A 72,089-nucleotide genomic window follows, 5' to 3' on the forward strand; every position below is an offset into this window, starting at 1 on the left:
CTGCATAAAATAGATGTCTTTGCTAACCGGGGACAGGACTTGGTGACCCAGGAGGTCTCTGGCAGTCATATACCCATATAATGGTATTGGAATGCTTTTTCCCTTACAGAGTGAGCACTGCATGAAATCTGTGTTTTACAATAATTTACATATCTGACAAACTGTGTTATTACTTAATCATCTCCCATTACTTCACTATCCTAGTGAGCCGCCTATGTATATCCAGTCCATAATGTCATGCATGGCCATATTAAAACTGGCTTTACAATGCAGATAATGAAGATTCTCAAGAAATGGGTGGAGTGTATCTGAAATACAAGGAGCAACTCTGAGAGATCACATGTTGGCTGAGATCAAAGGCTTGTCTTAATGATAATGAAAAATTGACTCATCAAAGCTTTGTTTAATATTTATACTTGCAAAAAGATCAACTTGTTTAGTATTACTGGGGTGGGAGCAGGGAGGGGAGGAATGAAGGAGGAGGAGAGGAGAGGGGAGAGAGAAAGGGGAAGAAGGGGAAAGGGGAGAGAGGACAGACAGAAAGAACATCTCTCTATATGGAAACAAGAAGACAAGAAGACAGAAACTTATCTTAGTATAGTGTCTAAAGTGTTTACGGATATTTTCTTGCCAATATAGAGCTGCTAGAATCACACATTAGAAAGGGAGAAGACTGTAGTGCAATGACTTCATTTAAACACTTAGACTAAGAATACCAATCTGCTCCACTTAAGAAATATCACCAAAATGAAGCAGATAGATAGAAAGTCTGTGTAGCAGAAGAAGCCAACTTCCCTCACTCTGGTACTTGCATATCAAAACTGTTACATAATTGAGATACATATTGCATTCCTTGGAGAGACATAAGTGTTTTATTACAGAGGAGAGGAGACTGGAGATGGTGGTTCTGCAGGGATTCTGAGACTCCAGGGCTGGCTTTTGGCTAAATTTCAGAAAAGCTACCAAAGCCTGTCATCAGCAATCTTGTTTACTCCCACACCCAGGAATGTAGGTCTAGAAGAGAGTCTGCATTTGAATTGCTTATGAACTCCATATGACTGGAGAGCCAGTAGCTGGCCTGTTTCAGATAGTCAGCCCTCTGAGTGGGAGTTTCAATCAGAAAACAAAGCAAGGGAAAACATGCATAAAATCTAAGCTTCTTCCATGGCTTAGAAAGCATGATCACATTCTATTCTGTCATAAAGATTCCATGCAATAACCTACCCATCCACCCACTTTAACCCGATGATCTTATTTCTTCTTGCTAGTTTTCTTCAACTTACAGTACAGGCATGCCTTTGTTTAATGTTATAGATATTGGATAGCCTAAATTAAAATAATAACGAATAAAACTGATATTCAGCATTGTACAATTATTGGTGATTTAACTATATACATATATGACACAAAGCTGGGGCAAACTTGCAAGAGGAGATGGTCAGTTGGCTTCTACCATCTGTACTTTACTAAACAACTCCTTGGGTAAAAACCTGCAAGAGTACATTGCAGATCAATCCCCCTCTGTACTCAGGTGACTGATGTAAAAACACAGTTTATCTGCTTCTGTTGTGTAAAGTGGAGTTTAACTATCAGGACTATCATGATACCAACATAATCCTGCCTGATCTGGATGACAGTGGAGCATGGAGGTCATTCTAAACCCAGGTGAATATGGTGTCATATTTTTAGCATGTAACTAGTAAGAAGGTAATGTCAGTACTTCATAATCATAAGTCTTTAATAGAGGAACAGATACATTAACATTAAAAAACTTGATAGAGAGGGAAAGAACTTTGTATTTCTTAGACTGCTAATTCTCAAAGATAACAACTCAATGGGAGCTGGTTTACACTAGATTTTTCTCGAGCTGCCAGAGTAATGAATGTTAGTCCATGCTTTAAATGGCCAAACCATAGGATAGAGGAGGGATAGCCTTCCTCCACTTTGTAATACATTCTCCTTGATGTATAAAAGCAAACAAATATTGGATAAACCTTAGGTCATGTTGTATACCTTCCAGTAATTCAAGGAGTATTCTTTAGTCGAGAGTTACCAAGCTGCTTTCAGAAATCTAGAGTGAAAAAATTTCAATCCATGGTACACTGAGCCATGTCTTAATAGAGTAATCAGCAGCACTGTTTTTTTTTTTATTTTGTTTGATGTGCTAACTTTCTTGTTTTCATTTTCTTTAGAGAAGGCTGAGTAGCAATAACACAATGCATATGCTGAATATAAAAATCCACACTCAGAAGGACTATTAGGTACTGAGGAAATTCCATTTAATACCAACAGGTACGAGAAGACAAAATACCCAATAGCAATGCCAGCAGTATTAATAGTAGTGGTCTGGACAGGCTGGTGATTGGAGCTACTGTTATCTTGGACAAGAATAGACCCTATAAATGGGTTCGAGTGCTACAAACCCTTTCCACTACTCGATGCCACTTAGAGAGTGTATTATGCCTAAGCAAACAAAATGAGTGATAACACTCCTGTCTCTACTGACCTACATAACAAAATCTACACTTGCAGTGTTCCAATCAATTACTTTGCTAACCCAGCTGGCTCTTCCATTCTCAATCAATGAGATCACAGATGAAGTGTTCATTCGCCATTTCCTTGGTCTGAATGAATATGAATTTGCTCATGAACTCAACACACCTCTTGCTCTCAGGGTAGAGTAAAGAAAAAGGTGTTTCTCAACTTAACAGATTGGTGACAAAGTGGTACAGGATCTAGCCCTTTTCCAGCGAGGCCAACAGAAACTTTTCTACTTATTTTAATTAACACACTACCAGGCATTTTTCTGAGATAAAGACTGAAGTTACAGAGTCCTCATATGCATCTGGAATGTGAAAGCCTCAAATTTCAGAGTGCTGGTGATTTGCTTTAATCTATAACAAATTTAGGGCACCGCTGGAAAATACAGAAAAGGTTAGGTCTACCATTTGTGGTATCTAGGAAGAAAATATAGGTATTAACAAGCTCTAGATAAGGTTGTATGCTGATGGCAACGTACTCATGTCCTTTACTGAGCTACCAAAAATTGTCTTTTTTCCCTCTTAAGAGTTTTGAGCTCTAAAACAATCAGGCAGGAAATTTCAGAAGTAAATACATTTTGCAAGAGTCAATTAACAGTCAGCATTAGACACCTAAATCCACATTTAAGGATTTGAATATGCCTGACCTGGTTTCCAGAAATGCTGAACATCAACAATTCTCAGTTTCATCAGTGCTAGCAAGCAGCTGAAAATCAAATAAATAATCAAATAAATAAATACCCATGTCATGGTTTGACCCCAGCCAGCAACTAAGCACCACACAGCTGCTCGCTCACTCCCCGCCAGCAGGGTGGAGGGAAAAGAATTGGAAGGATAAAAGGGAAAACTCGTCGGTTGAGATAAGAACAGTTTAATAATTGAAATAAAATAAAATAGTAACAATAATAACAATAATAACAAAAATAACAGTAATAATAAGACATTGTAATAAATTGTAATGAAAAGGAAAATAACAAAGAGAGAGAAATAAACCCCAAGAAAAACAAGTAATGCCAATGAAAACAATTACTCACTACCACCTGACCAATGTCCAGCCAATCCCTGAGCAGCGGCCCCCCCCAGCCAACATTTCCGCTAGTTTTATTGCTGCGCATGACGTCATATGGTCTGGAATATCCCTTTGGTCAGTTGGGGTCAGCTGTCCCAGCTGTGTCCCCTCCCAACTTCTTGTGCCCCCCAGCCTACTCGCTGGTGGAGTGGGGTGAGGAGCAGAAAATGTCTTGACTCTGTGGAAGCACTGCTCAGCATTAATGTATTATCATTACATCATCACCCCTGTATTATCAACGCTGTTTCCAGCACAAATCCAAAAGATAGTCCCATACTAGCTACTATGAAGAAAATGCCAAAACCAGCCAAAACCAGCACAACCCACCCCCCCAAAAACCCCAGAGAACCCACTCAAGCAATGTATTAAGTGTTTATACAAAGCACTGCATCCATAGCAACCATTCTGAAAGAATGGAAGGTTTTCCTTTAGTTACGTATTTATGTATTCTTGCAAGAGTCCAGTACACTTAAGGAAGTGGTGGACTGCTCCTTGCTCAGTGAAAAGTTAACTAACTAAATATAGACAAAATCACAAAAGAAATACTGAGTCCTAGCACTGGTAATACACTAAGAAATTTAAATACTATTTGTCACATCTAGTGATTAACAACCTAACCATTTAAGTTAACATTATACTAGCACCTAGCCAGAACCTCAAAAGCTGTACACAATTTGGTAAGTATTACATATTTTCAACAGGAAAATTACATCAGCAATAACCACTTTTAATTAGGCTTTCTTTAATGCGTAGAGGGAAATTGGATTTTGGCTGTGTTCATCAGTCTTGAAAACAAGAAATCCTTAAATGTAGTCAGAAATCAGTTAGAAAGACATAACAGAACTTGAATCAATTTGGTAATATTCCACTGTGGGCTGTTCTTGCCATTTATTTTAAGCCATAATAAGGTTAGCATGAGTCAACTGCTCATAACATTGGCTTACCCAGGACAGGATTTTTATAAAGGCTTTAGGATATCCTATCTGAAAAACTAAGCAGATTTTCAAAAAACGTTTTGCACTCAGAAACAGACACAGAAGTCAGAAGACATTCACAGGGCACAAGGCTATTGAACATATTTATTTAAGTGTGAAGACTAAAAGGAAACACACCGGTCCAAGTAGCCACATGGATTTCTGAGAAGACATTAAGCAGATGTAAAGTTTTCTCTGACAAAGTTTTTTAAAACTACATCCCAAATACTATTCTGTACAAACATATTGGAATTATCTGCAAAATGGTAGCTATGTGAACATATGGAATTATTTCTATTTTTATTATGTTTCAAAAAATTATTTGTTTTACATGATCTAAATTTCAGGCCTCAACTTAATAGTATCGACTAACACTCCTACAAATTACCCAAAGTAATAGTTGCAGATTCCAAAGAATCACTTCCATTTGAAAAGCAAAATGCTTTTTTCTGATGCTCAAATAGTATCATAATTTTAACTTACTCAGTCTGAAAAAGAGAGAGAAATATAGGTAAAGAAAAATAGCTAGTAATTAGATGAAGTGGGGGAATGCATGAATTTTAATTTGATATGTTTATATTTTATTTGATATATTTATAGCATGTGTGCTTTGTAAACAGTGCCCAAAGCTCATGAATGAGATGAACCTATTCAACTGTCTATATAAGAATGGGTGTCCAAAGTGAAGAAACTGAAGTCATATACGTGTAGGTCACAGCACAAAAAACTGCTTTTTCTTTGGGAAAACTTTTCTAGCACAGCCACCTGATGATAAAGACAATACTCCCCAGGAACACTTGCTTTCAACCCAAGAAGAAAAAGACTACATATCTCTATGCTAGCCACTGAAATCTGGCAAACTGATCAAACTGCCTGAAGTATATTCAGGTCAGTCAGCAGTATGAATGTGTGAAAAACCTTAAGATAGAAGGAATAAGTAAGATGGAGCAAAAGAATTGGAGCTTCAGTGATGTCTGGAGCTCAACTGTTAGAACAGGAACGTTAAGGAGGGGAAAGACTTTGTTACACACTTCACCTGTCTCAAGTGTGTTGCTGTAGACATAGGTCATGTAGTTATTCTGGTTTTGCGTATAACCAAATATAGGGTAGGTGTAATCCTAACTGATTGCCATTAGATGTTACTGTACTTATTCAAAGTACATGCTGAAGAAAGTAATGTCACACTAAAACATTTGCCTGTGTGGTCAGTGACCTGCTTTAGAGGGAGTTCAGGAAGTTTATGAGAGGGCACACATCTTGCCTTGGTGGTAAGGAGTGACCTCAGTTATCGATATCTATGTTACAGCAGTTCATGGATCAGCTAATACTCAGCATGATATAAGGGGGTTTATATGTGATTTAATACACTACTACAGCCTCTTTGAGATCTTGAAGTAAAAACTTCACAAATAATTTAAGTATTTTATAATTTTCCTGACCTTATAGCTATTAGTCCAATCATCTAGTCAGGTAGTTTTTAAAACTAAACTAGACTTTTCTCTGGGTCAGCTCTTTGAACCCACAATCTGTTTTGTTGTGATTGTCTGTGTTCACAGTATTTCTCTGATCCATCCTTATTATCTGCCATCTCAGCAACTGAATAAGCATTTTACAAGTCTAGGTAACAGTTTCATATCAATTATTTTTACTGACTGCTCATTTCAGTCAAGTAATCATTTTAGAATTTGTTAATGATTGTCTTCTATCTTTTTATAGAGAAAGTACAGGGCAGAGTGAATCTGAAATGTGTAAATGTCAGATAGGCAGCTTTTTAATATGAGATTTGCCCAAAAGAATCACGGAAGCCACAAAGCCACAATCAATGTAATGAAAAAGGTACAAATTAACGTTAAGCTTTATAATTACTTTACAATTTAGAGACGTCATATATATGCAGATAATATGTCTTTGTAATGTGGTTGAAATTATATTTCTGAAAACAGATGCTTTCTCCTGCCATCTGTGATAAGCTTGTTTGTACCCCAGCCTTCTTACTTGTTCAGAAGCCAAAATAAATAAAACAAGAATGTCTCCTGAAAAGCACTGGTGAAATAATGTCAGTTCATTAATTTTCATACCATGCCATTTTCCCATGTCAATACATAGCACGTTTTTCTCTCTGTTACTTTTAACAATAAGCTTATGATAATTTTATTTTATTAGTGATTTTAAAAAAAAAAGGGAAAAAAAAAGTTCCCTAGTCCTTTCTAGAGTGACTGCTTAACAGACTGGGGAGCTGCTCAGCTAAAAGCTGTGAGAACTTCGTGGACACTTACTGGCCATGTGAACCCAGCCAAGGAAGTCTTGAGAAGCAAATACCTTGGGGGGACTGGTCATGACCATTGTATTAACAGCCAAGGAAATGCTGGTGTGGGACAAAGATATCTCTCACAGCTGCACTGACTCTCTGTGTATTAAGTGGGTTTGACAAATACTGGCTGATAATTCACTCTGTTAAACCAGCTTTTATAATCTGGATAGAAAATTTAACAAGCTTTGATGTGTAATGGATGACTGTAGGTGGGTGTGCCAGCTATATTTTGTCCTGCAGTAATGCAGGGGTTTTTTCTTTTTTCTTCTGCATCCTTTGCTTTTTCACAATATCTTATTTGAAATGAAGACAAAGGAAGCAATAAAAAGAATAACAATAAACTTGTGCCTCAACTAGAGCTAAACAGACATTTCAGAGAGAAAATAAGAGAATTTGCCCATGAGTTTAATGGTTCAGAACACTGGGACTAAATATAAAGTTTACTTCTGTCCTTCCAAGTTCTGTCTACAGACTGCTGAGAATGACACTGTAACGTGTTCTGATTTAGTGGTTATTTTATGGCTAGGACACTACAGTGTCCCTGAGCCTTTTTATGACTAGGAAACCACTGTGTTCCTGAGCCTTTTCACCTTGTCATAGAGAGAAATAATTCCTCTAAAACAAGATGGTAAGAAGACTAACAGAGCTTCAACATATAGAAGCTGGAAAATATTTCATTTCTTTCAAAACTGCTACTGTCTTCCCACTGAACTTTACAACAGCTGAAAAAAAAGGTACTATACAATCCAGTAGGTCTTTGAAAATATTGGTGGGTCATTAATATTTGTAAAACATTTTAGAACACTTTTACTGAAAGGTAATACTAAAACCTCTTACCATTTAGTTATAGTTTAGATGGGGGTTTTGCCTTCACTTACATTTATTTTGGATTCTAAAGCATACATTCAGTTCACTTTCTCAAGGGTGCTTTAACTACACAGTAAGACAGATAGTACAATTAAAAATTATTTTCTTTGAGAAACCTATTAAAACTAAAGTCTTCAGTGTGTGTTTATGGCGTATCATAAAGTTGTATTTGTGTGAGCTTGGAAAGTAATATCATATGTAAATAGTCAAGATAAAAAAAAAAAAAAAAGCCTGGAACCTTCACATAAAAATTCTAAATTAAGGTTTTCTCAATAAAGACAGATAAAATCCAGAAAGCTTAAATACAGATTGCCAGCATAACAACCACTGTGGACTCTACAAGGGGTTGTGCCAATTGCTGAAATAAAAAAACTTGAAAGCATTTTTGTCCTCGTTATAAGAAAGTGCTTTGGGACAATGTAGTGTCGTTATACAGTAAACACTAAATAAAAACATTTTCAGTGTCATTCCCAGAAGCTTGCAAACCAAACTTGGGGGAACAGAACTAAGCAAGTGCTTATAAGCAGTACACTAATTTGTAGTTTGTGTAAATCTATGGTAAGTGATCTTGTAAATGGTTATCTACTTTGATTTAAGGACACTGAAGACCATCCAGATTTCTGCATAGCACAGAATCTGAAACATTTAATATTAATATAATTAGACTACCAAGACTGACACTTTTATTTATTTACCAATCCTCCTAAAGTCAGCAAGATGGAATAGCCAGCAGAAAGAATAGCCATTCTATCTTAACAACACAAAAACATGGCCTTATTTGGACAGATGAATAAAGCTACACTTGGAAAAACTTGTCTGTAAGTACTCCAATACAATATCATACCCTTCAGACTTCATTCTTATAATAAACAAGATGGAAAAAAATATTTAATTTTTGGTTTCAAAAATCTTCACAGTATACTCTAAATTGTATTAGTTTAATCCATTCTTTTCTATATAGGAGTACTGATATGAACATTTAGGAATGCTGGTATAAAAAGCAGAAGAATCTAGTTTTGCTCATATTATAGCCCTCTGTGGAAAGGTTGATTTATCACTTTGGAGTGCCTTAGTGTCATACTGGCATACATGGATCCACCCTGGCAATGATATCTCTGTAAGTATGTGTGAGTGTTTGTATGTGAGACTATATGTGCATATTCATATGTGCATATATACATATACTCACACGTGTATGTATATTTACATACACACACATATCTATGCTGAATTAGATTAGTTACAAGAGACAGAAAATTTAGTCTTCAGTTTTTAAAATCTTTCAATATTTTATAAGATGTGCCACTGAAATGTTCAAACTAACAATTATTAAATTGATTTTTTTGGCAACAAGCAGGGAATATATGTAAAAGTTCTTCACCATTAAATAGTTTCAGCTCCCTATTTTCTTATAAATTGTTGTTTACTGTTTGTAATGCTTTATTGACCTTAAAACTGTCAGTGGCCATGGATGAAATAGCAAAAATGCAGTTTTTAATTCTTCTTTCTTATGTCATCCACTTGAAGGGTGGAGGGACAGTAAGAAAAAAACAAAATAACAGTTTGTTTTGGGTGGATATATTTTAATGAAACAATGATGGCATGAGAAAAATTATAGCAAGCTTGGAATCTTATTAAATAGGATCCAGCTGGGATTATTGGACAGAGTGCAGGAGAGCAAGGTCAAAGACAAAATTGATTTATGATCAAAAGTGGATTCTATTTTTCTAGACATAAACGGGACTTATTTTTTAAGTTACATTCTTGTGTGTGTGTGTAGATTTTTAGATAGAGCAGATATATAAGGTGGAGAAAAATATCCCAATAGATTTTAAGGTATTTCCTCTTTATGTCACCCCATTTGGGTGGGTCTAAAATAATATTGATGTAAATATTTTGAGAAAAGTGTTCTCCTACAATATACAATGCTGTCAGAATGGAGAAATTTTATAAAGTTTTCAGAAAATATAAATTCTATTTCCAGCTTGAACTGATTACTGAATCAAAGCAATTCAGAAAAGTATACCTTCATAGGTATTGCCATAAACAAGGTTACACGAAAGCTCGTGGTTCCCTAGGCACTTTAGTGGAGCTACGCTGAAACTGAGATTTAACTGGTATGGTGTATGCATACAAACATTCAGAGAGACAGCATATGAAGCATATGAAAAGTTACTGTGGTAACAGTAGATTGAAACAGGGTAGACTTTCCTTACCAAAAGAAGGATGACAGAGTTGCTTACCAATATTGAAAAATACACAGGATAAGTCAGGGAAATTCTTTATTTGAGCAGGAAGAAGAAGCTGGGTCATTCTGTTTGCCCATACTGTAGCTGCTAGGGAAGTAGAGAGACCTACATAAGGAAGGATCTTCTTAGACTGCCCTGGAGAATAGGCCCACCAGCTGACTCTGACTGCCCTATCACATGTAGATGCAGAATTGTAATCCTGCCTCCCTTATTCATGCGTTTTGTGTGCACACACGTATTCATGAAAGTTAATACATTTTAAAAGAAAAGTACAAAACTTGAATTTAACACAGTAACTAGAATCATTACTTCCCTCTGCAAGGAAAACAAGTTGACAAATCCTGCTGGGAAAATAAATAAAAATACATGATTGTAATATTATAATTTTAGTTCTCCCCAGCTATCTCCTACAGCTATCTACACATTCATTCATTATTAAACACACATTAAGAGCTACGGCATTCTTTTAGCAAGAGCTATAACATAAAATATTAGGCCTATGCTTTTTCCCCCTAGTGTTGACACCAGATTTTATGTACAATGTATTGTGGGAGAAGGATGGAAGAGCGACCTAGATCAAGTTTTAAATTCAGAACTCTGTGCCTTCTTAAATTACCTGTGTGAGTCTGTGCACAGAAACATGTGATTGCCTGTGTGTATGCCCATGTGTTTATGTCTGTATCTTTGTGCATAAACAGGTTTCAGCTTGCTATGCCTATACTCTGACCTGATACAATAAGCAAGCTCCAGCCTAATTGCATGTGTAAGCATAATGCCCAAGCCAGTTGAGTTCACCATTTCAGCTGATCTTATTATCTTGGGAATAATGCTCCTCTAACATGGCTGGACAGCATCTGGCTGGTGTAATGTGACCACATACCTATGCACAGTTTTTGTAGACATGCCCTAGAATCTCATTTCTCCTCTTGTCATGTAAGTCTAAAAATATTACCCTTATGCAAAAAGGAAGTTGGGATTTTTTTTCCACTTGTTTTTGTGGTGAACGTTACCTGATACAAACTTAATTTTTTTCTTACAAACAAGAAGATCCTTGACCCTTACAGCTGTATTGTGCACTTGCCTGGACCTTGGAGCTTCCACTTGATAGTTAATACCCAGGGAGTTTTTTGAGGTCTTGGTTTTTCAGATGAACTTTCACTTTGTATTATTTAATTCTATCTCATTTCTACTGTCATTTGATTCTTCCCGTATATAGCTCCTGTACAGTCTAATACTCTACAAGTGTTAGTCAGCATCCAGTAGGATCCTTGAAAGGCCATTCAGTAATCTCATCAAACTCATTAATACCACTTAGTGACTGTTATTCAATTACCTTGTCTCTAATTACTTAGATGCTTAATGTTTGCTGATATAGATTTAATCCCCTGATATGCTAAGAGCTGAGAGCCTTTTTTTTTTGAGATTTTAAGTGTCATTCATAGGTGTGGTTGTTTAACCTTAGCTAACACCCAAATGTTCACCCAACCACTCACTCACTCCCTGTCCTCAAGAGGACATGGGGAGAAAAGAGGATGAGAAATCTTGTGGGTTGAGATAAAGACAGGGAGATTGCTTACAATTTACTGTCACAGGCAAAACAGACTCAACTTCGGGAAAATTAATTTAATGTATTGCTGATTTGGGTAGTGAGAAGCAAGAAGATAAACATTAAATCAACACCTTCTTTCCCATTCTTTCAAGGTCCTTCCCTCCACACTGCTCTCATCAGTCTGAGCAGCACGGTGGGTTTGTTTTTTTGGTGTGTGTGTGTGTGTTACGGTCAGTACATAGCCGTTTCTCTGCTGCTCCTTCCTCCTCAGACTTTTCCTCTGCTCCAGCATGGGGTCTCCATGGGCCACAGTTCCTTAAGGAATATCCAACTGCTCCAACACGAGTCCTCTCCAGGGTGCAGTAGATATGTACTCTGCCACGGAGCAGCTCCTTCTTCATCTCTGACCTTGGTATTTCCTCTATTGTTTGTCACTCTTTTTGTTCCCTCCTCCTTTCTCTGTGCAGTGTTTTCTACCCTTTCTTAAGTAGGTTTTCTTAGAGGTGCCACCAGCTTGGCTGATGTGCTCAGCTGTCTCTTGTTGTGGGTTGATTGTGGACCTGGCTGGAACGGGCTGTGTCTGGCACAGGGCAGACACTGAACTCTTCCCACAGAGGCCACCCCTGCAGCCCCATCCTCTCTTCTTTCCCCCTTCCCGCTACCAAAACCTTGCCACCTGGGCCCAATACATTAGTTTTACACTTTCAGAAATGTAGTTTCAATACATAGGTTATAACTTTTTTTTCCAACTATTTGCTCCTTTTAGGACATTTTTTCACATCAGATAGTGAGACCTTGGATGAAAAATGGAGGAGTTGTTTCAGTGAGAGCTATTCTTTCTAATCTATAGATTTTAGGGCCAAAAGGGGACTAAAAGACAACTGGTCTAAGTTCCTAAACAATCAGACCATAGAGTTTCAGCCATGAATTCTCCTTGTAATTTATTCTGTTCTGATACTGATAAGTGGTGTTTAACTAAAACATATGCATTAGCTGTGCTTAGAAGCTGTGAAAAAACCCTGTTGTACTCAACAGTTATAGCCACTGACTTCAGTTTGAGGTAAGAGTAAGGAATGACCGAGCTCCTTTACAGAATCACATGACTGAAACTATAGACACCATAAACAAACACCCAGGCACGTCAGAAATCTCAAGCAGCAGTTGCACCATATATTCAAAGATGTTTGGTGGAGCTTGATGCAGAATGTTTATTTTGTCTATTTAAATAAAAAATAAAATAAAATAAATTTTAAAAAAATTTTAAAAAAAGAAGTAAACGTTCAGAGAAATATAAAATTAAAGAACAAAAGCCACTAAACACAACCAGGAAAACTTTTTCAGCATGACTGATAACCAGATGAGAAAAGTTTTGCATGATGTGTGAAAGGGAACAAAGAACTTAGTTTGACTGTTTTCTTCACAGAAATTTTTCCATGCATTCTTTCTAAGTAAACACCAATGCATGGAAGAAATACCAGATTCTTTTATGCATTTTTCTTTTTGACAGAAGTAAACAACTTCTGGACAAAAAATAATGACTTTGAAAAAAAATCCCCTATTTTCCATGCAGCTATATAGTCTTAATTTATAGACTTTTTAAAAATATAGAGAATCTAATGCTTTTCTGTTTGTGAAAATTTATTATACTCAGGTCCTTATCTCATTAGCACCATCTATTTCCTTTCTACACAGTGCATTCCAAGACCCAAAGATGACCCATTCCAGTAAAACAAAGAGTAGTTTTCTATTGACATCCTTGACAGAAATCTTCCAGTTCAGCATACAAATAGAAGAGTAACATTGCTACTCAAGTAAACTGGTGCAAGGGAGCTGTGTTGATTTATCAAAGCTCTAATAACATTTTGACAATGTCTGTAAGGTATAGTCAGCCTCACTGGCAATGTTCAGGTTATCTGAAGTGAATCCTGGGGTATCAGTCTACCAGCCTGTGGTCAGGAACCTGAAGAGATCTCACGTGAAGAACCAGTGTATAATGACTGTCATTAGCTTTTATATATAGATTTCCCTCCTAATAATCCAAGGTGTTGAGACCAGCTGGTGAATACTCAGGCTTCACAGCGGAGTTGCAATATGTCTGGAGGGCATATCTGGATCAGGTGGTCAGAAGCACCCCAAGTTCAGTAATTCAGTCTTTGTTACTAAATGGAGTATTTGCATAAAGGACAGTAAAGTAAAGTAATTCCCAAATACTTTCTTACAATCTACTGCTCCATATTTTCTGAGGATACCAGAAACATTTTGTCTCACCCTCCAATGGTGGGACCAGCTCAACAGATGGGCAATCAAACATAGTTTAACTGCAGGTTAAAAAGGCAAAAGTCAATAGAGACAAATGCGTACAAAGGGCAAAGCTGTTAGCAGAAATTTATTGATGTCATGTCCAAGCTTTGCTCTTTATTGCTCCAATTCTGTCCTTACAGGAAGGAATCACTCAAGTCCACATATAGAAAATAAACAGAGCAGCTACCACCCAAATCTCACTGTTTCCCGCGAATCAACAGCTGCTTTTTGGAACATGTTTCTTTTGTCAAGTGAGGCTGTGGTTTAATTCCAGAGGCTTGCCTGTGAGTGAAGGAAAGCACAGCCAAAGCCACCAGCAATGTGATTCAACTTTCAGCAGCCCAGACAGAGTTAAACCTCTGGAATTGTTACCCCCTAAAGGAAGATAAAAGCCCAGGCAAGGGAATTAGTGTGAACTTGCACCATTAAACAGACATGTATACCACTGAGAAAGATGCCTGCTTTCTTATTGCTGCTGCTTACTACTGCTCTGAGTAATGATGCTAAAGAGCTAACCACTAAGACAAAGGGAAAAGGGAATAAGAAAATAGAGGGGATTTATAAAAATCAGGGATGAAAAAATATGGATTTCTTGTGACAAGTAGTCAAAAAAATATGTAGATAAGAAAGAGCTAGAAACACAGCAACTATAGGAATCACTCTTGCAAGCTGATGTATTACATGGGATTATAAGAGCTTTTTTTCCTGCAGGCTGTGGTAATTTATGCAATTCAGTTTTGATTTTCATTAAAATGAAGGGGAGAGACTGTATTTTAACTACAAATAAAGCATACTGGCTGAAGGATTGCTACTGGGAATTTGCACTCAGAGGAGAGGGGTAGTGTTCTGTTCAAACACGAGGTCTAGGCACAGAAATGTTTCTTTAATTCTCCTTGTATCTTGATACCAAAGCAAAAATTGAGAGGCATTTTCAAAGAAGCCTAAAGGTACTCAAACCTCAATGACTTTTAATATGATTTTCATGTCAACAGCCCTAGCGTCTTTTGAAAATCTTCACCTAGAAGACTAGTAGAAGTTGGAATGGCCTTAGGGCTTCACTTATTCATGCTTTGTTGCTTTTGTCCCTTATGCGGGTTTTTTTTGTAAATTGAATTCTTTTATTCCACATCTGTTGGGGGAGGGGTGATAGGAGGGGAAGGAAGAAGAACCTTCTCCACTAGATTTATGCAAAGAAGTAGGGTCAATATTATAAGCAGGGGAAAAGTTTTAAAGGAGATTTACAGTACTGGATTTCCAAAAATATTTAAATACAAAATAAATCGACTTCTTATCCACTATACACGTTGCAGATGTTAATGTCTGACAATTTTGAAATCAATGCATTGTTTAATCAAAATCAGCTTACCCACATATTTTGAAAAGAAGATTCACCCTGCCTCTTTAATTTCCAGTGACAACTGCCTATTTGGTGTGATTTATTTACAATAAATAATTTCATAAATAGAAGCAGATCATTATGGAGACAAAGGGAATGATGATTTTATTGACAGCTTGGATTAAGTTAATTTATGTATTTATTTATTTATTCTCTGGCCAAAATGTAATTTTCAGATTTGTTTTGCAGTCTGCTTTAAGATTCTTTTCTCCCCAGTAACCATGATGTCTCTGGGAATCATTTTACTCTGTTGTCTTAATTGTTAAAGCTTGTGATATTTTGTATCCTGCCAAAGCCCAACATGAGAAATTCTGAGGATGTCTCCCACCTCCATTTACATAAGCATACCTGACTTTTCGAAAGTGTTTGTGTTAGTCTTCCATCTCTGGGTGGTCGATTCTGTACACATGTATGTATTAAATGACTTTTTAATCTGAATATACTAACACATGCATATATGCACGATAACTGAGGTACTTGAACATATATTTTTTCATGTTAAAGGTAGTTGAGGGAAACATGCCAATGAATCAAAGAAATGTATGTTCTCTGTATTTAATGAAGCTTCACAGACTTTCAAGAATTCTGGTCTTTTAAATAGTCAGAGAATTGAAAATACAAAACTGAACAAAAATTATCACGTTGTCTGGAGTTAGGAAGGGAAACCAATATATTTGATGCATAATTTAAATAAGAACTCAGAAGACTTTTTAATTGAATTTGTTGATGTTATATTTGTTGATGCTATTTCTTTATTTTATTTTGAACTCCTTGAAGATGTTGGTGAGACAAATTCTGCTCTTATTCATACTGCTATAAATCTAAAGTAACTGAATTAATACAGCTGTTTGAAATTAGAACTAAACTTTTTTTTTTCCTTCCAAAATAGACACAGCTTATTTATTAAAAGCCAAAGTTCCAATGGAACATTTCTTGGGAAATGCTTCATCAGATCCAAGATGACACTTGATGTATCATATCTTTGTCCACCCCTCAGAATATTAAGATAGTTGGAACATTCAAGCAGTGGGAAACCTAGATCTCAGTCCCTAATTCCCTAATAAAACTCACAAGTTTGAATATGGATCTCATATCATGACAGAGAAACTTAAATGGACATTTCTTTCTCTGTTCTGGTGAATTAAATATTGGAAAAATCAGATCTTGGCCATTGAGTTAAGTCTTGGAAAAATTAAATCCTGGATGAAATCATTGGATGAGAAAAAATGTTTTCCACCATGGTGTACTGAGGTTTTCCGAGGAAAGGAAAAGAAAGGAAAGGAAAGGAAAGGAAAGGAAAGGAAAGGAAAGGAGAAAGGGAAGAGGAAAGGATCCAAAGATTTTATTTAAATTTTTACAGAGTAGTGAAATTACTACAGTTAGAGAACAAAAAGTTCTAAATAAAGGAAGTGAAAATTAATTTAGGCTCATTACACTTTGTAACAAAATGTAGCATCAGTCATTAGAAGACAGATGGATTAAAGGGGGCTTTTAAAAAATCTCCATGAAAATTCATATCCTAATGGGACAGAAGGAGAGGACAGGCCTATGTGGGCACAGAAAATCTATCTTAACATCTTCCTTCCTCTTTCCAAACCCCGGAAACAAGCTTTGATTGTGAGAGGGAATAAGGATAAACAAAAAAGCCTGTTTCTACTTTGTTTTTGAAGTGAGATGTAGACTTCAGCACTTTACATTTCCTTATAGGTTTGGATCTCATAGTTGGCATCATAAGATTTTCTGTACATCTCTCCCATAGTTTGCCCTTAAGCTCACCTCATTCAGAATCAGCTAAAACCCCTTTCATGGCACTACCTACGGGGTTTTGCCAAGTCCATAACTTCCAAAATCCTTTAAGACAGATTTTCCTGGTGTATAGGATCTGTCAAACAGATTAGTGAAGAAAGGCAGAGAGGGTACATTTGGGAAAGATAGGTCTTTGAAAACACAGAGCAACTGTGAGTCTGTTCCATTCTTTGGCCAAGATGCTTGACTTTTCAAAGTCTAAGAAAAGCTTTCTTCAGGGATATGAATTTTACATGAGCTACCATGTATCACTATATTTGCTTCTTTGACAGAGTGCCATTTTTTTAGCTCATTAATACCATTTTTGATAGGTGATTTAAACACTCATATGTAGGAGAGATTTGGTTTCCTGTGTCTTAGGTATGGCTCATTAATGGCTCATTTCTTAAAAGTGTTTGTCAACTTTAATTCAGCCATGGTCCCTAGTATATCCGAATAGTGGTTAGATACAATATATTCTTCCTAATGTGCTTCCTAATCATTGCTCAGCTTATGTCAGGAGCAAAGGATATGAACGATATTGGCCCCAGCTGTCTACTGTTCTAGCATTAGCTATAATTTGCTAAATCAGCTTGGAGTAAATACTCTAGTATCCAGTAAATTTTGTTTAATATATAGCAGGCCAAACTAAGCACAGGATACATGTACATGCAGCTGATGTAGATCAGCAATTCTTGCTGCTGCAACTCTTTTGCAAAGTATGCTGAATAATGATTTCTTTATAATTGTTTTTTGTTTCTTGGATTTTTTATTGGTAGAAGATTCAAAAAATAACCATTTCTCATGCATACCAGATTGCTTTCCAGATTCAGTTACAGGATATTTTATATTTTGTTCTGGACTATTTATTTTTGTGAATGCCTTTTTGAACCTTATTGTACCATTTTCCATAATAAGTGATTAATTGATGTTCTTATATTTTGTCAAATCAAAAGAATGAAGTTTTCACTCAGTGTATCCCCAGTCCTGATTTTATGATTCCTGCCTCTTATGCTCAGAAGGAAGCCAATTCACTTTGTAAAAGAGTTTGGGTGATGAGTGGTATATTTTCTTCTACTTTATCTAACAATAAGAGCCTTAAACATAATGTGCTGAGTCTTCAGAAGAAAAAGAATTTATGACAGAAACTGGATAGAAGAAACTACACGGAATAGATCTTCACAAATAATGGATAATTGTTTAGATTGCTACCACCTCTCAGTCTGCTATTAAAGCTTTAGGTGTTTTAGTTTAATATTGTTCTGGAAGTAAGGACTTGAACCTAAGTTTTTCCCCTGGGTAACTGGTCTAAGAGTCAAGTTAATGAATAATTCATACATATTCTTTTCTTCTCTCTAGCCTAAATACTTGGTCATTTCATGAAAATAGAATTAACTACATCAGGGGAAACTGAAAATTCCCTATTCTATGAAATTATACCACACTTATTATTTTCCCATGGAAGTGAAGTCGAATCCTCTCAGACAGAACAGATTTGCACTCCCTGGGACAAGGAATCAATGAAATAATGAATAGTGGGTACCACATTTCCATTGCCTTTGGCACTTAACCTGTGAACAGGCAGATGTCTATGTATCCCATTTGGGGGGTAAGAACCTTCTTATTGCAATGAATAAGCTACCATAGACTTCAAAGCAGTTGAGCTTAATGTGTCCTCTTCTGCCATTATCCTTTCGACTTTCTTTGGCATCCCACTACATTAGTAGGCCAGCTTTCCTGTCTCCAGCTCCCAGATGCTTAATTCCTTCTAGGCATGAAGCTAAGAAGTAAGCACCTCACTCAAGCACACAGATGCTAGGAATTAGAGACCAGAGACAGTGTGCTGCAATAATCAGTCTTGCATTTCTTTGTTCTTTTCTGAATTTAGTTCTCAGATTTTCTGTGACCTCATTTGAAGAGAACAGGTCTTCCCTACTTTTCAGCAATAAACATCTGCAAGGTGTCCTGATGCACCATCTTAAGGTGCATATAAGCATCTTATTCCAAGATATACCAGATCTACTTCAAGGACAATGTTAAGACAGAAGAGAATCTTGGCACCTTCCACAGGGAACTTACTTGCTTATATATCCAAAAGGCATCTAGCACATATTCAGTTTATCAATTTCTAGAAAACTAAAAAGGAACACAAAATAGAGAGGTGGATTCCCCTTGGTGGGACATTAGGCATCAAGAATTCTTCAAATAAAGAGATAAAAATTCCATCTGGTATGCACTTTCTAAAGAGACGATTATCTGTTTCCTGATAAATTTATGTAGGTAATTCATTACAGTCCATTAGTAAAAATACTCATGGTTTATGTAGTGTTACTGTTATTGCTATTGCTGTTACTATTACGATTACGATTATGATTACTATTACTATTACCATTACTGGTACTGGTACTGGTACTGTTTCTATTATTGGAGTTGTTATTATTTCATCTTCCAGTCATGAACCAGGATCTTATTGTCCTATTTTCATTTTCTTATTTAAGGCTGAGACTTCTTTTTGCTCCCTTTAATATCTTGCATACATACATTAGAAATTCACTTGTTCCCAGTCTATGAAGCAATCAGGATTGCCAAATTTGTCACAGAATCTTTCAATCTCTAAGAATAAGAAGTTTTCTAAGAGGAAACTGCCTCTCCCTCTCTTTCTCATACACATGTTCATTCACACATACATACATATCTGGAAACAAAAATGACATTCAAAGAATATTTAAGGTGGCTACAGAAAACAATGAATGAAAGGAAATGTTAGTCAAGGGTGAAAGGTACCATATGTCCTCAAAAGCTTTGGCACAATGGGGAACCACCTAAATAGCTTTTTTAATGCACCCTGTCGTGCCTAGGTATTGATGGACATATGGTACATTTCACCCTGAACTGTGAATTTCCTGAAACAGCTGTAATGCTCTTTTAATGTTTTTCTGGATAATGACACATTTGCAGCATGCATTATTTAACCATTCTTCCCTGACCCTTTAGGGGGCCCATGTACTTTAACAGTCTATAGAAAACAGGGTATCAGTGGAACATTTATCTTCTGGTTGCATAAATATGTCTTATTCATTGACACATTCTGCACAGGTGACTGTGCACCATGAGAAGTCCAGCAAGATATTCAAGATTGTTGCCCTCTGGTAAGATCACAAACAGGCTCAAGACACAGGCACATAATGGAGTTAAGCATGAGAGTAGCTCTTTGCTTTGGTAGTGGTACGGTTCCTTTCCTTACTCTTATTTTCACAAGACAAATGGGGAAAAGTGCATGGACATACATGGACAAATCAAGACAGACCCAAGTGAAAACATATCAGTTAATAAGATAATAAGATGTATATTATTATCCCTGTACGTCTAATTCCTCTGTGTTTCTCCTCCTGTGACATGTCACCCTTTATATACACTACAGCATCATTCATTTTTAATTTCACTGCTGACTGGTAAATTGTAACTTCTTAATTATTATGATCAGTTCCTGGCAGTGTGAGATCTAACTTATACATCTGTTTGGGCAAATAGATCAAGGGAGAGAAATTACATTATCTGCAAGATTATATCTTTCTTGTTATTTAAAAAAAACCCAAATGTATAAATTTTCAGATTAAAAAGCTTTTAAAATTAATTGTTTGGTCTAAATAAAACTGATTTTCTCATACCAGAAACATTATTTGAACAATTTTCTTACTGTCCTTTAGGGGAATTACTGATTGATGAAAAACTTCAGGTTAATAAAGTTTTAAAGGCTGTTGTTTCTTTTTTATTGTTACTGCACTTTCCTTTTGTTATCACCTTGTTTCTGTAAAGGGGACAACATATTTTACAGGTGATCAGTCTCTTCATCACTTCTGTGGAGTAATGCACTGCACAAATAGAATTTTCCTATGATAAACCAGAGCAATCAGGCATCTAAGTGGTTCAGATATTAGTACTATAGCTTTGCGTTAATTTCATCTTCTGTTTCCTGAACCTTTAGATCATGTATTCAATCTCAACAGCTAAAATTAAACAAGAAGAAATAAATAACCAGTTTCCCCACCATGTATTTTATAGAACTGGCATCTACTTCATTATGTAATCACCGATTCCTGTACTGCATACTAGATTATCATGTTCAAAAGCTCTTATGTGTAGAGTCAAACTGCTCCTTTATTAAAATGTTTCCAGAAATGTTGTGGTCAATAAGAAGTGCATATAAATTTGCTATTTTTGACTCCCAAAAGGCAAAGAGTCATGAATAATGAGAGTTTAGCTGGTGCTGGTTTGTTGGGTTTTTTTCCTCCAAGGATTATATTCTAGATTTTTTGCATGTCCCCCAGTCATACCCAATGTGCTGGTCTGAAAACTGAAATTGCTCTTTTCCCAAGCTTATTTAATTAAGATAACTCTGGCTCTGTCACAGGTCTTACTCACACAAATGTTCATTTCTTACTCCGAGATTACTTCTACCCACCCAAATTTCAAATCAATCACATCTTGTCAGATGCTACATCAGTTCTGTCCCAGCCCTCTACTGTCACATCAAATTTGCAAAGCAGATCCTCCCTCTCATTTAATTTTACCTTCCTATTCTGTCCTCCTGCTCCTTCTGGTACGCTACAGCATTTTCTTGATGCCTGGGGAGTGAAGTTGCAAGGTCCTCCCACCTTTTCAGGAGGAGGTACTGCACTGAGGAGGAATAAGTAAAGGAGACAACAGAGTAAAATACAGCAGAGTTTTCCTGCAGCAGAACTGACTTAGTGCTTCTCTCCTAGAGGAATGCAAATGGGGTAGTCAGGTGGTCAAATGAGTTTCCCTTCCCTCTCCCAAGTAAGACCAAAATACAAGCTGTACTCCTCCACAGTGATGTGTTTGTCAACACCTGTAGTAGAAACTAGACAATCATCAGTGTAAAGATTCTGATGATAACAAAGTGGTTAGATTTCTATCTAACAAGCTGCACCTTAATTATAAAATAACTGTCTATCATTGTTTCAGAAAGCAAAGAACTGGAAATTTAATAAAAAAAAAGGTCAATGATCTGATTTTCAGATGCCTATTTCAGGGTTTTATAATATTTATGATTGAAAATACCATATTATTGATATGCTGTGACAGTCTGACAAATTATAGTCAATGTCTCAAACATTAATTAAAGATCTTTGGTGGAGAAGACAGCCTCTGTAAAAGCGCTGGAGTTGTGTGAACAGGACAATGTGGCCAAAGGAGAGGGCCCTACGTGGGACCGCATTTCTCCAAAGCCACAATTCCTTATCTTAAGTGACCGTGAGAAGGAGCACAGTCTATGCACCTGGAGGAGGGGGCCCCACAGAGGATGGGACTGTGCTTCTATCTTAAGCGGTCATACCAGCAGGGAAAGAGAGGCAACTCCCCAATGAACCCCCATGCTCACTGACCGATTCCAGAGAACCCCAGGAACGTGAACTGCACATGTCAAGACCACCTACTAACACACTATAAAAGAAGGGAGAATGAGTTCTCAGCGCATGCCTTCCAGGACTGGATCTCTAGGCTGGCTGGACCAGTGCTGGACCCAGGACTGGTGAAACCTGTTTCTTTTTTCTTTCTTTCTTTTTTCCTTCCTTTCTTTCTTTCTTTCTTTCTTCCTTCCTTCCTTCTTTCCTTCCTTCCTTCCTTTCTTCATTTCTTTCTTTCTCTCTATCTCTCTCTCCCCCCCTCCCTCTTTTTCTTCTCTCATTTCAACAGTCCCTACACTTCATCCTTTTAAACATAAACTCTTGACCAAATCTGACACTACGTGTGGATCCAGCTGCCCCAGGCTCCTCTTTCAAAAGGAGTCCCGAAAGCAAGGGTGTCTGCTCTGAACCTCGTGACTCAATGGGAGGGCTCTCCTTCTGACACAGTTTCATGTTCCTTTTTCTGCTTCTTTTTCTACACCTCCCTTCTCTTTTCAAACAGCAGCTTAATGACATGATGCAAGTTTTGTACTGATAAGTTCACTTGTACTTGGGCAAGGTTAGCTAGGCTGAATAAATGTTGATTGTTGTTTGAACTCCCCTGGTGTCATTTCACCTTAATTCTGACAAAGGAAATCCACGAACCTGAGTCGCTCCAACTTTGGGATGAGACATATGCTAATTAGCACTAATACAAAACCGCCCTATGATTATCCAAACAAAAATAAAAATCACAAGAAAATGTTTATCTGATAAACTTTTTAGTTTGAAGTATTTCATGTTCTTCACTCTGGCATGGAAGAACACTCTTAACAGGACAAGAAGGTGAGCTCTTTCTCTGCTTTGGGTATAGAAACCTCGTCATTATGGAGAGGTCTGAATCTCACAGTATTACACCCTGAGCCTCATTAGTAACTTAAATTTGTACTTATATCCTAACAGAAATAGGCTTGTTCATTACCGAACTCAACAAATGCTGGAAAACAGACTTCAAGCTTAGGTTGTTTGATTTTCAACACCTTTTGAGTGGCTTGGATTTTATTGTTTGTTTCCATATTCTGTATATCAAATCTACAACTAACATAAAAAAACTGGCAACAAAATCTTAAAATTCCATTCTTCTTCGCTTGTCCACAGTTTGCCAACTTTCCAGCACCGCCCTTCCTAACTGTAAACTCAAACAGCAGCTGTCACACATAAAAGTATTGATGGAAACAAAAACTGGAACTTAACAGCAAAACAAATGCTGAAGTGAATGATTTATGAACACAAAAGAATTTTAGAGGTTCTTAATGTTAGAAAGTAGCTCCATTCAAACTTCCCATTGTACCCCAAATAGCTAACTTAAGAGCTCAATTACTGCCCACAACTTGCAGATTAAAAATACAATTAAATTTATTTAAATTAGACCTATCCACAAATTCTTTTTCAGTTTTACATCATACATAAAACTCAGCCTTGGAAAATATTACCAAAATTTGAGGATTGCCGTAGAGCATGAGGGGACTTTTTTTTTGTACAGAGGAAAAATATTATGGATCCTGAAGTTTTAGACAGTGGTAATTACTAGACAAAACACTTGCAGTTATGAGAAGAGAGAACACAAAGACAAATCTGCACTTAATTAGATGGAAAAGGTGTCCTCTAGTTACCAGAAATCCACCCTCTCATAGGAAAAGATTGCTTGTTCCTTTGTAAGGAGAAATGCAGAGAGCAGCATTATTCTTATATATAAACCCAAATCCCACTAAAGGACAGTATATAGGCCTACAATTCATTGTATTTAAACAACTTTGTGTAGAAAATGGTACAATGCTATAAAGGTACAAACCTAGATTCACAGACTGCCTTTTTTTTAAATTTACCCATAAGCTCCATATATTTTTTAGATTCACTTTTGTGTACTGTTTTCCATTTCAAAATGTGATATGAACTCCAGGCAGACATGGATTTTAATATTCTAAATCACTACTTGTAAGCAAGTACTGTTCTCCGATATTGGCCTCTGTAAAACCCAGTGTACTGTACAGTTCTTGCAGATTCTTGATCTAGAAATGAAACAGGTCTAAAATGTACGTGAGACCAGATGCAGCTCAGAAATACTTATGCATTCTTTGCTGGCAAGAAAGTGTCTATTCTCTCTAAAATAACTGCATTTCTTTTTTTTTTCCATCCCCATTTTCTTGTTGAAATCTGGCAATCTTTAATTAGCCATTTATTTACTTGGAAATGCACACATATGTACACCTATTATAAAAATGTTGTCAGAACACCAAAATTAGAGAATAAATAGGTAGGTCTACACGTTAAAAAAAAGGGGGCATCCACAAATTACTACTGCCATCTATTGGTAATAGCTTGGAACTACAAGTTGTTATAATTTGCATAACAGGTTAAATAATTAAACATTTGACTCATGACATCCTACCAGTAGAAAGATGTGAAAAGAAGATAGCATATTACTGAAATCAATTGCAAGGCACCAGTTTTGGAAGAATATCTTCAGTGGGAGATGTGGGTATGTCTGGAGGTGTTCTTGTCTATTTTTGAGAGTATAGTCTGTGTTTTTCAATGAATTATCTTAATCAAGGACCTGGAGCTAACAATCTTTAATCATGCCAAATAGTACTTTTTGCACTATCCAATAAAGGACTCAGGTGCCTAAAAGATCTTCACAGTAACACAAGCTTTCAGTCCTTTAAAGCACAACCCAGCCTTGTGTTTCATTAACCTGGTTTGAGCACATCGGCAGAGATGAATGGCTTCTGACTGGAATCTAGAAAAGTGGCACCTCTGAGCATGAAGCTGTTCAAATTTAATAGTTAGCTGCCCAGGCTAGGCACTGGGTTGTATTTGAAATCTGTCTGGACCTTATGTATAGAGATTAGTGTTACAGAGGAAGAGCTTCCATCTCAACTGGGATCTACAGCTTGAAGGCCTCTCTTCACAGTCCATACACAGTCAATAGAGTGAATAAGGCCAGTTTTATATGACAGCCCATATAACTTACTTGTGCAGAGAGCAGGAAGGTCAGGTTCATCTCCTGGCTTGGCTGGGCTTATACTCCCAGCTATCCTCCCAGGACACTGTTTTTCCCACTGATTATTAATGTTTTATTCTGAGAGCAAGATGGGGGTGTTCAATGACTGCTCTCACTGAAGATGAAAGACAATAAATCAAGACTGGGAAACTTGAGAGAAGCCATGACTAGGACACTTGGGCATTTGGCTTCCAGATGAGATCCCTTGTTTGTAGCTTTCTTTCCAAGAGGCCTTCTGACTTTTGCAAGAATCAGCCTCACCATCAAGGGTGCTCATTTCCCAAAGAATGCACAGATCTTCTCCTTTCTGGGCAAGTGCTCTGACCAGCAGTGTGTTCAATGCCAAAACCCGTAATAATACTGAGCACCAGAGTATGTTAGAGGTTAGTGGAGTCTGTGACTGCAGGCCCCTGCAGAAGCTGATGCTATCAATGCATATGAGGTGTGTGGTGACAGAATAACCCAGTTTAGGACCCTTAGGGCTTAATTCTCCCAGTAAACACCTAAGTGCTGTCTTGGTAATAGACATTAACTCCTGACTAACCATTCTGAAGGTGCTCCCTGTGTTGCAGTTTTCAGATGTATGTGTAAACCAGTGCAGGCTTATTAATTTTTCTCTTCAGGAAGTAATATAGAATTCACAGCAAATGAATGATGAAAAAATAATCATTTTCAATAATCACTGACATTGCATTCTGTTTATTCTATTTTCATTTTTATGGCTAATTTTCTGTTAGACTTCCCATTATAAAATATAAATGTTTTTTAAAGAAGAAATATCTGCTTTGGAATCAGCCACCATGAGCAATGCTTGGTTGATTAAAACTATAGATTAATGTTGTGTTTCAAAACAAAGAAAAAAATAAGTAATGTTTCATATCAGTGAAATAGACTCATTCAGATAAAAATTATCCAGAATTTGTATCTATCTTCTTCCTTAAAATATGGAAGACTTTTCCTTTTTTAACAGATACAGAAGAAAAATTTTGCCTGGTTTTTAGCCTGTGAGGAGGGATTACAGTATTAGTTTGCTGGTGTAATGATAGCAGTGGACGTTGTCTTTACTGACATATGCCACTTCTTCATGCTCCTACTTTCTCAAAATCAAGGTCCTTACTCTGCGCTCAACCCATTTTCTCTCCTCCCACAAATGCTTCTTTCCAGTTCTCAAAGGATCAGATGCTAATGTCATACCTTCCCCAGGTACTCCATCAACACTTGTGGTGGACATACTCATTTTCCAGGTTATAGCTAAACCTCACCAACATCATAGCCCTCTCCTGACCTTGCTTCCACCTGTTCAGCCAATGTAGATCTAAGTCAGACTGGTGATTAAATTGAAATCTGCTTCCACAAAGGTGAGGACAAGGCTACTCCATCCCCAATGGATGTGCAAAATTACACGGTGAAAGCAAAGCAGTTGCTTTGGGGACAATTTTCCGGAAACAACTCAATGTCATGAGACAGAGTAAGCTGCATAGTCCCTGCAATGAACAGCCATAGACTTTTGTCCTGGTTTCAGCTGGGATAGATTTAATTGTCTTCCTAGTAGCTGGTACGGTGCTATGTTTTGAGTTCAGTATGAGAAGAATGTTGATAACACTGATGAAGTCAAGGATTTTTCAGCTCCTCATGCCCAACCAGCGAGAAGGCTGCAGGAGCACAAGAAGTTGGGATGGGACACAGCCAGGGCAGCTGACCCAAACTGGCCAACGCGGTATTCCATACCATGTGACGCCACATCTAGTATAGAAACTGGGGGGAGTGGAGGCGGGGGATCGCCACTCAGGGACTAACTGGGTGTCGATCCGCAGGTGGTGAGCAATTGCACTGTGCATCATTTGTAGATTCCAATCCTTTTATTATTACTGTTGTATTTTATTAGTGTTATTATCATTATTAGTTTCTTCTTTTCTGTTCTATTAAACCGTTCTTATCTCAACCCACAACTTTTACTTCTTTTACCGATTCTCTCCCCATCCCACTGCGTGGGGGGGAGTGAGTGAACGGCTGTGTGGTGCTTAGTTGCTGGCTGGGGTTAAACCACGACAACTTTATATCTGTGTCCCCAGCTTTTACCCTTTGCTGAGATATAGTAGCATCTCTGGTTTTAGGGAGGTGGATAGGAGGTACAGGGCCATACCATAATCCCTCTGCCTCACCCCTGTCCTCTATCCCTCTGCTGGGATAAGCTGCTATTTAAATAGATTTTTTCCTCAACAAGAGTGCTTTAGGAGTGAAAAAAGGAAAAGGCTTGATATGCAAAAACAGGGGCTATGGCCAAGGACTGCTGAGGCATTCTTGGGAGGCTGCTGTCTGCAGAAGCTGATCTGCCACTTCTACAGATTTTGCCGTCAAAATTCCATCATGCTCTTGCCCCAGGCAACTTCTTGCTTTGCCTAAGGACATCCCTGGTGCCTAACAGCACACAATCCAGATCTCAAACTGGCACTGTTCCCATTTCTGACACCTCTGTTGCAACCCAGCATCAGCATCACTTTGAAATTGTTCAGAAATCACTGCAGGAAACATTGTAGTGACTGGGTCTCTTCTTGCCTAAAAATATGACCTGCAAAAGGTATTATCCCCTAGTCATTTAAGAAAATTGGTTTTCATTCCATTTGGCTAATTCATCTTAGCTGAATCTGACCTAAACTTCTGCTTTCTGTAATCAAGACATAGCAGGAAATGAGAGTGATAGTCTTTATCGTTTTTAACATGAAAATGTTTTCAATTAAGTAGTATTTACCTTAGGAAAATGTCAAAGATTTCCTCCTGCCCTTTGTATTACTATTGTTTCATAAAGGCAGTTTTTGCAAGACTTTGTAAAATGCATATTTGGTTGGCTATATTTGTGCAATCTAACAAGTCAGAAATGTCTTTGATAACGAAAGAACAAATTTCTGAGCGGAGAAAAAGATGTAGAAAGGTCTTGAAACATATTGTCTCTCTATCTTTTTTTTTTTTTTTTTAACCTGCGGTTTTCTCTTGTGCCTACTCCTAATGCAATTTTTGAAGTACTTCAGTGTGTTTCAGAGAGGCAGTTACAATCTCCGTGATGCAAATTGTCCAAGCAGTCATTTAAAAGCAACACTTTTTGTGCTTGTCAGATGAAGGGCAGAGAAAATGACCAATTTTCCCATCCCATGGGTGATATAGAAAGGGGTGGGGAATTCACCCAACTGTTAAAATTTTAGCAGATTTCAACTGAGTTATATTTCTCCTTTCTTTCCTCCCTTTTTTTTCTTTTTTTTTTTAAATCTAGAACTCCTTCATTCAAGGTCTCTAACTATGACCATGCTTGCTGTAGTCATGGTTAACAAAAAAAATACATTTGTATTCTCTTGTAATGCAGAAGCTGATAGTTGTCACTGCTTCTGAACTCTAAAGGGATTGAACAAAATTTTCTTCTCACTTTGTGTTTCTCGTCTTTCACTGATAACTCAGAGATGGTACTGTTAAAATTGCATTGTAACTTGAGGTAACTTCATAGAGTTACACTGAGGAGATGACCCTCAAAATAGAAGTGTTTACCCTGAAAATATTTTATTCTTGGACAGTCATCAAAAGAGAAATTTGGGGGTTTTTTTCGGAAACAATGGCAAAACTTTATCATTGTCACCGAAAGGAAGACTGGTACCATCCTTGTGAGATAAATTGATAATGGTGTTTTCCTTTTTTTGGAAAATAGAATGTATTATTGCTAAAGGTAAAGTGCACACATAGTGAATTCAATATTCTTGCCTCTATTGGTGCCCCCTCTGAAATAAAAGCCACATGGCAAAAATAATTTCTTTTTGACAAAACATTTGTGCTAACATTCCCTTTTGCTGGCATGGGACTAGTAATGTAAGCACAGGTACAACAAGGAGGTTCCTTGAGTGATTTGTTGCCTCATAACATTGTGCGCTCTGGGATTTTCCGTCTCACAGGGCATGCCTCAGCTGTAGACAAAGGGACAGCTGCAACACTGTAGGTATATCAAAGTGAGCTTTAACCTAACTCCGTCTGGTATTGAATGCAGAATGGAAATCTGTTGAAGCACAGAGTTTGATAAAGACAAATTTTTCAGGCTGTGTTGAACTTCCTTCCACAAGAGCTATGTTGATGCTGGCAATTTAACCCTTGCTCATGTGTTTCTTTTAACTGCAGTGGAGCAGTCACACTGACATATCTTTATTCCTGCTAGAAGTCCTTATTCTCATTATTGTTCCCTGTTAGACTGAATCGTAGGATGAGAATTTCACAGTCAGTGGTTTAGTTAATCAACAATTTTGACTGTCCTGTTTTTAACTTGAGTTTTTTGTAAAAATTTGGGCTGGGAGATGAGTTTCTCACTTCTGAAAGGAGATGACCAAATGACATGGCAATTAATCTAATCAGTGCATGTCCAATAGGAATATTGTGGAACACTGTAGAAGAAGTTGCTTGGAAGCTCATACTTAAAGAAAATACATTTTTATTCCTTTTTTTTTTTTTTTTCTCCTCAGACATTTTAAAGTAAGATAGTCCACTTGCTAGAATTCTTTTTTTTTAAATGCAGTACGAGGTATTAGTAACTCATTTTAAAGAAGAAATCGAATATGGTGACTGGAAGGATGAGACAGCAGTTCTGTCCTTACTTATTTGGTTATGGCAAAATTCCCAGAGCCTGTTCCATACAGGTAGTTATTGTGTACAGCCTATAGAGTACAAATAGGAAACTGCAACTTAAGGAAAATGAGTGTCAGGAGATTAGAAATGAAACTAAAGATCCTGTTAGAAGGAAGATAAATCAAAAGAGCTCTTTGATTTCTTCTATTTAAAAATAAAATAAAAATGACAACCAAAAAATATGGCAATATTCAGTTGATATGCTGAATAAGGAAGTGAAGAGCAACAAATCCCAGGTGGATTCTCTGCTTATCTTCATTCTCAACTTATTGTACTACATGATGCACTACAAAAAAGGTGACCAAATTAATTTTTTGAATATATACCAACCTTCATAGCAATATGAATTCATTTTCTAGCTGCCAATTTACCTCATTCCTGAGCTGTAATACCCCTGTATTACTTTGGTTTTCCTAGCCTCTTTGAGGTAGAGACTGTTAATCTTTTATTCCCCTTTATGCAGCTATATCCTGAGGTAGACATGTGAGATAGGCAAAATGACTATCAAGCTACTGGACCCATATTAATATGTTTCTTGACCAAAAATATAATTCCAAAGGCAAGATTGTTACAATAACTCCTTGCAGTATATCTTTGTTTTCTGTAAAAGCTCCACTGGAACACAGCTGTGTAAATTATGTCTGGATATTTTCCAAAGGATACCATGTATTAATCCATTATAACAGTAGAGGATCACAGAGATGTGAGTTGTTCAAGTATTTTCTGAAGACAAGTGAAATTCAGCAATTTGGTAAAGTATGTCACAGTGGAAGTGTATTGCACAGCCCACGTGTGGTAAATATACAGCGACTAGAAAGCAAATATTTCTTGTTTGTTGTAATACTATGTTATGCATGAATGGAGCTGACTTATGAAAAACCTCATAATAAGTATTGGTATCTGGGGGTGGAGTAGAAAGCAAAAGTAGCTGAGACACAGGAAGCTGCATTAATTCAAGAATATTTTCGTTTAGATGGGGAACAGTTGTAACTGTGAATACATAAATAGCTCAGGTACTGTTTTATTTCTGTATTAAGGTCAAAGACTACATAAAATGTGCTTATACTTGCATGCAAATTGAAAAATAATAGTAGATTATTTAAAAATTTCAGCTTTCTTTTTTTTCCAGGATCAGTCCTTTCTTTCTTCTTTCTTTCTTCCTCTCCTCTTTCCTCCAATTCAATTCTTCATTCTTTAGTACTATGAAAATCTTCAAACTATGAATGTGAATCAGATATAAACTGATTTTTTAGACCTCTAATGACATCATGGAATTTATTTTTAATCCAAAAAATTCAAGAGAGATCAGAAATTTAAAATGAGGACTAAAAATGGCCTTTTTTCTTTCATCTTTATGCACAATTTGTGGTAATCAACTCCAGTTCGGACCTTTAGCTATTGAAATCAGTGGGCATAGGCTGTCATTCTTGTTGATACATTTGAAAGAGACTTTTAGAAAAAATGAAAAGGAAAAAACCACTTTAAAAAGTTGTTTTGTGTTATCAAAATGTTGTGGAGCAAATTGGGTCTTTGTATTTTCCAGTTTGTTCAGCTGAAGTGAAGTAAGCAAACTTTTACTGATTGTATTGAGTTTGCATGGCAAGGTTTTGGTAGTGGGGGGGCTACAGGTGTGGCTTCTGTAAGAAGCTGCTGGAAGCTTCCCCCATGTCCGACAGAGCCCATGCCAGCCGGCTCCAAGACGGACCCGCCGCTGGCCAAGGCTGAGCTCATCAGCGACAGTGGTAGTGCCTCTGGGAGAACAGATTTAAGAAAGGGAAAAAACCTGTGCAGCAGCAATTGCAGGCAGAGAGAGGAGTGAGAACATGTGAGAAAAACAACCCTGCAGACACCAAGGTCAGTGAAGAAGGAGGGGGAGGAGATGCTCCAGGCGCCAGAGCAGAGATTCCCCTGCAGCCCGTGGGGAAGACCATGGTGAGGCAGGCTGTCCCCCTGCAGCCCATGGAGGTCCACAGTGGAGCAGATATCCACGTGCAGCCTGTGGAGGACCCCACGCTGGAGCAGGTGGGTGCCTGAAGGAGGCTTCCACCCTGTGGGAAGCCCGCGCTGGAGCAGGCTCCTGGCAGGACCTGTGGACTCGTGGAGAGAGGAGCCCACGCTGGAGCAGGTTTGCCAGCAGGACTTGTGACCCCGTGGAAAGGACCCGCGCTGGAGCAGTCTGTGCCTGAGGGACTGCACCCTGTGGAAGGGACCCACACTGCAGCAGTTTGTGAAGGACTGCAGCCCGTGGGAGGGACCCCATGCTGGAGCAGGGGAAGAGTGAGGAGTCCTGCCCCTGAAGAGGAAGAGACAACATGTGACGAACTGACCACAACCCCCATTCCCCGTCCCCCTGTGCCGCTGGAGGGAGGAGGTAGAGAAAATGAGGAGTAAAGTTAAGCCTGAGAAAAAGGCAGGGGTGGGGGGAAGGTGTTTTTTAAGATTTGGTTATACTTCTCATTATCCTACTTTGATTTGATTGGTAATAAATTAAATTAATCTCTCCAAGTCAAGTCTGTTCTGCCTGTAACAGTAATTGGTCGAGTGATCTCTCCCTGTCCTTATCTTGACCCATGATCCTTTCATTATATTTTCTCTCCCCTGTCCAGCTGAGGAGGGGAGTGACAGACTGGCTTTGGTGGGCACCTGGCATCTAGCCAGGGTCAACCCACCACACTGGTTCAGGCTGGCATATGACTACTCATTTTGTTCTGGCTGACTTATAAGGACTGATGTTTTGGAAATGTGGTACTAAAAGTTCCCCAGCTTCCTAGCCATTTTGACTGCCTGCCATACCATGTTTTCAGAGACAATTTATCTGGCTACCTATCCACTTCCAGCCCCGAATTTCCATGACGCTGTGCAAGCATTCAGGGATGCTTAAAATGGGATATATTCTGGCTGTGTCTCTCCTAATGTACTGAGATAATGGTTTATCTACCTTGCTGAATGCTGAAACAGAGACTGTTTTCTATTACACTTTCAAGACTTTTGGTGCTAGCAAGTGATGAATAATGAAAGAGTCTTTCCTTCAGTAATGGCTTTATATAACAAAATCACTTGATAAAGCAAGGAATTTCAGAAGGTGAGGGGAGCTCTTAGATTTAAAACTAAAGCTCCAGACATGAATATCTCAAGTACATAAATGCTCCATTGCTCTGACAGGGGAGAATGGCTAGTAATTCACTGTCTTAGTAGGATTCAGTATTGAAAGATTATTACATAAGCAGAAGGAGCCATTTGGAGTAAGTCTATGCATTGTAATCACAGAACAAGAGTTTCTAACGAGACAGTTGCTGGAGTGTTAATAACAAAAAAGGAAAGGTGGTGATTCTTCCAAGCATGCAAATCATTGAAAGTTTCACATATGCATGGAAGTCAGAGGACTGTCCAAGAGAAACCTATTTCAGAATTTTCTATAGACTTCAGACTGCACTGAATTTCTAGATTGTAAATAATGCTTCAATTATGTTTTAAACATCAAAAAATCTTAATACTCTTGGAAAATTTCCTTTGATGTGTTTTTCTCTGTTCTTTCCCCCTCTATTTCATTCTATGGAGAAAAGGAAAAGTGTTTTACGGAACTTTCAGAAAGAAAGTTTTAGCCTTGGAGCAAACCCTAATGAATGATTCAAATACAAAACCAATCTGATACCTGCATTTGAATTGCTAATAGTAAAAAAATTTGCTGCTCATGCTGCCACTGCTGCTGCTCACTCCTGCTAAGCCAGATGTCTGTTACCCATCCTTCTGCATGCAAATAAAATTGCTATCTTTTAGAAAGACTTTTTCATCTTGTACTGTAGTAGTTTTTAACATCCAGGGCCAAACACATCTGGTATAAGCTTTGTTGAAGACAATAGGTTTTACAGTAGGAATGATTTTGACTTGCAACATGAAGGCAGATTTTATCACTATGTGCTTTATCATAATCAGACTTGATTCTAAAGTTATCTTGTGTTTTGTCTTTGGTTTAGCCACTTTTGGATACTTAAAAATGTAATGCCAAAGGTGGTGCAAATCAACATGTCACTTTTGAGCCCATCTTCCCCATGCCCTCCCCATTTATGTTCTTATGCTCAGAATTGGAATCCTTCTCAGCAATAACTTTGTACTGCATTGCTGTAGCTGTGCTTTTAAACTCTGTCTCTCGTGTCTGTTTATCTACCTTAGATTTCTCTGACAGTGTCTGTCATTACGTTACATATGGATTGTTAGTTTGAAAAATAAATACTACACCATTTTTACTGCTGAATAGAACACATAAGGTATTATAGCAATAATAAAAGCATATGATTGCAGTTATAGGTATTTTCTCCAGAGATCTCACAGAATATTAAAAACGCTAGATTTATTAAGCCAAGAAAATGCTTTCCATTATGATTTTACTTGATAATGGACAAACAACAGCTCTGAGGAATTACGTTACTCACCCAAGACTTCACAGTACATCGGTAGCATAGTCAAGAATAAACTCCTTGTCCCATTGTAGTTATTGCAAAATAAAACAGAATAAAGCAAAATCATCTTCATTTTAAAGGGATTAGTATTTCACATCAGAGTATAAGACTTACTTGTCTGCCTTCCTTTATTTCAAACTGTCAACTGAATATACTAGCCATGACATGGTGGGATATCTAAGTATTTTGGCATATCTAAAAGGTAGCTATATTTTTAAAAAGGTAAAAAAATCCCTAGGTTGAAAAAAGGTGTGATACACAGTGTCTCCTGGAAGTAATGGGAGATTATGTGATACTGAAAGTCTCCTCAGAGATCAAAGTTTTGCTGCTGCTGGTAGTGGGTTACACCTACACACTTTTCATACACAGTACTATGAGACACCAATGCTTTCTGCTGTCTTTACTTGGATGGCCGATGACATGGTATGAATTTCTGCTGTTTACCTAAAGATAGGTCTCCTGTCTCTCTCTGTAGCTCATAGGTACATTCCCAGTACAAGGACCAGATAGATGATGATGATGATGGTAATTATTCCTAGTGAAGAAAATGGGGTAAAATCAGTATAATATTCTTAAGTAAAAGAGAAACAAAATAGTTCTTCCTCCCCACACAGTGGCAGCAAAGATGGGTAAAGTAAGGTCAGCGCTGACCTATGATTTTAATCTACTTAATTGAAAAAGTAGTCTTGTAGTTTACTCTCCTTCAGAAAAAAATTGATAGATAGTTTGTTTTGATTTAGAGTCATGTTTCACAGTTAGGGGAATCTCATGCCTCACTGCAGTGATTCTCAGTGTACAGCTGGTGTGATTAGTGGAAAAGGGTTTGGCTATTGCAATGGACTGGACTCTGAAAAATCTGAACAACTTTTGAATATTTATTTCAGCATGTAGCTACTACTTGAATCAGTGAATTTAGTACAAGGGGAACACCTCAGGGGGAACACATGAATCAGAAAACCTCGGAATTGAAGATTCCCTTTTGTGCTTGTCAACCAAATCTCATTATGTGAGTTGTTGAGTCCACTGAAGATATGACATCAACACGAAATTTGAATGTTACATGATATTGTCACTCACAAGAACTCTAGGACAACATAACCTCTCTCCACAGTGCAGCAAGCCTCTGGAATAACATTTTTATCTGTTTCTTTCTAATGTACTAGCTCTAGAGAAGGCTAATGTCAAAAAAATGAAAATAATATCAGATAATGTTTCTAAGGTTGCATAGTTGTAGCTTTGCTGGAAATACCAAAGGATTTAAATAGCTTTATTGTATGACTAATCAATTCTAGCCTAAGTCTTATCCTACTCACATACTTCCTGGCCATTAAAAACATCATTTGATGGGGCATGGGTTTATGACTTTGTTACTTTGAATCTCATTAGATTGTAAATTGGCATCCTGGTTGACAGTCCATATGTGATTTTTCTTCTTTTCACAAACAGTGTTTTACAGTTATTAGTACATTTTACCCAGCTCAGGTCAAGTTACATTTTTTCTTTAGTAGAATGATTATTTTATTCACTCAGAGGCGAATTTACCATGTCTCATATCAAGTTATAGATAATATCTGGCATTCATTGGTCTGATGCTAGTTTTCTAAACACAGGAATGTTGTCAATATTCAGGGAACAGAGGCATTGGAAGGGTCATGTCCTGTATTTTAGACCAGTGCATCATAGAACACCTTACTAAAGCTGAGTTTTGGTTGAGGTACGGTCTGAAGGATGGTTTGGATCCAGATTCAGCTGTTTTAACGGAAGTATAAGAATACATACTAAGTTACTACTTTGGGAACTCTGAAGCACAAAATCATCATAAGCTTTTGCATGTGCAAGGGATAGTGTATAATGCTGCTGTGCTTTCTTTACGTACAACAGGTAATAAAACGAGCCTTCCTTTCTGCAGTGCCCAAGATTGACTCACCACTTGTCAAAGAACAAATCCTGCAAAACAAACAATAAAATGTCAAGGAAGAGCTAAAACACCTTAAAATTCTTTACTTTTCTATTATCAAGCAGACATAGAAATAAAAATCATGTATCACAATAATGTCTTTTATAAGCTCACTCAGTTGAATTGAGGTTACAGTTCAGATTCAAGACATTGATAGAACAGTCTAAATTTATCTATGGTTCCACTTCAAAAAGTAACTTGAAAGTGCTGGAATGAAGTGCTGCCGTGGCTCATTGCTTCTGGGGAGACCATGGCCTAATGCCATGAAGTAAATGCAAAAACTCCTGCTGACATCGTTAGGGTTTGGACCATTCACTAAAGAAAGAAGCCCAACCTAAATTTCTGTCTGGCAGTAAGCCTTATTTAACATGAAGTTTAAAAAAAAAGAAAAAAAAGAAATTATTAACTTAATTTTGATTAGGCAAGTCTGTGTCAATTATTTCTAATTAAGAGGAATTATTCTTTCCCAAATTAATAGCTTTTTGTTTACATGTCTATGAAATTAAACAAAATTAATTATCAGCCTGGGCACTTATTCAGAAACAGAGGTCAGGTGCCATCTCAAATTGCTTGTTTCATTTTATCTTTTTCTCATAATTTAATTACAAATGGGTCAACTTTGAAAAAGCTTAGACTACATTCACAACATAAACATGGGATACTTAGCTACATTACATGTCCATCTGCATTTCTGAAAATTGGCTTAATCGTGACATATCTGCTACGTTACCACTTGTAATGGGTTAAGGAGAAAACTACTTTCCCTATAACTTTTCAAGAGCAAACCAAAAGACAGACTGAGGTGCATAAAGAATATCAAATGCACTTATATTAATTGGTGATGTTGGACTTTTTTTTTTGTTTCCTCAATTTCTGCTAAAGGGATCAGTTCTGAAAAAAAGCTTAAATAATTATTGATTTTAAAAAAAAGTTCATTGCAGTAAATATACATGCTGTGTTACCAGCTTTTTTTAAAGGGTGTCCTTTTATGGAAATGCATCGCATGATCTATGTTTCCAAAGTTCTGGGTCTGGAGCCATTGCATCCTTACAAATCCCTATAAAATATATGTGGAGAACAAAGCTCAATGTCACATTGTCATCCATGAGATAACAGATAAATTTTCCCAAGAACAAGTTACTTTTTTTTCGGGTTATATCTGGAGATGACTGGTGAGTTAAGGATCACAAAGTATGTGTGCTGGATGTACACATATCATGCAGCTGATCTGCAGGTACACAACAAGTCCAACACCCGAAAACTATTCTGCACTTGTAGAGTGACTTTATGATACATGCACTGTGAAATCAGATATACCAGAGCTGTTCTGCCCAAGCCCTTGCAGTCCCCAGGAGGCCTGTAAAGCTGGAGTGTGCAAACGCTGAGTCCCTCTGTTTTGCAAATATGACACAGACATGTAGTTACATAGGAATTCTTCAGAAAATCCAGTAGTTGAATTTAAATCTTTTGACTATTATTACAGTTTATGATCATAGGACAGCCAAGGACAGAACTGAATTCTTTTTCTTAGGAATGGTGTGTATACAAAGAAACTTTGAGCTTAAATGTTTGTGTCTGGAGAATGACTTTTTTTCTTCCAATTCGCAAAAATACCATGTAAGGTTAACCTATGACATTTTTGTACTTGCTGTTTTCCACCATGAAAGTATACTGGTGTAATTCTGTTGATGCACTTCAGTTCTGAAATTTAGCACACTGTTCTCTTCCAGTATTCCCTCTATTTGAAGCAAAAATTGCCATTCAGGACATATGCTGTGGTATTTTTCTGATATGAACAGGGATTAGGATCAGGTATTCAAACTTATTTTCAGTTACAAGATAAATGGGCTTTGAATCTAGTTCCATAGGCTGCTTTACTAAGCCATTGTTCCATTTACCTCCCTCCAGTAGGAACAAATATTTCTCTAAAATAAGCCCTTTCTGTTAAATGTCTATGGCAGTCTGCTTGGCAGCTGTAGACACAATTTGGGTCACTGTGTTGGAATTTGAGCATATATGTATATATTCTGTGCCACCTCTGACACTATTATGTCATGAATTGAATGCACAAGTGAATAGATGATGATGGTGATTTATTCTGATAAAAGAGACAGAATGACCTCAAGGTAATTCTTTACACTAAGGACACAATATATAATTAAGAACATTTATGAGCCTAGGACCTTTCCTACACTGCTTTCTGTATTTTCTCAAAATTCTACCCTTAGTGACCTCTCTCCTAATTGAAAAAATGGAAAGTCCCCATAGATGTTGGTTAAACTAACTCACCAGTGCAGAAGATATACAGACAGCATATAAGAGAGAGAGAGTGGAATTACTGTGCGATAGTCTCAGTGGGTATAAATCAGTGTTGCTACGATGATTTACACCATCAGAGAAGTTGGACCAATATTATTTTTATTTCTATTAAGGAATACCAAAATGTAAGAAATACAACTCACAAAGCCAAGTTCTTGTTCAGAATTTTATAAAACTTACATACAGCATGGCATGGATAATGAGGGCCATAAACAAGCAAAACTGGTGAAGAAAGTTGATAAAGCTGGTAGAGCTAAGAGCACATTGTCTTAATACAGTGTTTTCATAAACTCCATTAATTGTAACTGTCTTTACAACTTTCTATGTAATAATGGCAAATATAATTTTGCACAGCTAAAATTAGAACTATTAAAGGAATAGGCTAGATCTTCAATCATTTGAAGGTAATTTTGTGATTTCAGAATGATTCAAGAGAGTACCTTGCTCCAGTCTGGCATCACCAGCATGGCAAGGTGTTCTGAGTCCAAAAGCAGTGTAGTGAGCCTGCTGAAATGGGTAAGCCAAATGAATGGCATACTGAAATTGGGAGGATTTGGAGACGGAGCATGGCATACTTTGTTAACGGCCCATAGCAACTGGGACTGTAAAGTGCAAGATGGATAAACACTCCTTTTTCTTCAGTCTTCCTGTCTCCACAGAAATTCTTTCTAGCATCATCAAAACAATTGTTGAGCTTGCACACGTTTATGGGAAAATCACACACCAAAGGTCACATATATACATACATTATTTGAATTCCTGCTACGCTAGTTGTGGCTGTCCTTCAGTGTTTTTGACACTAGATTAAGGGTGGTTAAAGCTTCTCTTAGAAGAATCACAAAATGCAAATCATTTTGCACAATGAAACCTCTGAGAGGAAACATCTGAATTTTTGTATCAAAAATAAATTCTTTCCTAATTTCAGACATACACAATGTCATGTTTAGTCATTGACATTACCTGATCTACTGAAATGGCAGGGGAGATTGGACTAGATGATCTTTAAAAGGTCCCTTCTAGCCAAACAACTCTATGATTCTATAGGTTTAGAAGATTAAGGATGGTAAGACACACATGTGAGATTCTCTGAGATTTCAGCATAGATGTAGTTGTGCAAATCTTCTTTCTGTTCTTAGCAATAATAGTATTTAATTTACTTCCTCGCCCTTGAGCTGCTTTTAATAACTCAGTAACCAGATCTTTGTTGTTTTGAGATTTTGATGATCTTTTTCAGATGTGGATTTCCCATAGTGCTATCCTAGGGTCTAGTAAAAAAAAATTTTCAGAGTAAAATGAAAATGAAACTGTTGTTTTCTTGAAAGTGAATAGTTAGAAGAAAACCTAAACACAACATCAAGGTCATGGACAGTTTTTAATTCATTAAGTTAGATGCCTTTTTAAGTTTGGGAAAGATACAGAAACAATGCAGATTTCCTTCTTTTGCCTTTTACAACTTATCACTGAACTTGGGTGAACTGCTCTGGGGTGAAAGGACTGAACGGAGTTCATTTAGGGCCTCATTTGATGAAAGGCAGAAGATTGTGATCAAGAGCATATGGGATTGAAGTTGGAGGAAAGGTTGACATTTTTATGGAATAATGATGATTGGTAAAACCGGGCTTTTCAAAATTGTCTATGAACAGCTCTGCAGCTAAGACTTCTTGGTGTTCACAGATTTATAATCTATGGACAGAAAAAGAGCAGAAACTTTCATCGCTAAGGTATCTCATTTTGAGAAAACTTTGCCATATAGTTGAAAAAACTGCACATCCTGAGAGCAGAAGTGAAAGAGGTTTCTCAGTCATTTTCATTCTTACGCTGTTCCCTGAAGAACCTGGAGGCTCAAGAGGTCACATATTAGAAGAATTAGCAACTACAATAGCAAAAGAATATCTATAATTTATTCAGACAACACAAGAAGAAACCCCACAGTTGACCACATATTGGAGGAACCAAGCTTCTGCACATTTTTCTTTCATCATATTTCTTACAGTGTGTTTCTCTGACTTACACTTACTGTTGCAGAATCAGAAAAACTGAAAGAATTGCACCAAACCCTGAAGCTAAGAGTACTGACAATCCATTTAAAAAGGCTTTCCCAAAAGCTACCCAAAGTAATTTCTAGGCTGAAGAAACTAGGTAAGACTCTAAATAGTCGAGCCTGTATCTGAAATTTCTTTATCAAATGTACAATTTAAAGCAAAAAAAAAAAAAAAAAAAAAAAAAAATCTTTGTCAGCCTGCAACTGAAGAAAATTAAGCATGTGTCCACATTAGCAAGACACAAAATAAGAGGACAGTGTGTGGAACCAGTGCTGAGAACCCCACATCTCTCAAAACTTTTTCTGTTGGTGTGGAGGAGATTACTTCGGATTTGTTCTTGTTTGGTCCCATAAACTGAATGCCCATTTGTAGCAGGAATTAAATACGTGCACCCCTAGGTCACAACTTCTAAGAATCCAGTTCTTTGAATCTGGGATCATTGCACTATGTGAACCAAAGACAAGTAAGTGGCAAGAACTGTGAGATTCGCTTTGAAAGTGCACTCCCGAGGATATTAATGTAAGCACACTGTATGTCTCTTGAAATCTGCCTATACAAACAGATGGTTGCACCTACTGAAAGAGAAGAAAGCTGAAAGAAAGGAACATGAGAGATAACTGAGAGGAAAGGTGGCAATGAAGCTGAGATGGCTAGCATGAAAAGAAAACAAATCACAGAAGTACAGTCTGGAATTTAATGGGATTATGATAGAGTGATCATGCATCAGAAACTTTTAAATTTATTTATTTATTTTAAATCAATTTAAAAGTGCAAATATATGCACACACACACATATATATGTAACCCCTTCATGGTCAGACAAATACTTTGGCTCAGATTACTACACTGTATGGCCTACGAAGGACTTCCTCTTTGGGTACCTCTTTCATGCACTTTCTTTTCTCCCACTCCTTTCTACAGAGTATCTGATATACAATCACTCTATCATGAACCTGTTAGATTTGACTATATTTCTGTGATTTCATTCAGGTCCAGCTGTTTCTTTTGATTCAGAATGATTTGGCAGGTGGATCTGGAATGTTCTCCAACTCATATGTGTTTATTATACTGTTAAATACCCCACCTTTTAACAAGTAAAATCCACACTGGGAGAATTGCAGGGGGGGATGATGTTGGGATTTGGGGGGGGGGGGGGGGGGGGCGTTGGTTAGTGGCTTTTTAAGACAGTTGTTTGTAACACATTCCAAGAATAAAGTTTTCAGTAGTGATGTTTATCACTATTCTATTCCGTTCTCAGGAGAATGTGTTGTCATTGGCTTTAACAAGCAGTGTCAGCATTTCTGAGTTTATGACAAAATGTCACATAAGCCTCTCCCTTCCCTCTGCTTTGTTCTTATCTCACTTCCAAAGAATAATCTTATGGGAGGACCTTAAAGACTGAATCATTGTTCAGCATCTAAAACACATGGCAGAGCAATGAAGATAACAAATGTATATTTGGACAGGATAGGCCAGTTCAAAAGGTCTCAGTTCTTTATGCAGGCTTCCCACACATCGTCACACAGTGTTATGTTGTTATCTTATTACTGATTTGGTTCACCTTCTTTATTATCACTGCAGTGCCACCATCTCAGCTATAATACTTATTTAATACTACTACCTAACAGTTTTTAACAAAACTTGCAATAATTTTAGGCTCCTTTCATGGTTCTTCCATTCCTGCATTTTAGATAGGGACAGTCATAACAAAACCATAGTTTGAGGGCACCTTGATTTCTGCTTCCCTTAAATCTTGAAGGTAGAGAATATCCAAAGCAGAGGGTTATAACCTTTTCCACACTTCCTGTGTCTCCCTCAGACATATTAAAAATGCCTCCTAGGACATAGTTTGTAGAGAGCGAGCCACACACCACTTTGGGGACTCTGAACAAAAGGGATTTGATATAGTAATTAAGAAAATTGAAACAGGGTCAGGAAAACCAGCCTTGATTCTGGAGAAAATTGCTATACGGTCTTTAACAACCACAGGTGTTGAGGATATATAGAAATCTTCACACATTCAGAATAGCATTATTTGTCCATTCCCTAAGCCAACATCTTTTTTATTCTTATAAACCTTTAGAAGAAAACACAGAAAACAGTCCTGGGAAAACAATTTCTCCTCTTTCAGTGTTAAGAAAATCAAATACATTAACATAACATATCTTAATGGAAGATGAAGTCTAGGATATTATTTTTCCTGAATTTGGATTTGTTAACTTTTCTCACAGACAGGAGATTCACATTCCTAAATCTACACCTTTCAGTTCCCCTCCCAACATCAACTGCCTGAAAGTTTTGTGACACAGCTGTAGGGGGACAGTGTCTCTTACGATCTACTTCTGGATGCCTAAAATAGTAACTGTCATTCCTAAATTCTATTGTCCTAACTGATACACCTGCATTAATCAGAAATGGACTTGGATTCGTAACTTCGTTTCCTCATTAATCTGGCTACAGAACCATCCTTTTATACACTATTAAAAAAAAAAGTATATACTAAATCCTAAAGAATAAAATTCCTTAAAACCTGGTTTATTGCAAAGATTTTATATGTTGCTCTATAAACACTTCTTCCTCTTTCCTGGTTACCGCCTTTTCTATCCTCATTCTTACACTGAATCTTGACATTTGAGGTTTTGTGCTTTAGACTGAACACAACTGCACTGGTCTACACAATCAATCCTCTACTCGTTAACATTTCTGGAAGCTGAACTAAGTGAAGAGCCAGAAAATATGGACAACTGAGTGGAGCCACAGAAAAACAGAATAAAATCAGCTTCAGTACAAAGGTTGTAATAACACACTGCTGATGCCCTCCCTTTCTGTCATTGCAGTCCACCCTTGCCACTGTCTTATCAGACAATAGTTAATGCCTATCATACACCCTGTATGACTATGGTCTTAAGCCAGCTTCCCACTCCCAATCTTTTATTTCTCTGATATTAAGTAACTGTGTTCACTTTATTTTAATATTAAAAGTAATGTATGTGGGAGTCACATTGGCACATTTTTATATGTCAGAAGACCAGAGTTCAAAAACAGCTCTGCCACTGAGTCAGCACTTGAGTGTGGCATTGTCATTTGCTCTCCTTTACCTCGATTTGCGTATCTGGTCAGTGAGTAATGGATGTAAAACTGCTACATAAGTGGAAAGCAGTATTATTTATTGTCTGTGACTATGGGGACAACAGATGTGTGTAAAGCATTTACATACCTTGAGTCAGAAATTGCTACATATATATGTAAAGAGTTGTAGCAACTTCCAACATAGTATCACTTTAAGGACTCCAAAGTTGAAGAATGTACATTCCTTAAGGCTTTCTGTAGGCATACAAGGTAAGTGAAAGAAAAACAGTTAATTATAAATAGTAAACTTTAAAAAAAACTTGACACTTTGGATCACTCCTGTTGTATTAGTACTTTTGATGTATATGTATTAACTTGAGTGAACAGTAATTTCCATAAGATTGATATGTAAACCACAAATCTTCCTTCTTTGGTATCTCAAACTGACCATTGAAGTTTTATCAAATCTTAAAAAGAAAGAAAGACTAGGGAGTTTATCCTAAGGACTAGGGAGTTTAGCTCCTAGAATAAAAGAGCATTAAAAAATAAGAAAATACATATACATACAGAAAGAGTAAATTGAAAAAATATATAGAAATAAATATTGTGGAATCTATCTTTCCATCTATCTATGGAAAATTAATTTCAAATCTTCATTTACAACTTATGCAAACAGATTGCATAAATATGCTTTGTGACATATATGCATTTATAGACTTCTTACTTTGAATCTCAAGTTCGGATGAAATATTTATGGAATGATTTATAACAAGTTTTTGGGAAGCAACTTGTTCTGAGACAATGTGTAGGCAGAAAAGAAGAAGGGAAATGCATAAACAGATTATTTGCTTCTATTAGTTTTTCCAAAACTAGTCTTAGATTACTGTAACTGCCATAATGACATTTAACAAGACAGGAAGTATCTTCTCATGGCATAAGAATACCACATTAATAGTTTATGCTTCACTCTCTTCTAATCAGCCTTGAAGAAACTTTCAGGAATGTCTTTCTCCAAAAAAAACACCAAACCCTTTGGTTTTTTTTAAGTATGATTTACCATCTGTTCTCAGATAGAGCTGAAGAAGAGCTATATTATTTCAATATATTTAACAGCCTGACCTTTTCAGATTAATGTCAGAGGTATTGGCATAAATTTTTGACAGCATAGTGAAGAAAAGATATCAGTACTCCAGAGGCAACATTGTGTATATGTGCTTTCCAGTACCATGCAAAATCAAACATGTGAGGAATGTATACAAGCAAGTGGTATTTTCCCTTATTTATCCTAAAGAAACACAGCCAGTCTGGATTTTGCTTTTTAAACAGAATGCTGTTAAAATCTTAAAAGATCTTGTAAGAAAAACTGCATCAAAGGGAAACAAATCTTGTTTGTAATCTTTAAAAATGTGAAGAAAATAAAAAAAGAATATTGCCTGGCACTGTCAAGAGACAACAAAACTTCATTTAGTTTTAAAACAATTCAGATGTAAAAACTGACATCTTTAAAAAGGGGGGGAAATCCTAACAATAACATATATTATTTGCTATCTGTTGCACTGTAAAGAAGGAATGTTAATTACTTTTCTTTTTCTTTCAATAGCAGGAAAGCCTTAATTTCATCTACCCTGAAAATATGTCCAGACCACAAGTATTTGAAAGCAAGGGAACACCTGGAAGTCAAGCAAGAATGAAACAGAGACTGCCAAAACCTGTAATTTTCCTTACTTGGTTCTTTGCTGTGAAATGCATCAGGGGTATTATCAAATCATTCACTAACATCAAAAAGAGGTATTCGCAGATCTGTCTGTTGCAAACATAGTTCTGAATCCTAAATCTGCTATAGCCAAAAGGCAGATCCTCATTTACTTCAGTAGCAAATTATTTGAGGGCTAAAAATGTTATTAAACTCAGTACAGTTACATCAATATATTCAAGTAAAGAATTTAAAACTATTATTTACATATAAAAGCACAATGATGCAAACTTTAATATATTTGCGCCTGCCTATTCTATTTCATGGCAAGTTTTAAGAACTGCATTTGTTCTACTTCAGAAAAAAACCTGTGTCCTTTAGACCTATTACCAAAATTACTACTAACAGGAAATTATTTTTTTTTAATATAAAAACCTGACTGATTTGCAATTTAAGTTTGTGCTTCTTTCTTTTTTCATTGCTTCCATTCAGAAATTATTACATTCAGTGTGACAATATAAATTTCATACAGTTTCCAATTGAAAATTTAAGTGAAAACCATGGGTTTCAATGACTTCTGCTGATTTGGATGAAACAACAGACTTTGATCAATCTGCCTCTGTTTTACTGATGCTGAAAATACTCTGTCCAGGTTTAATTATTTTGACTTATTAGGGATGTAGTTAAAGCAATGTAAGTGTAATGTTTCTATATCCCTCTATAGTTGGATAAATTAAACACAAGGAAAGTAGATTTTTTCCTATTGTTATATGTAGTCACAATTTCTGCTATGCAGGGCTCAATTTTCAATCTGCCTAACACTGCATATGGGACGCAAGCATATGATTTACTCATGCTGGGAGTTTTCAGCGGGACAGTCATGATTGTCCATGAACGTTTCAGTAAATTCCATAAATTAGGCACTTAAATGTGTTATGGACCTTCATCTCTTTCTCACTTTGTACTTGCAAGGTTGAAGGAACAGATATCCTTATCTTAGATTTCGTATATAGTGCAGTATCTCAGCAATATATTTTTTAAATCTTAATAAATACTGCTGGAATTTGGGAAAACTAAAGTAATTGTACAAACTACGCTAAAAAGAGGAAATTAAGTGGATATCCAGAAAGTCACTTTAGCCTGGAAAACCTGGTCTTACTAGTTGTCTTCTTCAGTGAATGTAGGGAAAAGTGTTCCATAAGGAATATTGAGAATATCCAAGTCCATATTGTGAAACGTCTTGTGAAGTAGCCTCTCTATTTCTGTTGAAACAGAAAGGTCATTTACAGCTGACCTTACTAAGTACTTAAATACTCCCCTAACTGATTTGCCAAGTCGTTATATTGGAAATCTGAAGCCAACATCCAAATTGTCTTCAACAAAGCCACATTTCCTCTCCAGAAGTTCATTTTAAAAACCATTCTGAAAATCACAAGTTAGATATTCTACATATGTTATTTATTTATGTCCAGAAAGAAAATATCTTTAAACGTTGCTCAGAGTTTTCATCCATATCTGAGTATCTACATGACTAAACGTGAAGATCACAGATCAAGTACCTGTATGACCTTACACTATAAAATCATGTATTGTATACATTCGCTATGTAAATACATTCTCTAAGACTATTACTTCCCCCTCCCCCTGACTTTAAATAACTTTATTTTTCACTGAGCTCTACAGGCAATTACCTTTGAAAGTTGATTCACACACTTGTATTCACAACTTGGGCATTACTCTGTCACATCCCTGAGGCAGAGAAACTAACAGGTATGAAAAAAAAAAAAAAATTGGCATTTGTTGCCAAATATTCATACCTAGACTGGGTTGCATGGATATTCACCAAAACTGCAACATGACTGTATCTTGGGGTGAAAACTGATTGCCATACCCTTTTTTACTCCCAGTACCCTTGATTTCCATAGGAAGGAATCCAGACAGATTCATCAGGGAAGTATTTCACTCCAAATGCTTCTTTACTGTGGATGATGACTAAACAGAACTGTAGGACCAAGCTATGATTGAAGCCAAACTGTCCAACTCTTTAGACTGAACATCTATGATTTTACCTAAAATTTACTAAAGTGAATAGCAAGGCATTCTTTTGACTGTAGTGGGTTTTGGAACACACCTTAAATGCATATTAATAATAGCATGGGATACTCCCATTAAACCCAAAATAAGAAGGTTATTATATCCCATTTTTTGGTACCTAGAAAAGAAACTGAGTGGTTAACAATAATATAGACATATACATTCTACTGTTTAAAAGAGAATAAACTAACCCAACAGTACCTCTTGGAATGCAACACCACAAAAAAAGAAAAGTCCCAACAAGAATTCAAGAAAGTATGGATTGATGAATAGACAAAACACTATGTTATTGATTTACAGTGGGAAAATTGTGTAAAATATTTATATATAGTGTATTTATATAGAAAAGATTTATATATATGTACATATTGTATATAAATATCTATGTTATATCATACATTAGAATATATTTTATATTATTTGTATAAATACAATATAATACTAATGTAATATAATATAACATGAATATGGTATGATGTGAGATGATATGATAACACATCATAATGTATTTTATGTCACATTATATTATAAATTGAATTTTATGTAAATTGTATATTATATTAATAGAGCATGTTATATTTACATATTTCTAATACAATATGTATATATTAAATATTTATACATAAAATATTTATTAAAATAGTTTAGAATTTTTTAATATATATATATATGTATGTCTGTATATATACAAGCACACCAAGCATTTTATTCAACATTTCTGACTCAGATATGCTTACAATGGTAATTAGTAGAACTCAATAATAATACAGTCCAGGGTGCTGTAATATTTATTCACAACAAGCAAGGCCCAGTTTATTAGTAGGGTCCAGCTTGATAGTACTGAGAAACGATGATGAATTTGGAAGCAAGTCTTAGACTATTTCTGGCCCTTACTGTTATTTATTTTTCTTTATTAGGGTCTTCAGCCTAGAAAGGACAGAAAGCATTCAAAAGGGACAAATTGCACTCTCCACACACACACACAGAGACATGCACACATGCATACGCATGCACACAAACAAATACAGAGTAGGACTCCTTCAAAGAGATAAGGCACAAACGAACTAAACAGGAACGAATTTGAACTGTTCTAATAACATGAAAACTCCAGAAGGGTGTAAACTTGAGAGAATCCTGGTGAGATACAGAAATAAAATTCAGTTGAAAGTTTACAATGCCAGGCATCATTAGGAAAGAGTAATGCAGTTTTAGTCATGTGATGCAAGGAGAATATGCTAAGGCAACACGTGACAGATAACGAAGGTGACAACTTTTCCCAGGTACCTGTGATTGACCTTTGCCCGAAGTATGATTAATCCCAGCCCTTCCATTACCAAATCCACACTGATACATTCTATTTTTCTGAAAAGTTAAAATCTGGAAGAACTGGCTACAGATATTTTATGAGGTATTTTATTTCTCAGAGTAATTAGTGCTCGATAAAAACCTAATCTTTGGTGAATCTCATGTGGACTGGTCTTTTTAAGCTGAAGTAGCGTCATCATTGGTATTCTAGTAGCACAGAAGATTTATGTATTTACTTATTTACTCTGGTCAAAATTACATTTTTGTTGTTGTTAATTTTCTTGGTCTACTGGGGGCTTCCCTAATGGAGGAAAAGTTACGTCTGCCAGGGGATCTTTTTGCAATGACAGTATCATCATTTTTCGTCCATTAGAGTTGACCGTGATTTCTTCACAGTAACATAGCATTTCTTTCCCCTTTTCTTTTCTTGAGTGTATGCTGACATGGAAACAGACCTATCTGAAAAATAGGCACTGCTATATTTTCCTGTGGTTTTCAGTCATGATCATCTTCCCCGTGTGCTCTTCCACAGATCTGGATGAGTGCCATGCAGACTGCAGTAGGGGCCACAGGCCATCCTGCATATTTCAGCAAGTCCCTGCTCAGCAGCAGTTGCGCCTTCGTGAGGTGGTTTCAGATCCTTGTCAATTGCATTATGGGCATTTTCTTAGGCTACAAAAGTGGGGGTTTATTCTGTCCCTTTATAACTTTCTCATAACTGTTGAGGATAGTGCTCAGAAACAATATTCCTTGCTATTCAAGATTAACTTCATTTTTATAACGAATGGGTTAACATCAGCATGACAAAGGGTGTTAAAACAGTATGGGGATTACATACGCACAAAGACAATCTCTTTGTTGAAGAACTTGGTGTGCCAATAGAAGAGCGCTTAGCCTCCTACCATCCACACTTTGTCTCCTGTAGAGTGTGCCTGGGTCACATGGCAGTTTCCTAATGCTCCTGCTGTGGAAGTTTTGACACCAAGAAGCCATGTGTGGGAGGTGTGCTTGTCAGAGAGACACCCTTTGTGATGCTCTTTATTTGAAACCAACCTGTCTTGTCATGTGCATTTTGTATAGACCCATGCTGTTTTGAAGAGGCAAGCAAGGAATCTTTGTTATCTGTCTACTATTATGCTTCAAAGTTCTGCTTCTTTAGATGAAGCTGCAGTTGTGCTAAGAAGATTTCAGCTGTGCCGAGTTTGGTTCTGGCCTCTGAGAAGAGTTTACAGAATGAATGAGGGTGATACATTTCTTAGATCTGGAAAGCTGTTTCTCAGGCTATCAGCTCTGCTTATAATCTGAATGATATGAAAATCACACAAATCCTTCTTTCTTGTTATAACCTGACCTATCTTGCACCACCGCTTGAAGTACACATGTGACTAGATAATTCTGTGATTCACAGACCACTGGAAGTTTTTCTTAGCTGTGCAGAACTGGTGCTTGCTGAAAAAGCAATCACTGAATCATCAGGAGTTATGATTTACCTTAGCAACTAGTGATGTTTGCAGAATTGTCATCAAACACCCTTTTTTGTCTGATCAAAATAGGTGATGGTAGGACCATAAACACTGTTTAGAAAGAGTTACCTACTGTCCTTCAAGGGCATGCACAAGTTTGGCAAGGACTTACCGCTTTCTGCAGGAGAGTTTTCTAGCTTGGACAAAAGTATTGTATCCCTGACTGTGTTCATGATGTTCCTCAGAAGTTTACCAATCCAGAGTAAAGTGTGTTCATCCCTGGTTTAACGTGTAGAGAGTCTTGCTGGCCTAAAGCCTTGCCTGTTAGGGTCATCCTTTGTTCAATTATGTTAATAGTGTTGACAACAGAGATTTTTCACAGTATTGGTGTCTAGTGTTTGAGGTATATTATACACACCCATATATATTTGAATCCAATCACAGTTTTGCATACTAAGGCGGCAGCAGCAGACTGTGGTGGCTTGCTGAAACAGGTAACGTTTTAATCATATTTTTCTTCTCCCTTCTCTAGGCACATGTGAGTCATGACACAAACTGGCATAAACTCTCCTCCCATGAGAATCAAATGCTGTGCCTTATATCCTCAGGTGATATAAATAGCATAAGTCAATATAGTAGTGCCAATTTACATAAATTTCTACACAGAATTTGGCTAAATGACAACTCATAAGGATCTGATAACATTCTGCAAGTATTTGAAGCCATAAACACTAAGCAGGGGGACAAATGATTTAGGGTGGCATAAGGAGACATAATTAGGAGCAATGGGAGGAAATTAAGGGAGGAAAAAATTAGGCTGAATATCAGAAACAATTTTCTGACAGGGAGATGTATTAGACTGTGGAAAATAAGTATCCCAATGGACATTGCATTGCTCAAGATGTTTAGACTGGACAAAGTACTAATACATGTACAACAGGGACTAATTTTGCAATGTCTGGCGCATAGACCAGAAACCAGAGACCTTTAATGGGGTAAAAAGAATTCTTAATGCATTAAGAAAAAAAAACAAATAAATCCTTTTTTTATCACTTTCACCAAATGCATGGATATGTCTGTATCTTTTATGTATGTGGATTTATACCTACATACATATGTATATAGACATTATTTTCCTTTTTTTTCCTGAAAATTAAAATATTTTTTTTTTTAATAAAATCTAATTTCATTCAAAAAAGTATAACTTCATTTTAGTGATAATGGCAAATTTCTTATCCTCAGCTACCTATTAAATGCAAAGGTGCTACATTTGCTAGTATTTGATTTATTTTTTTTTTTTTCAAACTCAGGTTCACATGTTTTGTTAACACAGAAAAAATAATCTACTTAATTTCTTTTATTGTAGAAAGGTTTCATTCTCCTGTCTGTTACAGAGCTGGAAATTCATGAATATTTTTGTGGAAGTGGACTTTGGTATACTTCTTATCCTGAAAATAGCTGAAAAAAAGCTCTGAAATCATGCAAATGTCCCATTTTAATAATTTTTCAAATGAATGGTTAAGATAAGTTATTGTTCTTCCTGCGTCTAGGTGGTCTTTAATCACTGGAAGAAATGTTTCCAAGCTAAATGTTTACAAGACTGATTACAGAAACACTTTCCAAAACCTACTTTTTCAAAACTCTGAAGTTTTTTATACGGATCAGGGATGAAGATTGGGATATTTCTTATTTTGCCTTAGTCTGATGTCAGCTAAGTAATCGAATGCATTCTTAGAGTAGCTTCTTTCCCTTTTTTGTAATTGGGTTATATCTGATTCCATGAAATGCAAATGTAAAGTATGATCTGGAAGCCTAGACAGTGTATTTGGTTGCTGAGCACATAGAAGGCAAACTACAAAACAAAAAATATGCAAACCAGCTACATCTAATAAGGAAATCTGTGGGATGTCATTAAATAAGCAACTCCAGGACCACAGACATATACAGCTTGTTCTACTGAGCCCTGTATTGATGCAAGTGACAGAAAAGAAGTTGTTTCATGGATTGAGCTCACAAAGGAGAAATGAAATTACCTGAGTCAAAAAGGTGTAAAACTACAAAAAGATGCTGGAAATACTTTGGTAACAAATCGTTCTTTTTTACTGAGGAGCACTTATAGCCCCTAGTAGTTCAGAAGTTGTTTTTTATTATATACCTGTTTCCACATCTATTTCCTTGGCAAATCCTGCTACACATATTCAGATGTGTAATATAGCTGAAATGAATTTATTTTTTATCTATTTTTCAGCATTCTTCTAGACTGAAAGACCTATATAGCTGACATGCCAATTCAAGGAGAAGTACAGAGAATGTATAGACTTTTTAGCCACTTGTCCTGTCTACTACTGCCATAGTTTTTCTGCAAAGAAAAACATCCAGGGAAAATAGTATCATTGCCAGTTTGCCCTTCTCTATGACCATTGCAGACAACAGTTTCAGCATCATGGAGTATTACTAGCAAAACATTAGTTCACCATGAGTTAGTTGTGTGAGAATTGCAATCCCCAAATAAGCACCTCTCAAAATAAAAAAAAATTAAAAAAAAAAAATCTGTTGCTGTTTTGAGCAACATGCAGCCTCAACACGCTAAAACTGCAGTATAGGTAATAGCATGGTTTATGGTATAAAAAGATCAGTCCATACATTGTCACAGTCCTAATATCACCAAAATCCACCATTGATAAAGTTGAAGGTATCTGCATAACTCTAGGAAATGTGCAGTTGGGAATTGCTATAGATATCAGTCTAAATTCTTGAGATTCAGGTGTAACAACTAGCTAACTTCCAACGGAAATGAAATTGATGTTTAATGCTTTTCAGCTGCATTTTGATAACACTGTGGAGAGTTTAGATCTTTGTGTTTTTTGCCTGAGTGACTTGAAATGTTTGAGTTGTCATTACTAAGCAGTAGTAGTTACAAAAAACATTATGCCTCAAGTATTGTAACATAAAGCATCTGATTTTACACCATTGGAATGATAGACGTTCTTGGTTATGTTAACATTAGTTCTCAAGTGCTGACAACTTCAACTTTTTATCTTGTAATCTTTATTTAGGTAAGTCAAATAAGTATACTGAGAAAAGAGAGGATCACACCCACATCTTTATTTTACTATTTTAACACCACTTAGGGTTGAAAGCTCTGTGATTTTTTTATAGTATAATTACTTTCCTAGGTAGAAGCATTATTTATTTACCTTCAGAGGACACTCAGTATACAGTGAATGAAAAATACTGGATTTAATTAGAAGCCAGCTAGAGAAACATGCCCTTTACTAGTGTGCCACATTATAAATCATTGAGTTTTACAGGTGTTAAAGTTTTCTCCAGTTTTTATGATTTCAGAAACAAATTTATTGTTTTACTCTCTTTAGTGCTTACTAACTGCCAACAAAAGAGTAAAAAAAATTATAAATATATTTCTTGGATAAGAGTGTGATACAGATACCATTTCAACTGTCTGTGCAGTCTATTTTGGTATGGCTAAAACTGGTTTTCACTGACCAGGTGACCAGTCTTCAATTCCCTGCACTGGGAATTTTATGTTAAAAAGACCATAGTCCTTTGAAGATATCTCAAGATTTGTTATGCAGGATACATTTTACACAGATTGTTTACACATATACTTCTCAAAATTTGTCTCGAGTATTGTATTTCTTTCCCTTTTTTTTGCTGGCATTACCTCAGGAAATTAAGATAATTTAAAAAAAAAAAAATCTATTTGAAAACAGTAAAAGATGCTTTTAAATAAAAGAGGATTTTCTTTTTCTTCCCATGCTACATTTTAACTTTCTATTTTAGGAAAATTCGTACTTATTATTTATTAATTAAAACAACTTAAAGCAAATTAAAATCTTATAAGACTTTTTAGTTATCCTTTGATTTGATTCCTCTAAGTATATAATCTGAAACATTTTACAAGCTCATGGAAAAGGTTTGAATGACAGCTAGTAAATAACAGAGCTTCACTGTATTCAGAACCCACTGATGGGATATATGATATAATTCCATAATGTCATATCATCATGGTTGATGTGATGCAACCTGATTAACCAAAAAACCCTTTGGGATTATCTTTGGTCCAGAGCAGATTGATGCCCTTTCTTTAATTTCATTTCTGATCTTGTTCAGACCTCCTAGAATTCAGGAGCTCTATTTCCAGAACAAGTGATGTAACTGAACACTTTCTGGTGACAACACATAATGCCTTTAAAGCTTGTAAGATTCCTTTACCCTTGATATCTGTAGGCTGATGAAGTCATTGGGTCTGGCATGGACTTTCAGTCATCATAAGAGAAGTCTCCATAGCCAGATGTGGCATTATTACAGTAAGGACTGGTGTATGCTGTTGATTTCCATTTCTATAGCTGGAACTCCTGGATCTGTGGTCATACTTCAAAATATGTTCAGTGTAGAGGTCAAGTGGACAAAATTTCTTCACCATGAAAAAACACATTCTTAACTTAGATGTGCTTGCCTGAGATGATTTTAAGTTAACACAGTAGTAAACCCAGCAATTTTAATTGCTACAGCTGAGTTATGGGCTCTCTTTGAACCTAAACTGGTGGAGCAAGTAAGCTGCTTCGCAGAGGTCCATCACATTGAGTACTGTTCATTTTATTGTACAGAGTCATTGCAGGTGTGGGAGAGTTTCAAGGGTGTAGCCCAGTCAAAAATTGAGATAACTTGTCTGACTGCTACATTAGACTGAGTTTATTTACTTGGATTAGTGAAGCTAAGTTAGAAAGACACCCTTTTTTTGCTACAGACATGCCCTTTCTCTGTTTTCCTAAGTGGAGCTATTTTCAAAGCTTTATGGAGTTCAGTAACAAGTTTGAATGTGCAAACAACAAAACCTTTTTAAAAAGACGGTGAAAAATAAAATCCTGCAGCTGCTGCAGTGCAGGATGTTATGAATCTACTGAGCCTGACTAGGTTAGCTCTTGAAAAGCTGCAGTCTATCATGCAGTTTTTCAGGCACACTTGGTGACGGACATTTTGGTAGGATTTGAGGTGTGGCTCAGTGACAGCAGATGGTTTTTCCTAATAACCAAATGATGATAAAAGTCTCTGGATTTTCCTTTCTTTTTTTATTTTCAAACTTTTCTTAAGATGTTTCTGAAGAATGAAATATATTAATGTCATAATCAGCTGGACTTCTTAGAAAACATACAATAAACACGGTATAATATCAATTTAGTGCTTAAAATATCTTATTTACATGCTACAAAGGTTCAAGGGTTTGGAATGTTTTTATGTTGAGACAGTATCTGTAGAAAAGGTGCTGCATAAAGGTACTCTGAATTTTATGGTTTCAAACATAACACAGCACACAATAACTAAAGAATTCATACTTTGCCATGGATAAAGCCAGTTATATTACTTAATGTCTTCTTTCACTTCTACTACAGTAGTATTAGGGTGCTGTGCATTCTTGAGCTGTCATAGCATTTTCTGCAGAACTTATTCCTTCAGGAAAAATTGCTATCCAGCATTTTGGATTTTGTTTCTTTTTTCTGTAGAGGTTTTTTGGGGGTTGATTCTTTTTTCCTTTTCTTTTCTTTTCTTTTCTTTTCTTTTCTTTTCTTTTCTTCTCTCTCTCTTTTTTTTTTTTTTATTTTTTTTTTTTTTTTACCCTTTGACACTTAATCTAAAAAACACAAATCCAGTGTGATGGAGTGTCATCATTCTAAATTTCCAGACAGGCTGGGAGAATAGTTTTAAGAGGCATGACTTTCCAAGATCATGTCACTCAAAATGCCACAAACTCTGTAATACCATACTCACAGAATTTGGCATCTTTCCAACACATTATAGAATTCAGCACTTTAAAGAGGGAAATAACCATTCTGCAGCAGCAAGACATCTGACACTATACTTTGTCTACTGGGAGATTCCTGTAGATGTTTTTTCTTTTACATATGGTTATGCTGCTGACAAGGTAGTGGCAGTTTCAAATGCTGCAGTAACCCACTGCATTCTCCCTGGGGAAGACATGAAATTTCTACTTGAAGAGTAGAAACAATAAAATGTCTCCCTGTGTGATTTGAAATGGTTGTACCTTCCACCTCATGGTGGGGTTGCTTCCCCCAAGGGCACACGCAGCCCTGAGAACTACTGCTGTCATCTCAGCAGAGACTGCTAATGAGGGGTAGCAGTCTGGGTTGTGCCTGGTTGAATTCACTTACAGTACTAAGCCTAGACTTGGTTAACATATCCAGCTTGCATAGCATGCATCTCAAAATTAAAGAAGATACTGACCCATGTTTTCCTACAATGATTTCTCCTTTTTGTCCTTTCAACATAACACCTTTACTGCAGACACCTAGTTTTTTAATTTTCTTCTCTTAGATATTCCCTTATTTATCTTTCTTCTGAAGATATATAGGACTTAAAGTATGAATTATTAAACTTAATGTTTTTTCCCTCTGGAGTTCTTGATGGGTTCTGTACCTTCTACAAACCAACACAGAGTGAGAACCTGTAATATTTATCTTCCCAAGGATGCTCCTTCAAAGACAAAGGGAGATACTGTAATATCTTTCTCTCTCTTTTCTGCTGAACTGGAATAAACTTGGTGGCAGAAGTGAGGAAGGAAAGCGAGTTAATGAAATAAACCTCTGTTTATTTCTGGGTTACTAGAAGTGTTAATTTATTACTTATTAATGTTAATTCTGTATGGATTTGGAATAACTCCATATACGATAACTAATGGAGCTGAATTATTATTAAAAGAAGTTTTAAATGCTTTCACCCCATCTAATTTGTAGAATGAGTAATTTTTTAGTGTGCATAGATATTGCAGCTCAGGTTCATTGAACCTAACTCTACCACTCTCCTAACACATAAAAATTATGACAATGTCTGCCTTGTGCCACTTCCTTAGTTAGAGGGTAGACACCAGAGCTCTTGATTGTCCTTTAGTTCATCTAAGGTCTTTATTGCCACTCTAGAACTGCCTGTCTTTTTCCATGTACATTTCCAAAATAACATGCAATAAATCTAAATGTGTCACATTGATGTATATGTATCCGTTTTATTCCCATTATTATCAACCTTTTATATATGTGCACAGAGCACTAGAGGTCTGTGAATCATACGTGCATGCAGTTAGATTGGCCAAGGGCTGGAGTTTCTTCTGCTCTTTCCATGAATGATGGTACATTTTGGAACCTCTGCTCTGTTGCTTTTCATGTTGCAGCTCAGGGTAGCTCTATAGCCACACATCTGGAACGGAGGACATTTTGCTTTTGGTGTTGGGTTGAAACCTTGACTCCTTGTGATTTTTTAGGTGAGTTTAACTTTTTGAGGGTTTGTCCAAACTTTGTCAAACTTAGTTTCAGAGGTATAAAACTGAAAAAAGATGTCAAGCATGTGAACTGAACCTACTGAATTCTATATCCTTTATGGCTTCAAAGGAAAAAGATGATAGTGTAGTTTATTGTAGAAAGATAAAAATGTCATTAGGAACTGGTAAAAAATTGTCTTTGATATGTAAAATGATGTGGTTACCTGTGATATAAGGATATTAAATTCAGATCTGGGAATATTCTTTTACAGGCTTCAGTTCCACTCTTCATATATTTGCTATAACCAGAAGAGTTAAACATAGTAAAAGCTAGATTCTCCAGTATGCAAAGCTTTCTCGTGTCTTTTTGGAAACTGTGAAGCTTGAAGGATGGAAGTCCAAAAATTTGTCAATTTCTCTGTTCAGAAAGTTGTAAACAAACTGGAACTCGAGAATGCCTCAGCCTCCAAAGTGTGACTCTGGTTTTTATATGAAAAAACAATTTTTATAATTCTACTGTGCCCAGTTAATCCATATGCCAAGCAACAGAGGATGGAGATGGCTGCTAAGAAAAAAAATAACATATTGATTTAGTGACAGCTGACAAGATGGGTACTATTGAAGGCATAGCTTTGATTTCAGGAACTTAAACACAAGGAACTAATATTCCACTTTCTAATGAACTAAAATTCTTCGTTTGTGATTATTTTACTTTAACAAAAATGAATAAATCTATTTGCATTTTTTATTGTTCTATATAGTCTAAGTTTTTAAGTGGACCATACAAAATACTGAGGCACCTTGGGCTGGGTGAATTTTATATTGACATTCTTTTCAATAGAGCTATCAAAGTTTGATATTAAGAGCATTCAAAGTGATTTAGCCATGCATCCTTAATTTTTAATATAATCAAATTTTTAAATTGGGTGCAACAAAAAGCTGCAAGAGGACTAAAAGCTGATTTCAGATTTTAAATATATATGTACATTTTCATACCTACTATTGGACCTGCAAAATAAATAATCTTATTTTCCCTATAGGGCTTTGACCTATGAGGCCTTGTCTACCTCTTGGCCTGCAGCAGTCTTTTATGCTCTATTCAGGGTACAGGGTCCTTGGAGTCAATATCTTGTAAAAGTATGAGTCTGTTTCAGCTTACATTGAAGAGATACCATAAAATCCCAGCAGTTTCTAGGATATATCAGATGCTTGTAAATGAAAAATATGGTATATTAGAAATACTGGTTCATCTTTGTATTTCATTTGAATAGGATGTTGCCTATTAATTTATAGCACAGTGTCTTTGAAACCACTCAACTCACCCCCCAAAACCAGAAAGATACTGTGCAAATTCCATGTTCATTTAAAGGAGAAATATTTTAAATGTTCGAATTTTTCTCTAGGTGTCTACTAGACTTGTGTAAATTGAGGAATTATATTTATTTACAGCTGTGGAATCAAATTTATGTACTTCCTTTAAAATAAAGACAAGACATATCAGAGACCTTAAAATCCCTTAGGTAAATTCAACTATTGAAGGACTGTACAAGTCTCTCTTGATTTTATACAAAATATTTGATCTCTTCTAATTAGTGTCCCATTCCCAGTAAATATGAATTCATTAGCCTGCATTGTTTACTGAAATTTCTTCCTTAATCACTGAAAGGAGATGGTGACAGTCATAGGAACGTAAGCTTTGCCAGCCCCAGGCTATAACGGGATTCATTTTCACAGTGGTAACTCCAGTGAGACTACTTACATTATTAGAATTTGTGCTCCAGCACCACTGAGTTATGAAACTAGTGGAAAAGCACTGGTGTATATGGTACACAAATCTCTCTTACTTCTATAGTGTTATTTATTTCTTTATTTGTTGTGTTACTGTCTAGCAGGTAGTGTTCCAGTGTAGCAGAGGTTTCCATTATGTCAAATTCTGCACAAAGACAGAAGATAGTTTCCCCCCACAAACAAGGAAAATCAGAAGGAACAAACAGGGGAATATTAGAAAGCAGAATGGCTTTGGTTAGGATGAAATGCTGTCCATGCAGCAGCTCATCAATTTTGTTTAAAGCATCACAGCAGCAAAAGTTCTAAAGAAGAGATTTGAAGGAGAAGTAGCCTTTTCAGAGTATTTGCAGCATGAGAGAGAGCACAAGATATATTCTATTGGTAAGTGTCCTGCTTTGACCTAAAAGTAGCCTAGATAATGCAGTAAATCTTTTTTATCTTTACTTTCTTTTATTGTTCTTTTGCATTTTTTATTGTGTTAAATGACTTTCTAACAGAATACTGATTAGGATTCTTGCACAATTTAATTAACAGCAATAAAATAAGATTGCCATAATTAATATATTTTCATCATTTAATTCAATCCACCACCTATTTTGAAATGCACAAAGATTTCCTTTCTTTGATTTTTTTTCCAAAGTGCTAGCAGAACCCATGTAAAATCACACCTCAAAAAATACGGAGAGGAAAACAAAAGCCAAAATGTCTAGTGAGCCCTGTAGGTCATGGAGAGATATCTTTATTGACACATTCATATACTAAGACTTAGTTTGCCGACCTTAATTCATTTACAAGGAAATAAAATGTGAAACTTCAGTAGTTTCTTGTAGATGAGGTCTGTTTGTTCAAGAACATTATTACACTACTGATGAAGCTATGCATTTGCTTAATGAAGGATAAGAAATTTAAACCAGACATACAACAACATTCTTTTGTCTTTTATCAAGGTGGGTGTCCATGGCTCTTTGAACTTTGAGCTTTCAGAAATAACAATACCAGTAAGGCAGTTGTAATGTGCAGCTCTTTGTGAGATTTCAGTTCTGACTGCTGTAAAGTTATCAAGCAAAAGAGAGTAAAAAGACAGTTTAAAAAGAAAACAAAGCTCTAATGTTAGAATACCTGCTATTTATTATCTCCCTTGTATGCAAAGACACAGAACCCTGCTTCTTGCTGTGTGGAAACATAAATATTAGCCTGTAGGGTCTTTAAATTGCTGATGAAGCAGATGCTGCATTGTCTCCTCTCAGCAGTATATCAAATCACATGAGCAAAATTTCATTAGCAGTTGATAACAATATGACATTTTTGATCTGCTTTGGGTTCTGAGTCTCCATGAATGAAGTAGATACGGGTGATCTAATAGTGAAACAATTAGAAACATGCAGTCCTTTTGCTCAACCTCAGCTCTTGTTTTAAACTGGAAACAAATGTGAGCTAAACTTATCTTGGAAGCTGTTGGTTATTTTGAAAGAATCTGTTTCAGGGTTTGGTTTTTTTTAGGATAGCAGCTCAATTTGCAAATAGGAGTAGAAATCCCACGAAAAATTATAATTATCAGGGATGTGTGTTCCAAGTTTGAAGACACTGAAGAAGTTGATGTGCATCCAAAACAGATCAGAATGTTTCCTCCCTTTAGACTTCTTCATTACTAGCATGAAAATAGATTTTATTTCCCATGTCCACTCTTGGGCAAAGATTACTGGGAAAGCTGGATAAAATACTTATCTCTTAACTTCAGGAATCTATTTCCAATGAAGACTAATTTCAGCAGCCATAATCTATGGTCCAAAAAAACATGAAATAAGAAGCAATGAAATCACTAGCCCTTAAGAAGTTCATTCCTTCCTATAACCAATTAAAGGTTAGCTTTTTTTATGAACTTTCCCAAAGTTTTGCTGTTCAACATTTTACAATAATTTCACTGTTGGATTGACAATCACTTTTTTAGAAGAAAAAGGTAAAGAAGAACACAGAACTTTGTATCATAAGCCACTTTGTAATATTTTGCACTGTGACATATTTCACATGTGAAGACAGTGATAATGATTTCATCTTTTGATAGATAATATCCTCACCTGAAAATACGGCAAAAATCCTCTGGAAGGATACATTCTGTTTAGCAAAGTATTCTATTTCATGATAGTTTTCCTAAACATCAGTAATTTTTTGCAAGCAAAATCTTTTATTGTTTGCCCAAATATTAGTTAATTACCAAACAGTTATCCAACTGGCAGAAAACTCACTGCCTCCTTAATCAACTATAGTTTATTTTTAAGAATTAAGATAATTCAGATAATTCAATTTGACTTTTAGCATTAGAATAATAATTTAACTTTTTATCAGAAATAAAGGTTTATGAGGAAATACAGTATATAAGTTCTAGTTTCTTAATAAAAACTGTATTACATTTTCTCTTAAAACAACAGAGCAGGATGTGGCAAATCCCCTAGTCCTAACAATTTTAGCATCTAATTTGTATATGCATGTTTTTTTCATCAACTTGTTTCTTTTTCCCTTACAAAGAACTCTTGAAATAAAGATGTTTTGTAAGACTGACCCTCAGCCTTGGGATCCCTGACCGACCTGACTGGGAAATATCTGTATTTTCCATACTAATAAGACTTGGCTTTCTTGCTTGGGTTCTGACTATAGACAAGCATGTCAGTTAATCAAGGTTCTAGTCAAGAGTTCATTAGAAGTCTGCTGTGACTATACCAAGAAAAATACAGGTTTATGAGAAAGTTTAGTCAAGAATTTTGGTATAATGTTATAGGTGTAATATACTAATTCATAAACCACAAAATGCTATATAGTGAAACTACATAGCGTTAATGTGCTTGACATGGAAACTGTAGAATATATTCAACACATGTTCTGTCTGCCATGATTTGTCTTACCACTGCTTAGACTGGATGTTACTTATGGTGATAATACTAGTAGCTCTCTAATTGAATAAACTTAGAGCATATCTGGCCTTTATTAAATTTCAGCAGAAAAAAGCTACAGCAGAATCTTTGAGGAGACTAAGCAAATGTAACACTTTTAAAGCAAAACAAAGATTCCGATCTGGTAGTCCAAAATATTCAAATATGGACTTTCGTTTTCTAGATTGATGGCTGGGTTTGCAGCTGACTGGAATGGACATGTAGTTGATACGGTACACAGCTGAAGTGTTGCACTGGTTATTTTTCAAGGCTGTCCTGCAAGGAAATAAAATTAATTTTTTGTGTCCTGCAGTCATATCAAAAAGTTGTTGCACTAAAACAATGCATAGTATTTCAGTATTCACTAGCAAATGAAATGTTAATATATTTTTAAAGAAACATTCAATCCACACATATATTCCTTTATTATAGCGAACTGACACAATTCAACATTTATACCTCATTATATTTATTTATAAATTCAAATAACATTGAGAAATACCATTTTAAAATATATTCTTCACTTTATCAAATCCTAAAAATGTGTGTCAAGAAATAAATTTTTTAAGCAGAAATGTCAAAGGACATTTTAAGCCATGTTTTTAAAGGCAAGATACTAAAGTCATGCTAGCAAACCCATTTGAAATCTGACACTTTTTAATAAAAACTGAAAAAAATTCTGGTGCCATTCTAGCACTAATCAAGGGGAGACTCATCCAATCAAGGGGAGCCTATTGACGAAGCCTTCTTACTCCAGCTACAGAAGGCATTGCGCTCGCAGACTCTCATCTTGCTGGGGGACTTCAACCACCCTGACATCTGCTGGAAAAGTAGCACGGTAAGCTGTAGGCAATCCAGGAGTTTCCTGGAGTGCACTGAGCATAACTTCTTAAGCCAGGTAATAGAACGGCCTTACCAGAGGGGATGTGTTACTGGACCTGTTGGCCACCAACGCAAGTGATCTAATCAGAGATATCAAGATTGGAGGCAGCCTGGGCTACAGTGGTCATGCACTGGTGGCGTTCGCAGTCCTGAGGGATATGGGACAGGAGAAGAGTAAAGTAAGGACCCTGAATTTTAGGAAAGCAAACTTCCAGCTGTTCAAGGAGTTAGTCAATAGGACCCCCGGGAAAGTGCCCTCAGGGACAAGGGAGCAGAACAGAGCTGGCAGATCTTTAAGGACACTTTCCATAGAGTGCAAGAGCTGCCAATCCCCATGTGTAAGAAATCAGGAAAGGAAGGCAAGAGACCAGCATGGATGACTCAAGACCCGATGGTCAAGCTAATGAGCAAGAAGGAAATGCACAGGCAGTGGAAAAGGAACAGGTATCCTGGGAAGAGTATAGGGATGTTGCCTGGTTGTGTAGAGATGGGGTCAGGAAGGCCAAGGCACAGCTGGAGCTCAAGTTGGCAAGGGATGCAAAGAATAAGAAGGGCTTCTATAGGTATGTCAGCCAGAAAAGAAAGGTCAAAGAAAGCATAACCCCCCTGATGAACACGACTGGCAAACTGGTAACAACAGATGCAAAGGCTGAGGTACTCAAGAACTTTTTTGCTTCAGTCTTCACTGGCAACCTCTCTTCCCACACCTCTCAAGTGGATGGACTGCAGGACAGAGACTGGGGGAGCAAAGTCCCTCCCACTCTAAGAGAAGATCAGGTTCGTGACCACCTGAGGAACCTGAACCTACATAAGTCAGAGGGACCTAACAAGATGCATCCCAGAGTCCTGAGGGAATTGGCTGATTTAGTTGCCGAGGCACTGTCCATGACATTTGAAAAGTCATGGCAGTCAGGTGAAGTTCCTGGTGACTGGAGAAGGGAAACATTGCACCCATTTTTGAAAAGGGTAGAAAGGAGGACCCCGGGACCTACCAACCTGTGAGACACTTCTGTGCCTGACAAGATCATGGAACACATCCTCCTAGAAGCTATGTTAAGGCATATGGAAGACAGGGAGGTGATTTGAGACAGCTAGCATGGCTTCGCCCAAGGACAAGTCCTCTCTGACCAACCTAGTGGCCTTCTATGATGGAGCGACTACATCAGTGGACAAGGCATGAGCTACAGATGTCATCTATCTGGACTTCTGTAAGGCCTTTGACATGGTCCCCCACAACATCCTTCTCTCTAAATTGGAGATATGGGTTTCATGGGTGAACTGTTCAGTGGATAAGGAATTGGCTGGATGGTTGCATCCAGGGAGTAGTGGTCAACAGCTCAATGTCTGGATGGAGATCAGTGATGAGTGGTGTCCCTCAGGGGTCCATATTGGGACAAGTCCTCTTTAATATCTTCATCAATGACATAGGCAGTGGGATCGAGTGCACCCTCAACAAGTTTGCAGATGCCACCAAGTTGAGGTGTGAAGTTGACACACCTGAGTGATGGGATGTCATCCAGAGGGAACTGGAAAAGCTCAAGTACTTAAAGGGGGCTCATAAGAAAGATGGAGACCGAGTTTTTGTGGGACCTGTTGCAATAGGACAAGGGGTTATGGTTTTAAACTAAAAGATGGCAGATTCAGACTAGATACAAGGAAGAAATTTTTTACAAAGAGGATAGTGCAACACTGGCACAGGTTGCCCAGAGAGGTGGTAGATGCCCCATCCCTGGAAAAATTCAAGGTCAGGTTGAACAGGTCTCTGAGCAACCTGATCTAGTTGAAGATGTCCCTGATCATTGCAGGAGGGGTTGGACCAGATGACCTTTAAAGGTCCCTTCCAACCCAAACTATTCTATGATTCTGTGATTCTATGACTATAGCAGTTGTATTGTTTCAGAGAGATGTTACTGTGTGGAATTAAACAGATGTTAAGCTAAAAAAAAAGAAAAAGAAAAATAAGAAAAAGGAAAAAAGGAAAAGGAAAAAAGGAAAAGGAAAAAGAAAAAGAAAAAGAAAAAAGAGAAAGAGAAAGAGAAAAAAGACAAAGAAAAAGGAAAAAAAAAGAAAAAAAAATCTTTTATTCTCCTGTTGCAGGTTGCCATAACAGAAGATCATAGAATTAATGATGCTAAACTTACTATTAAGTAAGAGTGCTCTCAAGTGAAGAAGGTTTATTCTAGAGATCAATGTATTTTCCTGAAATTTGGCCAGAACCTGCAATACCTGTTCAGTGTGTCAGACCCATGAGAGAACTAAATTAATGTAGAGACATTAATATAATATTGCTTTAGTACAAAAAAAATCACAGAACAAGAAGAGCTTAAATGCTAATAGAAAAGTGCTGGAGGAAAATAATAGGGCAGAAAAAATAAATTACTTTGGTTTAATGATTTAAGCAAAATGAAATCTTCTAAAACTTCAGTTTCATCATGTACCTGCAATAGTAAAGAGTTTGGACAAACTCTATGTGTCTGTCTTTATTAGGTTAATCGTCATAATGCACATTGACATTCACTCTGACACTGAACTGAAGATGCGTTTCTTTTTGCAACTGTTTCAACACACAAGACAACAAATTATGTGGTTACATCTGTCTATGCAGTTATGTAGAGCTACTTTTATTACCAAACTTTTATGGCTCCAAAGAATTCTAGATTTCACCTCAGTATGTTTTTTTCACAAGTGGGAAGGATTACATTCTCAGTGTAACAGAATGAAGCTGCAGATCCTAAAGATTAAATTATAGTATTCTTCCATTGTATCTGATGAGAGCTTTTCTAGTCCATGGAGATTGCTCTGTGTCATAGAAACACAGACAGAGGAAAAGCTAGAAACTGAATTCAAATACATCAAATTCCTGTTCAGTACTCTTAAATGTAAGATAATCTTTCTCCTATTGGGAGATATTTGATTTTTTAGTTTAAATTACTTTAGTTGCACAGAGTAATACAGACATCCCTTTTCTGGAAAGATCTAGACTTGAAAATTTTATCTGAGAGTTTAATTAATTTGAAGAGACCTTCATTAATTTGAAGCAGAAAACACTAAAGATACCACAGCAGTCAGAGGAGATTCATGATCTGCTGACTTACAATTACCTAAATATAGTCCTGTTTCTCTCTGACATCCACAAACTTTATCTCAGATCTTGATGTCACAAACATTTACACACTTCTTTAATTTGAATTCAGTAAAAACCCCCTAATTTCACTGCACCAAAAGTGCTCTAGTTATGATTAAATGTAAACATGAATTCACATTTGCAAGATGAGATATCAAGACAAGATAGTACTTGCTATTTACTAAGAAAAAGGAAGTTTTGTTTTCAAAAATAGGCAGCCTAATAATATCAGTCAGACAATCACACTCTTTTATCGTGTTACCTGTGTACATTAATTTGCATGTAAAATATTCTACTTCACTATTTTACTTTACATGTAAAATATGCTACTACCATGCAAGCCAAGACTAAAACATTTTAAAAATAGGTCTGTTGTTTTGTGATGCACAGGAATAGAGTGAAGTTGAAAATGAAACAAAACAAAATAGAATTTCAAATTTATTGTTAATTGATAAGATAGTAGGACTTTGAATTGATAAGATTTGGGGCCAGATTCGCAAAAGCAAAACTATATTGCATTAACCTCCTACACTCCCTGTGGCTCATAATTGGCAAATCCTTTGTGATGTCTGCATTCTCCCTTCAAATGAGGTATGTCATTGCAGATATTTCAGTCCACATCATGTCTGCTGGTGAAAATTAGCAAAATCATCCAAGCAATACTTATATAAACTGAAGATCTGACATTAACTTTTAGCTCCTGAACTAAGAACAAATGTGACAACATATTTGTTGTGCAGATAGACATGAAAGATAAAAAGGGAACATTTTCTTGCTTCTTGTGTTACGTTGTATTGCTACAGTGCACAAATGAAAATAGAATTTTCTTTCATTTAAAGTTCAACTTCAATAAATAAATTGTGAAGAAAAATAATAAAAAGCCCAAGCCTCTGTGATATCACTCTCATGCATGTGTTTTTTAAAAAATAATGTGAAGGCTTGTTGAAGAACTACAGACATATCCTTTTTTAATATATATATATGACAATGTAATAATATGGTTTTGGTGGTTTTTTGATTGGTTTGGTTTGGTTTTTTTCCCAAATCTCAGTCTGGACCAAGAGGACCAAATGGCAGGTTATTTTCTTTAGCTGTAGTAGCCCTTCCTTGTAGATGGCACATATGAGACTGTAAGGTAATCTTCTAGTTTTTCATTGCACTATTATCTTCATAACGGGTACTCAGCAAAGTACAATTCCTCCTTGTTTTCCCTTTTCTTTAAGAGTTTGGAGAAAAGCAAGAAGTATTAACAAGGATTCATTTAAGCAGGGAAACCTAATACTCCATGTGACACATTTCTGATTTCTTCCAGGTGCACTGGAGTTATCAAAGCCAAAGATCAGCCTTTACTTATTAATTCTTAACCAATTCTATTCCCTGATATTTCCTGGTCAGCAGGGATGGTCAGAGTGTTTGCACACAACAACCTGTGGTTCAGATTGCCCAGAACAACGTGAATCAGCTCTGCTCATGTTGATGTCTTTTCTATTGTCATGTCCATCAGGTTCAAATGAATTATTGGATTTATGCCAAAAAAATTGAGGTCCACACTAACTTCTTGGACATTTGTTTAGCCCATCAACCATTGGAGATATCCAGTAATCAAAAGAAAACAAACAAACAAGCAAACTTGTTTCTGATCAGATTTATTAAAAAAAAAAAAATTCTTATAGAAAGAACAGTAAGTCACCGTCATCCACAGCTGTGCAACCAAGAAAAGAACATGGGCTATTAATATTAATAGTACTTATTGGGAAAACACTTAAAGGCCAATGAAGAATGGAACTACGTTATGCTAGGCAATAGAAGATAAATAGAAGATAAATTCCTTTCATACAGTATTCATCACAAATTAACAAGAAGTACACAGCATGTGGGACGTTCTTAATAGTAACAGGATAAAACAATGGCAGAAAGAATGATGTAATCTCACATTTGTTTTTTTTAAGATGTACTTGTTAACGAAAGCTAAAATTCATGAAAAGAGGAGAGAATGTGAAAAGCAGGGTTGTGGGTATGAAATAGATAAAAAGAAAGTCCAGTGGAGTAAAAAAGAAATTAAGAGACTGTAGATGCAGAGGAAGAGAGAGTTTGTAGCAAGCAGCTCCAAGGCCTGATTAGAGGATGCCTTTCAGAACTTCAGGAACAGGGAGTTCTCTGACTACCCAGCCAACATTAGGGTTGCTTCTTTTGCAGCAACTCCTCACACAGACCTAAGACTAGTCCGTACCAACATCCACAATAGCAAAAGCCAGTGCTGAAAACTGTCAACTATGTGATCTGATACCATAGGCATATATATGGCTCTCAAAAGAACCACGTTGTATAAGTGAATAACATATGTCCCTTTTTCAGGAAAACACTTTGTCTCTTGTACTTCTGAGGTTTTCAGTAAAAAAAGTCTCCTAATGTTTTGGAACACACAAAAAAATACACTTTTATTCAGCTCCAGGACATGATCAGGCAGTCTTTCTTCAAGTCCATTCTCCTTTCTTTTCCTTCCTAATTACTAGTATAAAAGTATGTCTTCATTTGTGTTTCTTCTGTTAGATAACACTAGAAATTAAATCAAACTGAGGATTTAATTAAAGTAATCCCAGGAGTAAAATCTTCAAAGCAGGCTTTAAGTTCATGAAGTCTGGGATAATTCAGAAAAACTTTGATATAAGTTTTATGTGATACAGACTCTTTTCAAGGTTCAGGTTTTTTCCTCTTTTTAGAAAGACAGTGTTGCAATTATTGTATCATGGTACAAGATTTAAAACTGCGTATTATGTAGTGCATACATACAATGTTTTCTCTAATAAATACAGATTAGAAGTAGACTTTTTGTAGTAAATCTAATAAATCACCTGAATGGCATCACAACTGACATGTTTTAGAGTCATTATGTTTAATTGGTTAATGGAGTATTTATTCTTGTGCTATTGGATCACCCTCAGGGATAATTCCAGTAAGTTTTGAATCTCCAGAAGGGTTTCTCTGCAGAGGTAAATTATTATTTTTAAAGAACACTAATTACTTTTACTTAAATTAATTTCTAAAGCAACCAGTCTGTCTTGAGGTCTCACTGCATTTTCAAGAAGTGATGAATTTGATGTTCTCTGATGCTTTAAATTTCCCCCTTGAGCCAAGAATGGTGATGAGAAAAGGAAATGAAGCCCCCAAATCCAGAGTTCATGAAACATGCTGTATTAAAAACATATGTGGTGTATACAAAGAGGATCTCAGCCAGTGCCCTCTGGTTGTGCATGACTACAAATGACTAAAATTCTTGTTCTCAGGGAAAAGAATCAACATATTCAAAGCATAGAGGACTTCTCTGTAAATGTGGGAGATAGCAGATACTGTGATTCTATTGCCTGACATAGTGATTTTCAGAAAAAGAGTATAGAAGCAGTATAAAACTATAATCTTTTAACACCATCTTGTAACAAGCTAAACAGGTCAGTACATACTCCAAAGGATTTCTTTTTCCCACTCTCCAAATAGCTCTCTATTTTATCTGTGGATTTGCAGATGTACTTTTGAATATATTTTCCTCATTTCTTATCCAAAATTTCCAAATTTTCTAAAAGGAATTGATCTAAAGGGGAACTAGGCAATTATGAACTAATGTTTACTAGGCAATGGACAAACAAACTAAAAAAAAAGAAAGAAAAACCTAAAAAAATATTTGTTTTTAAAGCAAAAAGAAAAGAAAGAGAAAATAGATCTATACCTTCTATACCTTCTGAAGACATTTCACAAAAGTAGGTGCTTCAGAATTAATCTGCATTTAGTTTCAGAATAATGACTAATAAGATAGAGTAAAACATATTTAGATGAAATATTTAGAAAAAAAAAGAATCTTTAGGACCATGGCATTAAGCTTCAGAATTACTGGTTTCTGTTAATTACTTTCCTTCAGTTGCTGACTTCAGAGTGTTTTATTGGAAATGTGTGATTTTAATTAAGACATGAGACCTTTCTGTAGATTTTATTTGTAGGTAAGCAGCAAAATTCATAGTAAGTGGACCACACATTCCAAACTGATCTGAGGATCTCTTTACCTTTGAAAGTTATTTTCCTTCTTCTTGATAAAGGCTAACAAATTCATCTTGGAATTAAATGATCAGGAGAAGAAAACAATTTAATAAAACAAGCTGGTGTAATTTTATTGCCATAAAATTGGTATTCAGTAAAATATAGGGTTTATTCTAAAAAGCCTACTGCTTTCTATTCAGTTCCACATTGGCAAGTGTCAACCTCATCCATCTTGTCTCTCTTTCTCTAGGCAGTTTGAATGTGATGTAAAAGTCTGAGTTACTGGAACATCACTTGACCTCAGTGGAGTTGGTAGCACTTTTGTTTCTTGGATTTCGGGTGGGGGCTGGAATGTAATGATCAGCTAGAGGAACATAAACCAAAAAGGTAAGATAGCCTTTTTCTTGAATAAAAAAGACAAGTAAACAAGGAATATATACGGACAAAAAACTTCCAACTTGGGTTGCAAAGATGAATCAAAGCCTTTACCATTTGAAAGAAAAAAATTTCCTGTGTGACCTGGAGAATAAAGCTGATGAGAACAGGACTGAAATCAGTCTTTTTAAAGGAACAGTTTTTTGGACTTTAACAAGGCAAAGAGTGTGATTATTAGAAAGTATGTGAAAGTGGCAAAATGTCCAATGGAACAAGAAAAAATACTTACCATTAATTTCTCTGACTCCTTTTTTATACTAAGTGCACAAAACAATACATGATAAGAATGGGTTTAGAATCTTTAAATTATTAGCATATAGAGAATTAAGTTGGCAAAAAATCAGCATATAAAGCAGCAGTAGTCCTTAACTTCTAACAACATACCTCAGTAATGGTGCTTGATGACTGCAGGGCTGGATAAATAAGAAGTAATCATTCATAGTAATGTTGAGCCAGATGGTCTCTTGAGAAAGTTATGCTAGTAGAGAGTTTGGCCCACAAATTTGGTTTTGCTTTTGTTGATGCATGGAATTATTCTGTGGCTGAAATATCTCGTCATGACTCCCACAGTGCTAGCCTTTTGATACTCTTTTTTCAGCAGGTTGAAAATTTGTAACTTTATGGTGATGACTGGGATTTTTAAAGACCGAGAGACGCTAGCTGGTTATTTAAAGCTGGTGGTACTTGGACACATGCCTTTCTTAGGTTTCTGTTAGCTTCCCCTTGTCACTCAGTGAAATGCTGTGTCAAGATTCCTTATGTCACGTGATCCAGGAAGGACAGATTTATGTTAGACTAATATATCAACTGTACTGGGATGAAGGCAGTTAATGGAACTGCACTTTCATTGTTGTAGTCAATTCACATGCCACTAGATCAGATGTCATTGGGACAAGTTCACAGAGCTGTTGATTTTGTGTAACTTTGCCTTAAGACAGTAAGTCCTCTCTGTTTATTGGTATTTTGAATAATTCATGTATGTTTTTGAGTAATGCTACATAATATAATATATGGATAGATTCAGAACTGTTTTGAAGCTGATTCCAGAAATTAAAAGTGCAGT

This window comes from Aquila chrysaetos, chromosome 2 (assembly GCF_900496995.4).
Source record: "Aquila chrysaetos chrysaetos chromosome 2, bAquChr1.4, whole genome shotgun sequence".
Lineage (NCBI taxonomy): Eukaryota > Metazoa > Chordata > Aves > Accipitriformes > Accipitridae > Aquila > Aquila chrysaetos.